At 41.0% G+C, this 58,889-nt stretch overlaps 1 protein-coding gene and 1 pseudogene across 1 annotated transcript; one reads left to right on the top strand and one right to left on the bottom strand.

Annotated features, from left to right (window-relative positions):
- Positions 1-17,058: 17,058 nt before the first annotated feature.
- LOC132229266 (DNA helicase MCM9-like) lies at positions 17,059-18,482 on the top strand (annotated as a pseudogene).
- A 10,859-nt stretch (positions 18,483-29,341) lies between these two features.
- LRRC58 (leucine rich repeat containing 58) lies at positions 29,342-49,818 on the bottom strand. Its single transcript, XM_059687727.1, has 4 exons — positions 49,185-49,818; positions 38,083-38,211; positions 36,906-37,183; positions 29,342-33,138 (listed from the first exon to the last, which is right to left on the bottom strand). The coding sequence occupies exons 1-4, from the start codon at positions 49,682-49,684 to the stop codon at positions 32,945-32,947; spliced, it is 1,101 nt and encodes a 366-aa protein (XP_059543710.1). The 5' UTR covers positions 49,685-49,818; the 3' UTR covers positions 29,342-32,944.
- Between the last annotated feature and the right edge of the window lie 9,071 nt (positions 49,819-58,889).

The raw sequence follows: 58,889 nt of genomic DNA, 5'->3' as shown, positions 1-58,889 counted from the left end.
GACTGCTGTCAGATGGCATTCATTCTTTTTTTTTATTAATTAAACCTTTATTGTTCAGATTATTACATTTGTTCCTCTTTCCCCCCCCCCTCCCATAACTCCCCTCCACCCAGTTCCCACCCCATCTTCCTCCCTCACTGCCCACCCACTGTCCTCATCCATAGGTGCACGATTTTTGTCCAGTCTATTCCCGCATCCCCCTCTCCCCTTCCCCCCCCCCACAAGAATAGCCAATCCACTCCCTTTCTATGCCCCTGATTCTATTATATTCACCAGTTCATTCTGTTCATCAGATTATTTATTCACTTGATTTTTAGATTCACTTGTTGATAGATGTGTATTTGTTGTTCATAATTTGTATCTTTACCTTTTTCTTCTTCTTCCTCTTCTTAAAGGATACCTTTTAGCATTTCATATGATACTGGTTTGGTGGTGATGAACTCCTTTAGCTTTTTCTTATCTGTGAAGCTCTTTATCTGACCTTCAATTCTGAATGATAGCTTTGCTGGATAAAGTAATCTTGGTTGTAGGTTCTTGCTATTCATCACTTTGAATATTTCTTGCCACTCCCTTCTGGCCTGCAAAGTTTCTGTTGAGAAATCAGCTGACATTTGTATGGGTACTCCCTTGTAGGTAACTGACTTTCTTTCTCTTACTGCTTTTAAGAGTCTCTCTTTGTCTTTTGCTCTTGGCATTTTAATTATGATGTGTCTTGGTGTGGTCCTCTTTGGATTCCTTTTGTTTGGGGTTCTCTGCACTTCCTGGACTTGTAAGTCTATTTCTTTCACCAGGTAGGGGAAGTTTTCTGTCATTATTTCTTCAAATAGGTTTTCAATATCTGGCTCTCTCTCTTCTTCTGGCACCCCTATAATTCGGATGTTGGTACACTTGAAGCTGTCCCAGAGGCTTCTTACACTATCTTCGTATTTTTGGATTCTTTTTTCATTTTGCTTTTCTGATTGGGTGTTTTTTGCTTGTTTGGATTTCAAATCGTTGACTTGATTCTTGTGATCCTCTAGTCTGCTGTTAGGAGTCTGTATAATATTCTTTATTTCAGTCAGTGTATGCTTAATTTCTAGTTGGTCCTTTATCACAACCTGGAGGGTCTCATTAGATTTCTTGTAGATCTCATTAAGTTTTCGGCAGTGTCTAGAAAATTGTTGAAAAACCTTAAAAGTGTGGTTTTGAACTCTATATCCAGTAGTTTGCTTTCCTCCATTTCTGTCATTAGTGTCCTTTTTCTTTGTCTCCACATTTTTTATGCTTCCCGGTGTTGATAAAGTGGTTTTCTGTGCTGAGTGTCTTCTAGGGCCCAGTGGTTCAGCCTCCCCAATTACCTGAGGAGGACACTCTTGGTGCACCCCCTTGTGGTCTTTGTGCACAATCTTGTTGTAGTTAAGCCTTGATTGTTGTAGGTATCACTGGGAGGTATTGACCTCCAGGCCAATTGACTGTGAGAATCAGCTGTGTCTGCAGTGGGAGAACTTCTGTGCTGGAGACACCCCTCTGGGGCAAGACTTGCTTCAATGAGGCTTTGCTTCTCACTGACTCTGCCCCCTGAGTGTGTCCTTTATGGTTCCACAGAGCTGTAAACTGGATGGTCTCACTCTGACCTCTGGGTTTCCTGGCTCCTGGATCTCTAGGGAGGTGCTAATCTAGCCTTTGCCTGAGGCTATCCAGCAAAAGCCTCCCTGCAGTGCTTGGGCAGGGCGGGCCCCATGGGATCAACTGGGCGGGGCTAGCAGTTATGGCTGCTCTCAATCCTGCCCTCAAAGTCTCTGCTTCTCAATATCCCAGTAATTCCTGCAAGCCCCTCGGAGAGAAAGCTGCCCTCGAGTTCCGACCGATGCCAGACAGTCCCGCTTCTCCTGTATGAGTCTGGGTCCCTAGAGACTCGCCCGGAACTGGAGCTCAGAGCCTGAGACTCCCTCCTGATTGAAAAAGACAACCGCACCCTCAGCCGCCAGCCCACTCCACATGCACCTCTGCACCTTAGTATTTTATTTCAGCACTGCGCCTCCTCTGAATCTCGGTGTGCTTTTCTCTTTCCTTCTAGTTGTAGAATTTCCACTCAGCCAGCCTTCCTGTGGTTTTGGATGATGTCTGTTCTGTCTTTTAGTTGTATTTTTGAAGTGGTTGTTCGAGGCAGCAAACTCCGGTGTTTACCTATGCCGCCATCTTGGTTTCTCCTGGCATTCATTCTTTTATTATTATATTTTCACAAAAATTCATCAAGTATAGGAGATACCAACCTCCTCCTCTCTGTATTTTCTTACCTTCCTCCAAAATACAGTTTTTCTGTTTTCTCAGAAGTGCTAACAATCTTCTCAGAAGAGCAGCAATCCTTTTTACTTTCACCTCCCACTTGTTTCTTAGGGGAGGCAGAATGGTTTATATGATTGCTATTTTAGAAAAAGAATTATTGCATTCATTTGGCCAAGTCCCTCCTTGACTTTCTTTTGGAATGATGTTGCCCACAGGAGATGTGCATTCTTTTCTTCTTTGTATTGTAGATTAGTTGGAGCAGACCCTGCTTGTGGTTGTACAAGTTCTGCCTATAATTAACTTCAATTTGGGAAGAGGGATTATGAAAGTGACTTTGACCTCTAATACAGGCTGTGTTCTCCAATCTAGCATTACAATAAAAAGCTGGTATTTGTATTATTATCTGACTTCTGGATTGATATTTCTACAGTCCGGAACTCAGAGGCAATAGGGTTGTGATTCTCGCTCTCAAACTTCAATTTTTGGTGTTCTTCACTGTTAGAAAGTTAAAGAATTATACGCATGGTCACTGACTTCAAGAAATTTGTAGCTTTGTAGTGGAGATGATACATTTACATAGATGACAATTCAAATGAGGATATTACCACAAATATTTTGGCTTAAGGTTTTATGACAGAATCTGAGGATACAGAAATATGCTGTGGTTTCTGTTTTTAAGGACTATACAGTAAAATCTTCACAGAGAAAAGGGAACTTGACCTAGTCTTTAAAGGGTGGCATCTCAAAGGGCAGAGATAGGAAGATATTCCAGGGAAGAGGAAATGAGCATGAGCATAAGCATAAGCTTGGAGGCAGGAATCAGAGCAAGCAGTCCATATTGATAAAGCTGAATGGATCTTTCAGGAGAGTAATAGGAAATAACTAGACAGGTATATTGGAGCTAGATTGTGTGTTTTCTTCATTGCTGGCCTAATCAGAGGCAATAGTGCCTGACGGTTAAGAGTCAGTGACTATGGGTAAAAAAAAGAAGGGCGGGGGGAGCGGAGGGAAGGTTCTCAATAGAGGCTAAACTCCTTAAGAGAAGAAAAATATTCTATATACTTCCCTCTATAAACTTACTCAGTATTCAATTACTGACTGACAAAGACTGTAGAGATATTCTACTTTAACTTTTTCATTTTAAAAATGAAGAAAGAAGCTCATAGAGATGAAGTGAATATTCATATGAACACTAGGAACATATCTGAAAAACTTAAAAATGATGTCAATATGTCCTGGCCAGTGTTCGCAGTGGTTAGAGCATTGGCCCACATACCTGAAGGGTCATGGGTTTGATTCCTGGTCGAGGGCACGTAATTGGGTTGCAGATTCGATCCTGCATAGGGTGCGTGCAGGAGGCAACCAATCAATGTATCTCTTTCACATTGAAGTCTCTCTCTCTCTCTCTCTCTCTCTCTCTCTCTTCCTCTCTCTTTCTATCTCTCTCCCACCCTCCCACCTTCCCTCTCTCCTTCCTTTCTACTCTATCTAAAATCAATGGAAATATACCCTCAGGTGAGGATTAACAAACAACAAAAATAATGTTAATGTGGAATATTCATTCCAAGAAATAAAAGCAGAAATAGCATCATCTTTGAATTAGAAGGGCAGATATATTCTAGAATTTCAATAACACAATAGGTAATGAGCTGTTTCAGAAACACAAACTAAACAATATCTTACAACGTGAGTGGGAAGATTCCTACTCCTTACATGTGTGGACACTGGTCTTTGTGAACCAGAGGTACTGAGTCACAGTAATTAGTAGATTATTGTTAGGTTATATATTTTTTTCATGTTACAGTCATGCACCAAAATGACTCTAAGGTTACCTTTCAATCCTCAGCAAGCCTTTAAAAGGTAAGAGACATCGTTTGTTGGTGCCTGCTAAGATGATGGGAGGTCACTGGAGAGGGTTACCATTATGAGACTTCGTAGGGAGCCTGCCTCCTAGGCCTCACTTGTCAGACAGTGAGTTCCACGGGACAGGCAGGAACAAGATACAGAGGGGAACACCTGTGGGAAACAGAAGTAAACATTATATTAAGAATAATTAAATTAATAAAATGGACGTTCTCCAACCCACTTCATCACTGAATCTATAATGCACTGTGGCCAGAGGGAGAGTTTTAATGAGCACCAGACACCCCGAAACTAGGTGTCCAGAATCCAGCACAGTTGATGCAAATTGCCAGTCCTTTGAGGTTGGGAAGCTTGCTGGTTGTCTAGACCTTCTTATGGATGAAAGTTGAGACGGGCTCAGCCTATAGTGCTCTTAAGCAAATGTCTTTTTTGCTTTAAAAAAAAAAGGTATATTTATTCAAGTAGCATACAATTCACCCATTTAAACTTTACAACTCAGCAGTTTTCAGTGCTTTCACAGATACCTGCACCCATCACCACAGTCAATTTTAAGGTAATTTTATTTCCTCAAGAAACCTCAGCCAGTGAGAATAAAATGTAGAATTACATATGATCCAGCAATTCCAATCTTGTGTATATACCATAACGAATTGAAAGCAGGGACTCAAACAGGTATTTCTATATTTGTGTCTGTACCAGCATTATCTGCAGCAGGCAAAAAAAAAAAAGGTGGAAGCAATCAAAGTGTCCATCACTAGATGAATGGAAAAACAAAATATGGTATATACATATAACGGAATATTAATTATAGACTGAATATAAGACTGAATATTAATCCAGTCTTAAAAAGGAATGAAAGTCTAACTCAGTGATGGCGAACCTATGACACGCGTGTCAGAGGTGACATGCGAACTCATTTTTTTGGTTGATTTTTGTTTGTTAAATGGCATTTAAATATATAAAATAAATATCAAAAATATAAGTCTTTGTTTTACTATGGTTGCAAATATCAAAAAATTTCTATATATGACACGGCACCAGAGTTAAGTTAGGGTTTTTCAAAATGCTGAACTCAAAAGGTTCGCCATCACTGGTCTAACTCATGGATGAACCTTGAAAACATTATGCTAAGTGAAATAAGCCAGTCACCAATGACAAATATTGTATAATTCCATTTATATGAGGGACCTAGAGTAGTCAAATTCATACTGAGAGAAGTAGAATGATGGTTGCCTGGGGTTGGAGGGAGGGGTGGGAAAAATGGGGAGTTATTTTTTAATGGGTGCCGAGTTTCAGTGGGGGAAGATGAAAAAGTTCTGAAGAGGGATAGTGATGATGGTTGCACAAGAAATGTGAATGTGCCCAGCTGGCGTGTTTTAGTGGTTGAGTGTCAACCTACTAGTATGAACAAGGAGGTCATTGTTCAATTCCCGGTCAGGGCACAGGCCGAAGTTGCGGGCTCCATCCTCACTCAGTGTGGGGTGTGCAGGAGGCAGCTGATCAATGAATGATTCTTTCTCATCATTGATGCTTCTATCTTTTTTCCCTCTTCCTTCCTCCCTGAAATCAATAAAAATATATATATATTTTTAAATGTGAATGTGCTTGATGCTACAGAACTGTACACGTAATAATGGTTCAATTAGTAAATTTTGTTACATATATTACCATATTTTTTAAAAATATATTTTTATTGACTGGAATCAAACCTGGGGCCCTTCAGTCCGCAGGCTGATGCTCTATCCACTGAGCCAAACCAGTTAGGGCACCATATTTTTTTAAAAAGAGGGGGTATCATTTTTAGGCCCTTGGGAAGAAAGATCCTTTCTTGCCTATCTCCAACACAACTGAAGGTCACAGTGCAGAAAGGGTGTGGACTGCGGAGGCAGACCGGCTTCTTGCCTCCACTTGCAAGCCATGTGACCAACACGCTCTACCTGTTCTCTGTTTCCTCATCTCAAAAATGGAAATAATAAAGCAGCGGCTCAGATATTGTGGAGCTTTCTTGAAATCTAACGTCCTGTTAGACCACTGTAGAGTATATTCTCCAACATAAAATGGCATTAAACATAAAAATATATATATATATATAAGTTTAAAAAAAAAGAAAACCCCATATTCTTTAGCTATCACCCCTCCCCACAGTTCTCACCCCCCCTTCCTGCTACTGCCCTAAGCAACCACTAACCTACTTTCTCTACATGTAGGTTACCCTATTCTGGGCTTTTGTATGAATTATAAATTATATAATTTATAAATTATATAAATTATAAAATTATACAATCTGTGATCTTTTGTGAATGGACTTCTTTGTCTTTTTTGCTTTGAACTAAGCTGCCTCTGCCTGTGAGAAGCTGCATTTCCACAGTGGGGAACATAGGGGCTGTGGGCAACCCTGGGCAGGGCCAATGGGATTATTAGGAATGAAAACTAAATGAAAGTCCTAAAATTTAAAGCAGTTTTAATTTTTCTTATTATGAAGTAATATATTTATTTTAAAAATCTCCAAGAATATTGAATAGCAAAAATAACAAAATAAAATACAGCTCTAATCTCACCACCCAGAAATAACCACTGTCATCATTTCGAGAAATATTCTTTCAGATTTTTTTGCTACGCATATTACATTCTCATATACACATATATTAAATGTGCTTTTTAAATATTTTTTTTTCTGTTTATAAAAGATACTAGAGGCCTGGTGAAGTTAAAGTGTTCCGGTCGGGAGAGAACCAAGATGGCGGCATAGGTTAACGCCGGAGTTTGCTGCTTTGAACAACTACTTCAAAAGTGAAACCAAAAAACGGAAGGGACATCACCCAGAACCACAGGAACGCTGGCTGAGTGGAAGTCCTACAACTAGGAGGAAAGAGAAACGCATATGGACACTCAGAGGAGGCGCAGTGCTGAAGTCAAATTCTGAGGTGCGGAGTGCGCGGAGCGGGCTGGCGGCGGAGGGCGCGGTTGGCGTTTTCAATCGGGAGGGAGTCGCAGACTCTGAGCACCAGATCCGGGCGAGTCTTTAGGGACCCAGACTCAAACGGGAGAAGCGGGACTGTCTGGCTTCGGTCAGAGCGAGTGCAGCTTTCTCTCTGAGCTTTGCAGCGGGTGCTGGGACTCAGAGAGGCAGAGCCCCTGGGGACAGGACTGAGAGCCGCCATAACTGCTCTCTCCGGCCCACCCTGTTGATCCTGTGCGACCCGCCCCGCCCAAGCCCTGCACAGAGGCATTTGCCAGATAGCCTCAGGCAAAGGCTAGATTAGCACTGCCCTAGAGGACAGAAGTTCTCTCACTGCTGACACAGCTGATTCTCATAGCCACTTGGCCTGGAGGTCAAACCCTCCCTGGAATTAGCTACAACAATCAAGATTTATCTATAAGACTGTGAACAAAGACCACTAGGGGGTGCACCAAGGAAGCATAACAAAATGCGGAGACAAAGAAACAGGACAAAATTGTCAAAGGAAGATATAGAGTTCAGAACCACACTTTTAAGGTCTCTCAAGAACTGTTTAGAAGCTGCCGATAAACTTAATGAGCTCTACACGAAAACTAATAAGACCCTCGATCTTATATTGGGGAACCAACTAGAAATTAAGCACACACAGACTGAAATAACGAATATTATACAGACTCCCGACAGCAGACCAGAGGAGCGCAAGAATCAAGTCAATGATTTGAAATGCGAGGAAGCAAAAAACATCCAACCGGAAAAGCAAATTGAAAAAAGAATCCAAAAATGCGAGGATAGTGTAAGGAGCCTCTGGGACAGCTTCAAGTGTACCAACATCAGAATTATAGGGGTGCCAGAAGATGAGAGAGAGCAAGATATTGAAAACCTATTTGAAGAAATAATGACAGAAAACTTCCCCCACCTGGCGAAAGAAATGGACTTACAGGTCCAAGAAGCGCGGAGAACCCCAAACAAAAGGAATCCAAAGAGGACCACACCAAGACACATCATAATTAAAATGCCAAGAGCAAAAGATAAAGAGAGAATCTTAAAAACAGCAAGAGAAAGAAACTCAGTTACCTACAAGGGAATACCCATACGACTGTCAGCTGATTTCTCAACAGAAACTTTGCAGGCCAGAAGGGAGTGGCAAGAAATATTCAAAGTGATGAATACCAAGAACCTACAACCAAGATTACTTTATCCAGCAAAGCTATCATTCAGAATTGAAGGTCAGATAAAGAGCTTCACAGATAAGGAAAAGCTAAAGGAGTTCATCACCACCAAACCAGGATTATATGAAATGCTGAAAGGTATCCTTTAAGAAGAGGAAGAGTAAGAAAAAGGTAAAGATACAAATTATGAACAACAAATATGCATCTATCAACAAGTGAATCTAAGAATCAAGTGAATAAATAATCTGATGAACAGAATAAACTGTTGATTATAATAGAATCAGGGACATAGAAAGGGAATGGACTGACTATTCTTGGGGGGGGAAGGGGTGTGGGAGATGTGGGAAGAGACTGGACAAAAATCGTGCACCTATGGATGAGGACAGTGGGTGGGGAGTGAGGGCTGAGGGTGGGGCGGGAACTGGGAGGAGGGGAGTTATGGGGGGGAAAAAAAAGGAACAAATGTAATAATCTGAACAATAAAGATTTAATTAAAAAAAAAAAAGATACTAGAGGCCTGGTGCATGAAATTTGTGCACTGAGGGGGGGTGGTGTCCCTCAGCCCAGCCTGCACCCTCTCCAATGGGACCCCTCAGGGGATGTCTGACTGCTGGCAGTCGGACATCCCTCTCATAATCTGGAACCGATGGCTCCTAACCACTTGCCTGCCTGCCTGCCTGATTGCCCTTAACCACCTCTGCCTGCCTGCCTGGTAGCCCCCTAACCACTCCCCTGCCAGCCTGATTGACACCTAACTGCTCCCCAGCCAGCCCGATCACCCCCAACTGCCCTCCCCTGCCGGCCATCTTGTGATGATGTGGGGGTGACCATCTTGTCACACAAGGGTGTGAGGGTAAATTTGCATATTACTGCTTTATTATATAGGAAGGATAGATGCTTTCATATAGCTATCAAACCAGCATAGAGATATACAATTTAGAATGTATTTTATAACCCCTTCATGCGTGTATATTTTCATTTAAGAATAGATCATGACATTTTTCATGTTAGCACATAGAAATTTATTTCATTTTTTTAAAAAAAGTTGCTTAGTAGCCTATGTCATTATTTTTGGGGGGGCATTCTACATGGGTAATTTAGTGTAACTTCTTTTTTTTTTAATATATTTTATTGATTTTTTACAGAGAGGAAGGGAGAGGGACAGAGTGTCAGAAACATCGATGAGAGAGAAACATTGATCAGCTGCCTCCTGCACACTTGATCAGCTGCCTCCTGGACACTCCCTATTGGGGATGTGCCCGCAACCGAGGCACATGCCCTTGACCGGAATCGAACCTGGGACCCTTGAGTCTACAGGCCGACGCTCTATCCACTGAGCCAAACCGGCTAGGGCAAATTTAGTGTAACTTCTAAAATTTCACTGAAATGATACAATCAAGATATTTATACTTGTTTCTTTTTGCCAGTATTTCCTAAAAGTTGAGTTTTGGGATCAAAGGGTATGGAAATACACTATTGTATAACCTGCCTTTAAAAAACAATAACCTGCCGAAACCGGTTTGGCTCAGTGGATAGAGCATTGGCTTGCGGACTGAGAGGTCCCAGGTTTGATTCCGGTCAAGGGCATGTACCTGGGTTGCGGGCACATCCCCAGTAGGAGATGTGCAGGAGGCAGCTGATCGATGTTCCTCTCTCATCGATGTTTCTAACTCTCTATCTCTCTCCCTTCCTCTCTGTAAAAAATCAATAAAATATATTTAAAAAAAAATAAATAAATAAAAAACAATAACCTATTAATACATTATGAACTTCTTTTCAAATAATTAAACATTTAGTTGCCTAATATTATAATCTATTAATGTATTAAAATTTATTTTCCCAATGTCTTACCATTAGCAATTGAGTTATTTCTACATTTTTCTCTACTATAAAAAAATTTTCGATAAACATTACTTTAGCTAAATCGTTTCATGCATGCTTAAAATGTCAAGATATAGAATTGCTCATTTAATGTGCTCATACACATTAAAAATAATTTTTATGTCTTTTTTCTTATTACAAAAATAATACCTGTTCATCCTAGATTAGAAAATACAGATAGGTAAGAAAATTAATACATAACCTCACCACCCAGAGGTAAACCTTGGTAATGTTGTGGAGGTAACAGCTGGTAACTATTTTGTTTGCATACTTCTTTTTACATGAATGCAAATATAGAAAATGTTCTGCTTTGAACCATCTATAATGGGCATCTTTTCATTTATCTCCACTGTCATTTTTAATATCTAAAATTATTATCCTACCTAATAAAAGAGAAACATGGTAATTAGCATATGACCGCTACCCTTCCCATTGGCTAATCAGGGCGATATGCAAATTAACTGCCAGCCAAGATGGCGGCCGACAGCCAGGCAGCTTGAAACTAACATGAGGCTTGCTTGCTTCAGTGACGGAGGACTCCAATGTTCCCCGCCTGCCGCTGCCAGCCTCTGAGCTGCAACTCTAAGCAACTATGTTACAAATATAGAAGCTAAACAAAACCCCAGAAACCTGCTTTAGTCGCCCAGCTTCAGCCAGCAGGATCGCAACATTGTTTCAAATACAGAAGGTAAACAAAGGCCAGAAACCTGCTTTCAGCAGTGGAGGCCTAAGAGCTGGAGCCTCAGAGCTAAAGCTGGCCCAGAATAAAAAAAAAAGAAAAAAAGGAGCGGTTGGGAGCTTCAGTCACCTGCCAGCCTGAAAACAGCCCTCAGCCCCTCACCCAGACTGGCCAGGCACCCCAGTGGGGACCCCCACCCTGAAGGGTGTGTGACCAGCTACAAACAGCCATCATCCCCTCATCCAGGCTGGCCAGGCACCCCAGTGGGGACCCCCACCCTGATCCAGGACACCCTTCAGGGCAAACCAGCTGGCCCCCACCCGTGCACCAGGCCTCTATATAGTAAAAGGGTAATATGCCTCCCAGCACTGGGATCATCGTGACAGGGGGCAGCACCCCAACCCCCTGATCGCCCTGCAGCTCTGTGTGTGACAGGCTGCGGTGCCCCAACCCCCTGATCGGCCCTGCTCTGTGTGTGACAGGGTGCGGCGCCCCAACCCCCCACCCACCACCACAGGCCCTGCTCTGTGTGTGACGGGATAGAGCCATAACCTCCCCATTGGCCCTGCCCTGAGTGTGACAGGGTGCGGCGCCCCAACCCCCTGATCTGCCCTGCTCTGTGTGTGACAGGGGGGAGCTCCCCAACCCCCTGATGGGCCCCGCTCTGTGCATGACAGGGGGCAGCGCCCCAACCCCGATTGGCCCTGTTCTGTGCGTGACAGGGGGTGGAGCCGCAACCTGCCCATCGACCCTGCCTTGAGTGTGACAGGGGGCGGTGCCCCAACCCCCCAATCAGCCCTACCCTGAGTGTGACTGAGGGTGGCATCACAACCTCCCGATCCGCCCTGCTCTGTGCATGACAGGGGCGGCGCCCCAACTCCCCAATCAGCGCTGCTCTGAGCCTGACCAGGGGCTGCACCTAGGGGTTGGGCCTGCCCTCTACCACCCGGGAACAGGCTTAAGCCAGCAGGTCGTTATCTCCTGAGGGGTCCCAGACTGCGAGAGGGCACAGGCCGGGCTGAGGGACGCCCCCCCTTCCCCCTGAGTGCACATATTTTTGTGCACCGGGCCTCTAGTATCTTATAGATGCAAAATGTTTTGATACAATCCTCATTGCTGGGCATTTAGGTTGTTAATGTACATATTTTGAAAACTTTTCAGGTGGATGTAGTACATTTAGGGGAAATCATCTCACTGTCAAAGGGCCCTGAACAAAAGCGCCGGCCTCTTTATGGACCCATGGGCCAGGGGCGGGAGAGGGAAGGAAGGCTGAGTAGTAGAAAAGTACTGAGTGGAAGTAGAGAAAAGTGTAATGTATTGGCAGTGCAAGTCTGCTATGGGAGGGGTGCTTCTCCCCATGAGGCCTGCCAGGCAAAACCTCATAATTTCTTATGACCAAGTCTGAAATATTACACACAGGATATTGGCCTGGAGCTGGACTCTTCAATTAACAATGACAAACTTCCAAAACGTGTACAGTGCCCCTTTCCACCCCAAGTGTGTGAGAGTGCCAGTAGAAACAGCAGTTTGTCAGCGGCCCAGTAGGGAGGAGTGAAATGATTTCCTTTGAGGTGTATAGACTGGCATCTGAGTTTGGGACAAAGAGTTCCAGCATGGCTGGACAACTGATGAGCCCCAGAGAACCCTAAGCAGGATCTGATGTACTGGGCCCCCCACTTTTGGGAGGTGAGACTGTATCATCTCCATTACCCACTCAGCTGAGGGCTCTACTATTAGAGTGAAACCTACGCACATATTGTGTGAATGTTCAGCTGTACTCCATGACCTCAGAAAGATATGACAAATCCTCTGAATTTTTATTTTTCCCTAAGAAAGACTCTATCTTGGTTCATCCCTCTTCAATTTCCTCTAAATCCTTTTTCAACTTGCATGGTCTCATTGAGGAATGGATTCTCTCAGTCCCTAATCTACTGTGCATACTGCTTGCTTATTAAATTTTCCTGTTTCACAATTTACATACTTTGCGATTTAATGGAGAGTCGGCACTCTCTGGTTGCCTCATCCACACTCTTCATTATTTCATAAACTTTTATCACATCTCCTTTCAGAATGATTGCAAGGAATATTATGAAGGGCTTAGGCAAACCAGGAATTTCCATATGCTGTATGTGGTGTTACTTTTCGGGGAGTAATTTATAAGTAGCTAAATGCATATAACAAGAAATTGAGAGGGACATTTTCTGTTTCTAAATTGCATTTAAACCCAAAGGTGATCCGCAAGACACTAGGAAACAAAAAACAAAAAAAACTAGATATGTGTACATTTCCAGGAAAGCCATCAACTGGTCACCTTAAAGGAAACAAAACTGGCACTGCTACTAGCAAGACCACCCAACCAAAATGCTGAGTTAAATTAAGAAGACTGGAAGGAACAGGGGGAATGCTCAGCGGTGGTCCCTGGTCCTGTGAGAAAAGACAACAGTGATCACTCTGAGAGGCTTTTCTCTTTTCCTTTGGGGAAGAGAATGAGGGATGCTTTCCTGTCCTTGAATCCAAGTGAATGGGGTGCCAAGAGGAGCATTAACAAAAATTAGGGCTGCCAGCAAGAAAGGGAGATAGACATTTCCTTTCCTAAGAGAGGTCTGCTCAGGCATGGACAGGTTTACTAATATCTTTCCCTGGGTGCCTACCTGACATGGAAGAAAGAGTTGGATAAAGTACACAGTGGCTAGCTTTCCATGACCTTGTGTGGCAAGGACACGTGGTTGTCCTATGGATTGAGAGGACCCTGCGGAAAGTGTCTGGGCTTGAATTATCTTGCAGTACTCCATCCAAGAAGGTTACCCATTCAAGGAGCAACAACTGTGACGTGAAGGACCCCAGCCGTCCAGTGGTGGGAAGTAAGGTAGCGAGTGAAAGAGGCTGAGTCAGAACTGCATCATCCACGTGGGGGAACTGCCACAGAGGGAGGCCTCACGAAGCACTCAAAATCTTGATGCTTGCCAGCAAATAACATCAGCCATCTGCCCGAATTAGCCAGAGAAGCAGCATGGCCCACAGAGATGTTCCAAGTCAAGATATTTGACTTTCCCATCATCTCCATTCCTCCCCCGTTTCATTCGTTGAAGGAGCCCTTCCAAGTCTCTCCAGGGAAGGGGAAAGCTTGGAATCAGCTTTGAAGTTTTAAATGGACCGGCAAGTTACGGAAATTGCTCAAGACATGCTTAAGAGCCCAACGGGTATTTAACATAACATAGTTGAAAGTGATGATTGGAAAAACAATACCACTACACATTGCTTATTCTTTACCAAGAGAATCTTTAAAAATAAACCAGCTTCATGCACATCTGCTTTGATCCTGCAATTCCCCAGACTTCAAACGTAGTAGCTAATGTACGACAAGTTATATATTCAAGGAGAGTCATTGTAATACCGTCTGTATTAGCAAAACAATAGTAACAACAAAATAATAGTGACGAAAAACTAGAAACAACATGATGTTATTAATAGGATGCTGGTTAATCACGTAATTACCTCAGAATCACACAACAGAAAGACGGAGGGAGAGATGTATGTATTGACTTAGAAACAGCTTCATGATGTTTTGTTATATGAAAAAAGCAAGGGGCAGCACAGTGTGCATAATTCTTTAAAAATAAAAAACCTGCTTGTATAAGTATTTTTGAGTATTTACTGAGTATACCAATATATGAATTTAAAACTAAGAATTTACAAGAAATTTAAGAGCCATTTCCTTTGACATGAATGACAGGAAGATTTTCATTTGATACATTTAGGTGCTATTTGAATTTGTTACTCAGGGTATGTGGTTATTTATTTTTTTAAATGTTAAAAGTAAAGTAGGTTGTACAACAGCATGAATATACTTAATGCTCCTTGTCTTTACACTTAAAATGGCTAAAAGGGCAAGTTTCATGTTATGCACATTTTCCCACAATGAAACATTAAATAAATATATGTACATTCATTTTAAGTAAAAGAAGTTCAAGAGAAGAATGCAGAGTGAATGTGTGTGTGAGAAGGCTCCAAGGTGGCAATAAAAACAAGTTGAAAACCTGGTCTTGTGACTCTCTCTGAAGGCTATTGCATAGGAAGCCTACTGGGGCTTTTATGGGGGTTAGAAAGGAGCCAGGACATGCATATTTGTCTGGAATAAGTTGGGGAGGGGAACCTGGTAATTTTTTATTTCCATTTGAGTTGTGACTAGACTCTGCACTGTTGTGTGAAATTAAAGCGCAGACAGATTTATTGGGTAGTGTGACCAGTTTTCTACTTGAGTAACCCAGGGTTTGACTTGCACAAAATCCTATACAAAACCCGGGCTGGATTCTTAGTGGATGACTCATGGACTCCATTCTAGCAGAGCAGAAAAGGACATTGAGTATGCCCTCTTTTTACTTGAGGACATTGAGACCCAGGAGCGACATTAGGGACGGAATTAGGAGTGTAATTCAGGTCTATGGACACCCGGATCAAGTACTGTTTTTCTAAAAAGTGATACCAAACTATTTTAGTAATGGCTTGACTATCTTCATTCAATTTTTCTTCCTGTAATTTGCCCAACTGATCCTCAGAATTGAAGGTCTGGTGTTTGGTCATGATTTTTTCCTGATACATTGCCAGATTATGGTTGCTAACACACTATCTAGAATGTTTGCACCCATCCTATATAATAAAAGGGTAATATGCAAATCAACTGAATGGTGGAATGACCAGTCGCTATGATGTGCACTGACCACTAGGGGGCAGACGCTCGATGCAGGAGCTTCCCCCTGGTAGTCAGTGCACTCCCACAGGGGGAGCACAGCTCAGCCAGAAGTCGGCTCACAGCTGGCAAGTGCAGCAGCAGTGGCAGAGAGGCTCAGACTCCGGGGGGGGGGGGGGGGGGGGGGTTGGAGGGAGGGGAATGTCCAAGCAGGCCTAAGCTGGCAGGCGGGCATCCCCCCCCCCCCGGGGTCCTGGACTTTGAGAGGGTTCAGGCTGGGTAAGGGGACCCCCCTCCCCCCTCCACACACACACACACACACACACACACACACACACACACACACTGCACAAATGTTGTGCACCTGGCCTCTAGTATTTCATATATGAGATTAGGCTATGGTTTTCTGTTTTTGTACTACTATTTTTCACCAATTCTGTGATACCTATTTTTTCATGTTTCAGTATCTTTGCAATCATGATGCAGCTGACAATTGCTGTCAGCCAGACCTGAGTCTCACTGTAGCTGTGGTAGCCCGTGCCTGTTAAACTTGTCTGAAACCTTCCACTGACACCTGCAGAAGAGCATGGAAGTTATGGCATCAAAATTTACTGTGTGAACGTCAGCAGTTTGGAGAGAAAAAAAACCACAAAAACCCCTACAGACAATAATGGACCTGCTTGCAGGAAAAGCAGTATTCTTAATGCTTTTGTGGCACAGAGGACAATGTTATATGGAAAAACACAGACATCAGCTTTGAATTGAAAAGTGATTCAGAAGAGCTTCAGAATGAATATGAAGTTTTCTTTTTTTAAATGAATGCACAAGAGTAATAGAAGATAATCTTTTAAAATAAGCCTAAAGCAGTGCTTTCACGAAATATAAAATAAAAATTGTAAGTGCTAAGAAAGTATTTTTGTAATGATACATAACACAATGTGAATTTTCAATCATTGGCGTCTTAGGTCGGATGAAAAGTGTCAACTATATCAAGCTTTGTTATTAAACCTTAAAATGAATTGAAGCGAGTCTGATTTTTTCCTTTAGGCTTTGAGCATTTAAAGTAACATCAGGCCCCCCCAAAATAAAAAATAAAGTAACAGCAGGCCCTAGCCGGGTCGGCTCAGCGGGTAGAACATGGGCCTGTGGATCACAGGCTCCCAGGTTCAATTCCGGTCAAGGGCAAGAGCGCGTTTCTGGGTTAGGGGCTTCTCCCCGCCTGCCCTGGTCAGGGCTCCTGCAGGAGGTAACCGCAATGACGTGTTTCTCTCTCTAAAATCAATGGGGAGGCGCGCCCCCTCCCCTCCCCACCTGGAAGAGCCGCCTGAGCTGCGAAGTTGGGCCCAACCCCCAGCGGAGCGGCTCCTCGCGTAGCGCGTTTGCCTCCCCCCCTCCCCCCGCCGGGTTCGCGGCCCTCCCCGCCCCCCACCCCCGCTCCCGCCCCCGCCCCCGCAGGCCTCCCCGCGCTCCTGGGCCCGAGGCATGACCCCACCGCCGGCGGAGCTCCCCGTGCCCCTGCGCCTCGGGAGAGCGCACCCCCGAGTGGCTTCTGACACTGCGTATTCGCCCGCACCTACATTCAAGATGACTAGTGATCGAATTGCACTGGTTGGTCAAGATATTCTTTTAATCCTGAAGGAAAGAGATGAAGATGCTCATTACCCAGTTGTGGTTAGTGCCATGACCCTTTTTGAGACCGACATGGAAACTGGGGAGTATTTCAATGCATTCCCCAATGAAGTACTAACTGTTCTTGATAACTCACTGCGAAGATCAGCCATGACGATTCTCGAGTCCCTTTTTCAGCCCGAGGGGGTCTCCCTGAAGCAGAATCTTCATGCCAGGATATCAGGTTTGCCCGTTTGCCCTGAGCTGGTGAGTTTTTATCTGTCACTGGGACCGTGATTCGAACAAGTCTGGTAAAGATCCTGGAGTGTGGACGGGATTACATGTGTAACAAATGCAAGTATGTATTTGTGGTCAGGGCTGACTTTGAGCAGTATTATACCTTCTGCCGGCCCTCCTCATGCCCCAGCTTGGAGAGCTGTGATTCTTCAAAATTCACTTGCCTCTCAGACTTACCTTCATCTCCAACCAAGTGAAGAGATGATCAGGAAATCAAAATTCAGGAACAGGTTCAAGGGCTGGCTATTGGAAGTATTCCACGATCCATGAAGGTTATCCTAGGACAGTGATGATGAACCTTTTGAGCTCGGCATGTCAGCATTTTGAAAAACCCTAACTTAACTCTGGTGCCGTGTCACATATAGAAATTTTTTGATCTTTGCAACCATAGTAAAACTAAGATTTATATTTTTGATATTTATTTTATATATTTAAATGCCATTTAACAAAGAAAAATCAACCAAAAAAATGAGTTCGTGTGTCACCTCTGACACGCGTGTCATAGGTTCACCATCACTGTCCTAGGAGATGACTTAGTAGACACTTGCAAATCTGGTGATGACCTCAGTATGTATGGGGTTGTAATGCAACGGTGGAAGCCCTTTCAGCGAGATGTGCGCTGTGAAGTGGAGATGGTCCTGAAAGCCAATTATGTCCAAGTAAACAATGAGCAGTCTGCAGGGATCATCATGGATGAGGAGGTCCGAAAGGAATTTGGAGATTTGGGGGAACACTATTAACAGTGATTCCTTTGCAGGAAGGAATGAAATATTGGCCAGTTTATGCCCTCAAGTTTTCAGGATGTATCTAGTAGAGCTGCTGTGGCCTTGGCACTGGCTGGTGGGATTCGAAGGACTGATGCTGCAGGAACACGAGTCAGAGCTGAGCCTCATCTTTTATTGGGTGGGGGGGATCCTGGCACAGGGAAATCTCAATTCCTCAAATATGCAGCAAAGATTACACCAAGATCTGTGCTCCCCACAGGAATTGGATCTACCAAGTGCAGGTATTTTACATGACCATTTCATTTAATGTCACTACAGAAACTAATACAATGGGTTTTTTCTTATTAAAAAGTACCTACAATAGGATAAATTTCAAGCTAATTTCCGAGTTACTGTCAAAAATGGAAGGGCATATGTAGCATTTCTTTCGTAGCTCTTATGAAAATATTTTCAAAGCTCCACCATTACTTATTTTCCAAAAACGTAGTCTATATATCTTTTTGCATCTTAGTTTTGAATGATGCTATTCACTTTTCTCATTATCTAGTGATTATCTTCATACATACTTAATGCATGAAAAACTTATGTATTACCTGGCATTGTTTGAGGACCCAGAGAGCAGAACATGGAAACAAATTAAATAGGAAGGTAAAAAAAATAAAAATCAATGGGGAAAAAAATCCTTGGGTGAGGATTAAAAAATAAACTAAAGATCAACTAACACTAGCTGTGAACCCAAGTCATCCTAAGGTCTTTTCCCATGCAAGGTTTTTAAGTATCATTTCAAGTTTCTTATACATTGGTCTATTCCTATTTTTCTTATTTCAGGATCCATTTTTGTAAATTGTATTTCTACTAGGAAATCACCCATTTTCTTTAGAATTCCAATTTCCTGCCACAGATTCCTCTATCCTTTTAATTTCTACTTGTAGGTTTCTACAGAATCCATAATTTTTTAAATTTTTGCTCAGTTTTTTCTTAATCAGGGCATATTTTATTAATCTTTTTCAAAGGAGGGCATTTGTATTTATTTGTACTTTCTGCTTCTTTTCTATTACATTCATTTCAGCTTTCATCTTAATTTCCGCTTCCTAATTTCTTTCAGTTTGCTACTTTTTTTCTAACTTCTTAAGGTAAAAACTAACTTTATTTTTGACATTATCTTCTTTAATAATGAAAACATTTAAGTTATATACTTCCTTTTGAGTACAGTTTCCTCTGTGAAATTTTGGTTTTGGTAAAAAATGGTTTTTTTATTGCTTTATAGATATTTTATAATTTTGTTTTGATTTCTTCTGTGTATGGTTTATGGTCTTCTTTACACTATTTTTAACTTTATTGGATTAAGATAGGAGAATGTGGCTTTTACAATCTGTTAAGTTTTTCTTTGTGGTCAAATATGACTGATTTTTGTAAATATTCTATGGGTACCAAAAATGTTTTATTATTATTTGTTTGAGAGCTATTAGATTCTATACATAGCTATTACATCAGTTTAATTATTGTATTATTTAATTCCTATGTCATCCTATATTTGTTATATACCAGATTTGTCCAATTCTGAAATAAAATAGTAGTCTTCCACTATAATTGCATTTTATCAAATTCTTTTTATACTTATAATCTTTGCCTTAATATTAACTGTTACGTTGTTTTGGTATATACACTTACACATTCTCAGTGTATGATTATCTATCTTTTTATATTTTATCTGTAAATCTTTGTCCTTATATTGATCTATTTACTCTAAGTTTTATTGCTCACTACCAATTCCTTCCTTCTTTATCATATCACACTATTATAGTTAAGCTGTTGTTGGGCTACAGCCTCTTCTGAAGTATTTTCTTTAATTGAAAAACAAAGGTGTTAGTGTCTGACTTCTTACAAATCTGCAAGTATCTTGCTTTTCTCGTGACAACTGAATGATGTCTCAGCTGGTCACAGAATTCTTGTGTAGCAGTCCTTTTCTATCAGGGTCTGAAAATACTATATGCTTTCACTTATATGTGGAATCTAATGAACAAACAAAATAGAAACAAACTTGTAGATTCAGAGAACAAATTGATGGTTGCCAGGTGGGAGGGGGGTTGGAGGACTGGGTGAAAAAGGTGAAGAGGTTAAGTACAGATTGCCAGTTATAAAAACAATCACGGAGATGTAAAGTAAAACATAGGGAATATAGTCAATATTGTAATGACTATGCATGGTGTCAGATGGATACCAGACTTATAGGGGTGATCACACTAGAAGTTATATAAATGTCTAATCAATATGTAGTACACCTGAAATGAATGTAATATTGTATATCAACTGTAATTGAAAAACAAAAAGTCTGCAGATGTTATTCTACTAACTTCTAGCTGCTGCTGATGCAGATAAGAGGTCTGATTCTGTTTGCTTGTTTAAATAAAAATGCAACTATTCGCCCAGCTGGCATGGCTCAGTGGTTGAGCATCGACCTATGAACCAGGAGGTCACGGTTCAATTCCCAGTCAGGGCACATGCATGGGTTGTGGGCTCAATTCCCAGTGTAGGGCATGCAGGAGGCAGCCAACCAATGATTCTCTCTCATAATTGATGTTTCTATCTATCTCTCCCTCTCCCTTCCTCTCTGAAATCAAGGGGAAAACATTTTTTTTTAAATGCAACTATTCTTTCCATATGGAAGCTTATAAAAATTTATTTTTTCCTTAGAGTCCAGGACTCTTAATATGGTATGCTAAGCCTCTTGGATCTATCTTCAAGTATCTTGTCTTTTCTCTTTTTTTCATGATTTCAATAGCTTTATATGTTCGCTATGTGCTTTGAGATATGTTCTCCATTTGATCTTCTAGCCCACTAATTTAGGTTTCTACAGTGACCATTCTTTTTGTTCATGCACAGAAATTAAATTGGAAAATCTCCCCCCCCACACACTCCTTTTCCTTCCCGTGCTCCCTTTCTTCTATTCTTTTTTCTTGGCTCCAGAGATCTTTCTGTTTTTCCTGCACTTTTATCTACTCTTGGCGTATGTTTTATCTATTCTGATTGATCTTCCTTTCTGCTTCTGAGCCCCTTTGTATATGTGATTTCCTTTGTTGCCTTAGTGGGGCTTGTGGTGTAACCTAGAGGCAGTAGTCACAGACATGGAGGAAGGCAAAATGACCTCTTCTTTGGACTCATTGTATAAAGGTAAGTTGTCCCCAAGACTTCTTTTGAAGCAGGCAGGAAAATACCCTGCTCCCCAGTTTGTGTAGATTCTCTCAGCCTGAGAGGCAGGGAGGACACAACCCACCATTCAGTTCCTTTCTGTCTTCCTGGGACCAGAAAAACGCCACACATTCATGGAGGGTTGAAATCAGCCTTTATTCTTAGCTCCCACAAATTCCCTGAAAGTCAAGTTTTCCCTGAGTTTTTTGGTTTGTTCTTGCCCGGGGCATTTCCAATAATGGTTTCTCTTGTAGTCTTTGGTAGGGGGATCCTGGCATCCTTTCTTCTCTCCAGGTTGTGTACAGAGCCCACAGTCTCACTTTCATTCTTATGTCCACAGGCTTTAGCTACCATTTGACAAAAGTTTGGAGTTGCTAGTTGGAGGGAAGGCAACTGAATTCAAATTGCCATCTTCAGTGTTTTAGTTCTCAACTACCTTACTAAGCCCTTGGGAGGCAAGGCTGACTACCCCTTTGTCCTCCATATCTAATCCTGTGACCTACACATCATTATTATAGTGAAGATTAAGAAAAAGAAGGAAGGGCCCTAGCTGGTTTGGCTCAGTGGATAGTGTCAGCCGCAGACTGGAGGGTCCCAGGTTCGATTCTGGTCAAGGGCATATGCCCAGGTTGCAGGCTCGATCCCTAGTGTGGGGTGTGCAGGAGGAAGCCCATCCATGATTCTAGCTCATCATTGATGTTTCTAGCTCTCTCTTCCTCTCCCTTTCTCTTTGAAATCAATAAAAATATATTAACAAGAAAGAAACAGAAGGGAGGAGAAGAAAAAGAGGAAGAAAGGAGGATGAGGAAAGCAAGAGAACTAGAGGAAAGCAGGACACCAGTGCCAACAATCTTCAGTGAAACAGCTGTCCTTTGAAGATTAGTTCTTAGTACCAAGGAATTTCCTTAAATCAGCATCTGCATCTAATATGACTTTCTCACCTTCCCAGCTGCCTAATTTTATGTGGGTGTGCACCATGGGGCCTGTATTTCTGGATCTGTTAGTATATAAGTGATTGCCTAATTTTGTCTTAGTGCTCACGATTGCACAAAGAAAAGAGGTTAGATGCTGGCTATCTGGGGCTGAAGGACACATATAGAAAAACCAGCCCTAGCCGGTTTGGCTCAATGGATAGAGTGCCGGCTGGTGGACTGAAGGGTCCCAGGTTTGATTCCAGTCAAGGGCACATGCCCTGGTTGTGGGCTCGATCCCCAGTAGGGGGCGTGCAGGAGGCAGCCAATCAATGATTCTCTTTCATCACTGATGTTTCTATCTCTCTCTCCCTCCCCCTTCCTCTCTGAAATCAATAAAAGTATATTTAAGAAAAAAAGAAAAACCACCCTCATTAGGGCAATAGGCTCATTAATGATAAGCAGATCCTTCTAAATCTTTTTTTTAAATATATTTTTATTGATTTCAGAGATGAAGGAAGAGAGAGAAAGAAATAGAAACACCAATGATGAGAGAGAATCATTGGTTGGCTGTTTCCTGCGTGCCCCACACTGGGGATTGAGCCCACAACCCGGGCATGTGCCCTGACTGGGAATCGAACCATGACCTCCTGGTTCATAGGTTGACACTCAACCACTGGGCCAAGCCGGTTGGACAAATCCTTCCAAATCATGATTTGAGAAATGAGACATCTGCTTTATGTCAGATCAACTACTTGACCTTTGCTCTAAGATGGCTTTGGCACTGTATTTCTCAAAGGAGAAAAAATCCATCCAATAACAGAGCCTAGCTCTGCCTGCAGTGTCACCTAACAGCTCATTTATTCCTCTCTGGGCCACATGCTCAGGTGACAGTGACAGGCACAGTCTGCTCTCTGTGCCCAATGGGTGTGCATATGTGTATATTTGCATGGGGTATCTGTGTGTATATATGTATGTGGGATTGCATAAGGATTTGGGCTTATGTGAATGTAAATAAAGATTTGACCCAGTTCAAGTTCCTTTCCTTAATAGAACCCTGAAGAGATTATGGTGCCCGAGAGTTCATAAGGATAACCAAAAATAAGTAAAAGAGTGAATCGTCTCTTTGGGATAAGTTTGTAACAATTAACATGTACATACATGTATGTGGAAATGTACAAATAATGAGCATATATAACTGCATGGTGGTTCAGGTATCAACCACCAACCTTCCTCACTAGGGCATCCATGGAACACTCAGCCAAGAGTGGCTGGGGAAGCATCTTGTGGACACATCAACTCCTTCATCTGTGTCCGTCTGCCTGCTTACTCGGGGTAAATTTGAAAGCTTCACTGTCAAGAATTCTCTTTTCTCAACTTATCACATCTTGAGGTCCACTTCTTATATTACTCGATTTATGTCTCAACTGTATAGAGCTGTGACCCTATTGTTCTCTCATTTTCCTCTTCCTAAAAGGTGTGGCACAAACACAAGGTAGAAACTGTTGGAAGTGTGACTCCCGTGTGTATTGACTTTCATAGTGGCAGAAGTTTGGGGTTGGGAGAAAGGACAAAGTACCAAGAGGAAGGGAGCAGTAACACTTTGCAGCCCAAGGCACAAAAACCATATAATGGGTAGTGCATACATGCATGCGTGTGTGTGTGCACATACACGCACTCACACAATACACTCTTACTAGTGTCACTGTGCCTCTCTGCTGACATCAATAATTTAAAAGTTGCCTCCATATCCAGTCTGTCTGGAAAAATCACAAGAAACTTAAGAACTATTCTCGCTAGTGGCAATTGTTAAACTTCAGAATTGCTGAAGAAATAAAAAATCTTCTTTGAGGTATTTGAAAATAGGATAGGTCTCACCCTGATGATTGAGTTGTCCTGTTACATAAAGTGGTGTGATAATGACTTCTCAAACTCTTGCTGCTAAATATTTGATTCTGAGATCACTTAGAACCAGAGAAAAATCCCAACAGCAGGCCAGGGTGAAAATGTAATTATAGTTACACCACAGCAAAAGTCACAGGCATCTAGTAATCATCTAAGTCACTCTTATCCATTGCTCAATTACACACATGCCTTCCTTTTATGAGAGGCTGTCCTCAGCAGAAATAAAAAGCAGATTGTTTCAAAGCTGCCATTGACGTGTCATCCCTTATAACAAACCCTGGGAAGGATATAAAGGGTAGAATTTTAATTGCAGATTCAGGGGTAAAGCTCTCACTACTCCACTAACTGCCCCTGGTTACACGTGCATTAGCTTTGGAGGAAAGATTAAAACACCCAGACAGAGTTGACTAAAAAGGGTGTGGTGTGTGATGCACGAATTTAGAAATATTTTAGAGCGACAAAAATAGAACTTTTAAGCACAGATAATTGTAGACTCTTAAAGTTAGGAAGAGCTTTGGAAGTCATTGTCAAGGTTACAAAGTTTAAAATTAACAATAAGGATAAAATTTTAAAATTGTAGAAGCTTTCTAGCTGTAACATAAGTTTACTTTCCAAGAAGTTAAACTTATTTCACATATCTTTAGTTTAGCTTTTAAAGCATTTGACTGGGCCCTTTCATGAATATTTCTGGTCAAATTGATCTGTTTGCTGCTTTTGTGTTCCACGGTTCTGATGGGGAAAATGAGACATTTTTGGGGTCTAGCAATCTGAACCTGTGCCATTAACCCAATACACATTCTTATTAGCCTATAGTCTAGTCTCTGCCCCTTTAATTGTCTGGTCCTGCAAGACCTGTTTACTCCCATTTCAGAGAGGCCATAAACTATTCCCAGACAGAGTTATCAGTGCTGGTGCCAGGCCGGGCCTTTAGTTGTGGTCTCAAGGCCACAGCACAGAACTTGCAAAGGGGACCAGAAAAACCCTTATTTGGGAGACAAAGAACTGGAAAAAGTATAAATAGGGAAAGCTTCCTCCATGTTGGCTGCTCAGAATTTGAAAGACAGTTTTCTCTGGGCCCGCATGTAATAATAATAATAATAAAGTGTAACTCCATTTCTCTAAGCGTTGCTTGTTTTTTTTCCGATCTTCTGCAACAATTCAGCAGATACTCTTAGTTGCAATTGGCTTCAAAATGGACAGTCAGCTTGAATATATCATCTTACACCCTCAAAACACTTTGTTCAGAAAAAAAGTGACTGACAGGGAGACACAAAGCACCTGGTCTAAAGTAGGCATTCAATTAAAAAAATTATTTTTTAAATAGATGAATGGATTCTAACACTAGCTCTGTCACTATGTATCTAAGAGAATTTGGGCAAGTCGTTTCATCCATCATTTAGGGCCCATTTCCTTATCTGTTAAAACCTTAGTCCACTGACTTCAAGTTACTGAGACCTTCCTTAAAGAATTATCACGCTTATTGGGCAACTGTATGGGAGAGCTTCTACAACTACTGATGCTGACTCCACTTCTAGAGATCAGGTTTCAATTGGTCTGGGGATGGGGCCCAGGCACTTGAATATTTTGAAAGTTCCCTTGGTGGTTCTATTGCACTAGGGTTGAGAACAGCTGCCAAGAAATAACCTTTCTAGTATCTTTTCCTTCCTGTGCAAGACTAATTCATCTGCTCATAGATGGCCAAAATCTGATCCTTGTTCCAGGTTCCTCTACTGGGCAGTGCTCCAGGGTTTAAGGTTTGACCTGACCTCCATTGGATCTGTAGTGCGTCTGGTCAGCCTTGTGGAACACTTATTTAAGGCTACACAGCCTCTGCAGGGAGTCTGACTTGGTTGGTTACATTCAATTTAAGTAGATAAGCAGCTCAATTCTCGATATGATAAAGCTGATATTTAGATTCCTTTCTCTAGTCTATGCCAATTTCTTAATCGATTTCAAATTCAGAGGAAAGAGTGTGATAAACCACACCAACAAACTATCAAATCTAGTCCTGCCTCAGTGTCATGAGGATTAAATAAGGTAGGTTTTTGAATGTGCTTTGAAACAGTATTAAGCCCCCAGGATGTTTACTCTTATCTAAGGTTTCCCAACATCTAAAATCTTGAATACACTGAGATGCATGCAGACAGCATCACTTTGATGCCAGTTGACCTATTATACTGCAGCTGGTACTGATTTCCTGTAACAGAACAGAGGAGTAAGGAAAGGAAGGGGCATACTATCATGCAAACAGCATTGAAGTAGGAATCCAGAGGCTTGGATTTAAGATTCAGCCATGTGAAGTCTTGGACAAGTCTCCCTGAGCTTAAATGTTTTCATTTAAGTGGCTCAATTTCAGACCTTTAACGTTTCTTTTAGCTCTAACATTCTAGGGAATGCTGGCAGTGACTGATGTGATGGGACACATCCAAGTCTCTCATATCCCCTGGAAAGTGTGGCTTCCTACAGAATTAGACAAGGCATTAAAGAAAAAAATGTTCTTCTGACACTTGTTCTAAAGAGAACATCCCCAACTGGACAGATTAGAGCAGTTTTATCCGCAAGAAAGCAAGGAGATCAGTTACACCCAATGTTTTTCTCTCTTGTGCCCTCAAATTTCTGAGCCCATCTTCACTAAGAAGAAGCCTTCCTATACACTAACGAGGGAAGTGTTGAGCTTTTTCCACTTCAGCAAATTTAAAACATTAGCTGTTTTGCAAAGAATATGTCTTTCCTACCCACTCTATTTTACAACTCATAACCAACCACAACAGTCTTTCAAATTTTGTAATCTAGAAAAATGTCAGGTTTCCATAGTCACCAAGTTATTGGCACTAAAGAACAATACTAAATACTATAATATTAACTGTTCAGTTAGTTCTACGCTACTCAGTATTAAAATTGTTGGATTCTGGACTAAATATAAGAAGGTACTGACCTTAGTTAGCAAAATGACCTCATTCTAATTAGAGCATGCATCCGTAAATCTGTTAAGACTGTGGAAGAAGAAGGAACTGGAGTAGAAAGAGATCTGGTATAATTCATCTCATCCCTTGCATCTAGCATAGAGAGTAAATGCTACTATACACTTAATGTATGTATTCATGTACTGAGACAATTCAATAAACAGATGAGCATTGATATAGCAAGGAATCCAGGCAAATACCAATATTATAAGAATTTTAGTTTTTTAAAAAAATAAATGCTTGTCAATTAAAACTAAAATACAATTACTTTTCCAAAGTATAGAATCAAATTCCAACAACACACTTTTAATACAATACAGCAAAATGTTTGATATGGCAAAAATCACACAGAGGGTTAGTTAATACAAGATCACATTCTTTTGTGTGTCCTCGGGGAATAAAGGAGGTAAAGAATTGAAGTAGCTTAAAATATTCTTTTTAGAGCATTTACCATTACAAGGTAATATAGAAACTTGATGCAATAAGTTGTATCTTGTCCTGAAAATAAATGGTAATTATCAAATCATGTTGCTAAATTACATTTATTGTTACCAGTTTTAAATATCTATATGTACTTATTTAGATATTCCTAATTCATAAGATTTCAAATACAGAAAATTAAAAAATCAGATAAAAAGCAATTTGACTAAAAGTATATGAATTTTCAACATCCTTTGTTTATACTTTAAAGTCCCAAACTTTATAAAAAGTTAAAATACTGATTATTTAAAATATTCCTCCCATTATGTTTTTCTCATGAATATGAAGTGGGCTCAGAAATGTAATACCAATTGTAGGCACACAGGTCTCTCCATGATTGCTGTAAAGTGATTGCTGAGTTTAATATTCCTTTCCAATAATACATCAATGTCAACCATTTAAGTTAGTGAAAAGATTCTCTTAAAACATCAGTTACAGACAGAAATACTAACCAATTTAGTAATGTTTTTATAGTACCAGCAATAGAGATGTCAATCTTATCCTATTTTCTTCCCTGGAGATTTGGAATAAAACAATTTTATCCGATTTATTCACAACCAAAGGAAGAAATAAGTTCTGTTGAATGCAATTTCTCCAGGAACCATGGCTTTCTGGTATGACAGTATATAAAAAACTTTCATTAAAACTAAATGCATTTTAATATTTACAGGATTGAATACTATCTCTTGTGATAAAGTGAGACAGAGCAATACTAGTTAAGTCTAGTAGCACCCAAATCAGTATTACCCTGAAAATGCTCAATAATGTGCAACATGTGTTATTAGTGAACTGTTATTTTCTACATCATTCTTGGCAAATATGGACCAAGGAGAGAGAAAAAGAAAGAAGATATTTACATGCAAAAATATTAAAACATACACCCCCTCACCTTCAGCCTAGTATTATAGATAAGCCACTCACAAAATATGGTAAGCCTCATGGCAATAGTATCTTTAATATACTATTAATATAAAGTTGATTAGAAACTGCTATCACCCCTTAGTGTTAGCAGATAAATTTTCTTTATAAAATAATATAAAGGAGAACATACCTTTGCACTGATTTTATTTATGGCTTTGACCTCCTGAGAGGATGCGTGCCTGGGATTCCTTCTCCAGAAGCCCTAGACTCATGGACATTAGGCTCTGTTTAGCGAAAGGAATCCCTCAGGATCACAGTTTTTCTCCCTCAAGTCAAGTGCAAAGGGTGACAAGACTGTCATAAACAACTTATTAAATTACCTCGTTCCCCCCAAAATCTGGATGTAGACTGGAGGATTTAAGGCACATACTTTTCTGAGCTGAAGACACTGCTACCTTTAAAAAGATCATGACTAATGAAAATACAAAATTGGATGCTATTAAATTCATCACATTAATGTTACAGAGTATAGTGTCTAATACAGACAGTGAAGGTCAAGTGCTTCTTTTCTATACATAGGAAATCAGAACTATGTATTGCAGATCATGCTGCCTAAAACCTATACAGTAGCTTTTACTGTTGTTAAACGCCCAGCTCACTATTTTGAACTAAATGGGTAGTAATAGTTACACCACCACAATTAAATCTGTTTTGGATAAGAAGGGGTCATTAAAAATTAGGTATTTCTGAATGCAGCTTAATTTTATATACTCATACTATAACTGATATAGTTTAGCCTACAAAAGCTCTTATTATTCAGAATAACTCTTTATATAAAATGCTTTAAGAGATCAAACTTTATTTGCAGAAATTATGTTTTGTGGGTGTGTTTTTTCCCCCCATAGTGCAAAGGTAAACATTAACCAAGACTGTACCACAAATTCCAGGTTAATGAGGTATTACTTACTCCCTTTGGAAAGAGCAAGGTTGGCTACAGGAAAATCTTATTACTTGCTGGCCCTTCATTATGGAGGAATGTGGGCAATATCCCAATAGCAGAAACTAAAGAAATCAACGAGAAAGGCTTTCAGATGGTAGTCTGGCAACTTAATTTTAAAACAATTCACTATTACTTTAAAGAACTTTCTTTGCTCAGGGATATCCCTGGTAACTTCTATTTCCCTGCCCTTTGTTGCTTTAAAAGATTTCTTTCATTTCATACTCCAACAATGAGCCTTTTCCCTCTTTCTTGTTTAAAACTGATATTCACAATGTTTGTGTGGAATTGGTCTGCAGTGTTATACTGCACTAGTGTGAACTGTCTTTAACTTTTATTTACATCAATACAAAAATTTCTCAAATTTGAGTTACAATTTACAATGCAAGTCTTTTCTTTCAAATTTCATAGCCCAAAGTTCCAGGTATCAAGAATTTTAGTAAGAGACTCCTCTGGCACACATTTAAAAGTAAAATATGAACGGTAACCCCCCAGACCTATATTCCCTATTCAAATACAGGGAATACTGACAACCCTGACTAGCTTGTCCTTAGGTTAGCCATTCTCTGGCACCATGAAAGCAAAACTTTCCTAGTTCCTAAAATCCTAAGACTATTTCACCTCTCAGTTTCATGATACTGAGAACTGTATTCTAAGGATAAAGATTACTAAGAATGTTCAATGTATCCATTTCAATTTTAAATATTAGCACTGAAGAATTTCATTCCAAACACTTTAATGCTTTGGCTAAGTAGTTTTATCCACATAAGTTTTGGTCACTAAAATTGTCCAAGTAGAGCTAAACATACTTATTTCACTATGAAAATTAGTGCATATTCTATACATCTCAAAAGATAGTTAAAGTTTATCAACTATAGTTTAAACACAAATATGTGACTTAACAACTAAAGAGATATAGACTATCATTTTAAATACAGAGTGAGCTAGATGATTGGGGAGCTGACTATCTGGTTTCTAGATTATCAAGTCCCTTATATCTCACCTTCTGGTTTAATTTCTAGTCACCGAGAAAGGGAAGGTAGGGGTAAAAAACAGGGGGGAAATCTTAGGAATTAGCAGCTCTTATAAAAGGTTAAAAGGTAAAAAGCTCTTGTAAAAGATTTTTTAAAAAGATAAAACAACTATAATGTAGATTTCAGTAAAAGTCACGAAAGACAGCTGGACACTGATCTTAGGTTTTCAAATGCACATATAGAGAACCATAGCAAACATTTTGATAGTTTGCTATATACATCTACATTATATAGCAAAAGCTAGAAACTGTTTCTGGTTAGACCTATTTATGCATCTGTAAAAGCTCAATCAGTGCATCTTATTTCTGGGAAGCTGGAAAGAGGTATGTAAGGTTGAACACCATATTTACATACCTATCCATTTTTTATTTTTATTTTTTTACAAAGATTAACTCTTAAAAGATTACCCAAGCTGTTACTTAGGTGAAGCTTGTAATAAATTTGAAAGTAAATTGAGGCATTTAAGCCAGAAAAATTTGGTCCTATTCATTTGAGTATTTTACTATGAATACATTATTTTCTATGAAAATATTTTATATATCTAAACTAAGTCACTTACAAAACATTTTGAGTTTACCACTTAGGTACTACCTAAGTCATCTTTACTATTCATACGTTTGTAGTATATAACTTGCTGTGGTTCAAATGGAGAAGTAAACAAGACTTGTTATTACTTCCATTGTAAGACCCATGCATACTTTGCTAGGCAGTAGAAATATACTAGATTACGTCTATTTCTATACTAGACATAGAAAGTTTCTGAATCAAAAGGAAAAAAGAATCTTACTACATTATAACAAGGGGAAGGGATTTACTTTATAGCAGCGTTTCACAACTGCAGTCATGAAACTTTCATGTTGTTTCATGAATTAACATATAATAAACAGACAAACCCTAAACTACCCTACAGTATATTTTCTTCTAAAGTAAAAAAATACTACATGACAAAAACCTAATACATATACATATCATTACTGTAAAACAATCTGCTTTAAGAAATGATGTGCCCATTCATGAATACCAGCAAGTCAGAAAGGAGGCCACCTCCTGCTTGCAATGCATTTCTGATCTGCATATTACTGTATAGGTAACATTTACCAAACATCATGCTATTAGAGATTAATGATCTAAGATTGCTAGTATGTGTTGTGTATCTTATTTTATAATACCAGCTTGTTACTAAATTGTTACTCAATTTTTATTGCATATTAAGCTGATTAATAAAAAGTTGGTCATTTCCAATAGCGAGTAATCTGTAAAAGCATTTTTCTTCTATACTTTAAGGATTATCTAATATTTTTTTATCAATATAAAAAATATTTTAAAAATATTCCATGGTTAAACTGATTTTGAAAATTGTTCTACTGTGTACAAACACGACTGCTGCCCAAATTTTACTTGGTTTGTTGTGATGTTTTTCTAGTGTTTTTTTTAAAATCTAGAGAAAGTTATAGTTCAGTACACACAGGCAATAAAGTCATAACTGTTAAAATTTTTAAGTCATTTTCCCACTTTGTGCAAGATACAAAGAAGCTTGCATAAATCTCTAGTCTGTCCAAAGAAATCTGACAAATTTTTTTTCAATCAAAAACTATTATTCTCTTATGATGAACAGAGTGATCAAGAGTGAGGCCTCTCATTAAGTGTAAAAGTGATTTGTGAGGGGTTTACTTCATGTTTACGCAAAAAATGAAGGTAAGGTAATAATGAGCTCAGGTGTCAGATATACAGTTGTTCACCTAGTTCTGTTAAAGCATATTTCAGTGTTCTGCATAGTATGGCAGGTTATAGGCTACTCTGGCATCATCTCTTGCATAAACTTCCAAATCCTAGCTAGGATTTAAGGCACTATAACAGTCATTGCTGGATTACCTAAGGGTAATAGCAATCATATAAAATAAAGGAGCAGAACTGAAGAGTTTTAAAATCCCACATAAGGTTATATCCCTTACTTTACCAGATAGTGGGGTCAGAAAGGTTTAGGGCCCATGTAACCATCTGTGAGCTTATCTGAATAGCTCTGTAATTTAGACATATGGGCAATATATGAAGAGGATTAATTCTATTATGGTATAGTGTTCAACCTAAACCCAAGGACAACTCTGGTAATAATACAGCTTTGATCATTTATTTCTTTATCTTAATTGTTACCACTCAAGGTTTATTATAGCATTGCTCTTCAGAATGTTCTAGTCTGCTGTGGGAGTTATGCAAAACTTGAGTGAAAACTGCTAACAAACAGCCAAATTTAAAACGGCCATTCAGAGTGAATTCCATTTAAAAAATCCAAACATGGAAATGGACTCATTCCTGCTGAATGGGTAGATACATAAAATCTTTTATTTATATCACCTCTGACTCTTTCATGGACATTCAAGATGAAGATAATGTTTCTAGTGAACCTCACAGTCTACTTTCTTTTCTAACAACCTTTTCTCAGTCTTTTAGTGTTTCACTCCACTCTGCACTCTTCAACCAAGAAGAACTTTCTGCATTCTGTGTGCGGCAACACTAGCTTCGTCCTCCGAGTCAGATTCGCTCTGGGATGTGGAACTGCAAGGCGAAGAGCACTCTGGTGAACACAAGTAGTGCATCAGGGGGAGGCGGTACTTTCCACAGAAGTCCACAAATTTTATTTGTCTGACACAGCAGTCAAAGTACACTCCTGGAGAGAAGGAGGAATAAGTATAAAGTAATCATTACAAAGCACAGAATCAGTTTCTTTTGCAACCATTTCTCCAGCATTCTGAAGAAATGTCACATACAGACTTCTCTGTTGTGAATCTTAAGCAGAACTAGATGTTTCTATAGCTGTTCATAGCTATTTATAATGATTTGGCTGCAAAGGGGCAACCAGATTTACCTAAAAGGGAGATGGTATTAAAAGGACACTGTTTATTTAGCTTGTTTTCTCTGGGTGATTTGATAGACAGTGCCTGATAGTACTACCCTACTGTCAAGAAACTTTAAAAAGACTACAAAACTTCAAAATTTACAGAAAGGAGACAACTTTCAGTATCCTTGTTCTTTATGTTTTGAGAAGCAAAATAAAAAGAAAAAAAATGATATCTTACATTTCCACAGGTTTTAACTCTACACACTTCAAAGCTATTTCATGAATGGTCTCATAGGGTTTTCACACAATTATATATTGTTAGGTAGACTGAAACTAGTACCTTTTAATCCTCACCTAAGAATATTTTTCCATTGATTTTTAGAGTGGAAGAGAGAGGGAAAAACAGAGAGTAACACCAAAATTGGTTGCCTCCTGCATGTGCTCTGACCAGGGCCCAGACTGGGGAGGAACCAGCAACTGAGGTACATGCCCTTGACCAGAATCAAACCCGGGAGCTTCGATCCGCAGGCCAACACTCTCCACTGTGCCAAACTGAGTAGGGTTATTCAGCTCTTTTGATTCCACAGTGCTCCTGAACTGTGGCTCTTCAGCTAAGTAAAAATACATTTAGAGCTGAGAGAAAAGCAGAGGTTGCTGTATATCAGGGTTCTAGCTGCTCCTTCAAGATACCGCACATGTCTAACCTAGGCTGTCACAATGATTGCAGTATAACTGGAACATCTAGAACTCTGGGTCAAATTGCCTCTCTAGAGAGGAATCTCAACCTCTATATCTTACCTAAATTTCCTCTGGCACCAACAACTCTGTGTGTGCCACAAAAAGAACCAAAATAACAAGATGTGGTCCAAAGAAGAAATAACAATTTCTATTTATTTTTCCCTAACACTACCCCATTAACTTCCTAATTTTTTTGATCCTACAGTAACTATAACTCATCCTATATAATAAAATGCTAATATGCAAATTGATCGAATGGCAGAACGCTCGATCGCTATGACATGCACCAACCACCAGAGGGTAGACACCCAACGCAGGAGCTGCCCCCTGGTGGTCAGTGCACTCCCACAGGGGGAGTGCTGCTCAGCCAGAAGCCAGGCTCATGGCTGGCAAGCACAGCCCAGGCCCAGGTCAGGGCTCATGCAGGAGGCAACCAATCAAAGTGTTCCTCTCACTTTGATGTTTCTTTCTGTCTTTCCCTTTCTCTTCCACATTCTCTAAAAATCAATGGAAACATATCCTCAGGTGAGGATAAAAAAAGAAAGAAAAAGAAAGAAATGTCATACCCTATGAAAGACACATCTTGAAAATGCCTAAAGAAAGTTGTCATTTTTTCATGGTGAAGGGACTGGAGTCCGTGTTGATGAAAACACCTTGGTGGCTGCGGTGACTGGCAGTGGCTGCAGCAGCGGGGTGATGGGGCTGGTGCCTTCCCCTGATCAGCCCGGTCGCCTCCCACAAAGGGAGGCCAGACTGTGGCTTAGGCCCGCTCCCCAAGGGGAGCAGGGAGTAGGACATACCCTGAGGGCTCCCAGTATGTGATAGGGGGCAAGCTAGGCTGAGGGACCCCTCCCCTCCAGTGCACAAATTTTTGTGCACCGGGACTCTAGCAGTTTAATAAAGGAAATTCAAGGTATATTACTTTGAACAATTTAGGAAAGTAGAAAAATGCAATAAACTGGTCAATCAGTATTTATATACCCTCAAAATATGTTAGCTTCCTAAGGAAGAAACAAAATAAAGCATTATAGAGTTACCATGAGTTAAAATAGTACAATATTATCTGTCATTCATAAGATCTCAGACTACACAGAGAAAATGTCTCACAAAATATACAATTACTTTTGCTTAGAGTTTAATAACTAATGAGTCTGGGAGGGAAAAATGTCAGTGGTTCATTTTATATATTATCTTAAATTTTAAACTAATCATTTAAAATGCATTTTTGTTCCTAAGATAAGTAGCAAATCAGTATATTGAAGAAGTAATTCAGAAACAAATAAGAGAAAAAGTGAATTCTTGTAGAGGTCCATTTCCAGAAAAGGATAGATTTAAAGAGATTAGACAGAGACTACTGAGTCTGAAGGCCTGGTGTGAATGTTGTCCCTTGTCATTGTTAAAGCCAACTTAGGAAAGAGAACCAGAGAAAAGTATAAGCAATTATAATCTGGCACAGCACAGCAATCTATACTTCTAAGAGTGAGTGGCTAGAAAGGCTCGAATATTGTTCTTTTTGAACCAATAATGTCTTTTTTCTCTTGATATTCTTTGAGGAACTTAAATGATTTTCTCCTTTTTAATAAACCTTACAATGGTTTCAAGACATGATGGAACTTCCCAGAAAAATCTCTGATCATAATTATATATCATTTCCTCAGCGCCTACATTAATCCAACAACAGTAAAAACCTTTCTGCACCCCCATCAAATTGAATTTTTTAAGTAGCAGTCTTATATGCGAGAGCCAAAATAAAATGACCTATCATCAGTCACCAACTCTCACTCACACTCCCTGGCACTCCATGCCATTCATAACCTACTCTCAATGAATCTTTTATAAACTCTTTTCTCTCATTACTCCCCTAATTGTACAACTGAGCCAATTACTCATTCAACATTCTGCTCCATACTGCTGTTTTATCTCTAATTTTATTCTTTCCTTCTGAAAAGTTTCTTATCCTCAATCTTACCCTAACAAAATCCAACTCATACGTCAAGAATCATCTTATCTTTTCCAGATGTAGTTAAATGTACTCTCTCCCTCTTTTGATTTCCAATACTACACTGAATTCCTACTTCACTCTGCCTTACATTATAGCATTTGTTTCATTCTCTCCATATACTCTAAACCGAAGAAATTTTGAGCCATGGATTTAAAAGTATATAAAATTCCAAGGTACATTCTTAAATTGGCACACCTTCTGCCCATTCTCATATATCTTGAATCATACTCTGTAAAGGTACCGGATACTCAGACTGGTGATTCTAAGTAGCTAAACATTTTAGAGATTCTTTCTAGGCAATTAGGATTGTTATGCTTCTTTTTTTTTTAAAAAAAAAAATATATATATATTTTTAGTGATTTCAGAGAGGAAGGGAGAGGGAGAGCGAGATAGAAACATCAATGATGAGAGAGAATCATTGATCGGCTGCCTCCTGCACACCCCCTACTGAGCATCAAGCCCGCAACCCGGGCATGTGCCCTTGGCTGGAATGGAACCTGGGACCCATAAGTCCGCAGGCCGATGCTCTATCCACTGAACCAAACAGACCTAGGGCTGTTATGCTCTTTTTTATGTTTCCTCTCATTTTACAAATCTTATGACAGTTCCATAACAGGATAAGACTTTCTGAGTGTTTTCCTTGTGTATGAATCATAAAGGACTATGAAAAGAATAGAAAGAAAAGAAAAAGAATCAAATCCAGAGAGGGTCCTAGTTTCTGGTAAAAGGGTGAAAGGATGAGAGAAACAGAGACTAATTGTCTTTCTCTGAAAGAAGACAGCTAATGAAAACACTGAGATCATCAATTTTGAAAACAGCTAACTGAATGGAAAACAAGGACACTAAATTAGCTTACCTCCACACTTTGGGTTTGGGCAATTGCTGGCTAAACTCAAGTATCTAAGAAGATTCCCAGGAAGATCACAGGGAGTGTAGGAAATATTTCGAATTTTAATAGTCCGAGCAGCTAATTCCAGGAGAGTCGGAGGATCATAGGTTAAATCTCTAACAAAACGAACAACCAACGGATTTCCTCGCAAACTCAATTCTTCCAAATGAATAAGGTTGAGGATCTCTCGAGGCAGGTATGTCAGCAAGTTATTGTGAAGACTGAGGGATCGAAGTGAATGCAACCTGGAATGAGTGCAGTACAAAAATCAATGACAGTAAGCAAGATAACTACCAAGAAAGTTAAGTTCTTCACTTAACTTGATTTCCCCATAATGTGCAATTAAGATTAGGTCAATGGGAATAAAATTTAAAAGTGCTAAAACTAGATCAGAGTACAGATTTGTAAATGTCATGATGGGCTTTTGCCCATGAAATCTCAGACAGTACAGAATACTTAAGAGACTATTCTGATGTACTAGATGAACTATAATGCTAGATTTAAACATTTTGGGGGGATGTTTTATCAGATAACCAAAAAAGGGAAAGATTCTAAATGCAGCAGGAATCAAGACCCTTCACATTATCTCGTTAGGATAGGAATGCTTCATATAAAATTAACAAACTCCCATAAAAACCTGGGAAATCTCTGTCAATGAATATCCTATTTTTTATTACAATATACAAATATTGTTAGAAATAAACCACAGCCTTTAAAAGTAACATTAAAAATAAGCAACCCCATTCACAGCAAACATAACGGTAATTCTCATGTAACATCTAGTTCTTTCTACCTATAAAACACATGGGTGAATGCCAAAACAGCAATTCCTAAGCATGTATCTCCATCTATAATAATAAAAGCCTAATCTATAATAATAAAAGCCTAACATGCAAATTAGATTGGACGGTGGAACGACCTTCCAGACGTCATTCCAGACAAAGCCATGGTGGCAGTTAGGGGCGATGAGGCAGGCAGGCGAGCGGTTTGGGGCGATCAGGCAGGCAGGCAGGCAAGCGGTTAGGAGCCAGCGGTCCCAGATTGCAAGAGGGTGCAGGCATCCTCCCCCCTCCACCACCACCCCATGCACAAATTTCGTGTACGGGGCCTCTAGTATATACATAAGCTGCTTGAAACTACTCACTGTGAAAGCTGAGGAGGTACACTTTGAATTCTGTTGTCACATAATACCAAGTAATTTAGAGAAGGCAGATTTGCTAATTCTGGCGGGATTTCTTTGATGAAGTTTCCTCCAAGATATAAACACTCTAAACTGCAAAGATAAACAAAAATAAAAAGTAAATAAACCAAAGCTAGATAAGATACTCCATTTCCTTTATTACAATGAACATATTTCATTTATTCATTCAGCAAATGTTTTACTTAGGATCTGCTATATGCCATACAGTCTCTAGAGAAGTAATGCAATCTTCAGGGAGCTTATGTTATAGGCAAGCAGACAAGACACACCAATATTAGGCAATATTATCAATACTACCTGTAGGGAGCAACTCTAGGGTCAAACCTCAGGCTGACCTGTGGCAGGGCCACAAACAAGTCCCAGCCTGGTGGGCAGAGCTGTCCTAGCATAATTAAGCCTGACCTTGTAGCCCTCCCTAATTCCTTCTTAAGTAGCTAATGGGCTGTGGGAGGTGCAGCAAGTGTTACATTTGTATACATGTAAATCTATCCTTGTTTTAATCAGACTATAAAATAAAGCATCGGCTTGTAGGCTGGGTCTTCGTGTTCTCATCCAGGCATGGGAGATCCACCGAGCCCCAGCTGTATTCTCGTCTGTCTTTCTTCAATCCTTCACCACCCCTCTTCAGGTTCACCCTTGGCCGTGCCGGCGCAGCACAATTACCTAGTGGTTTTATTTTTGTTTGTATTTATTTTATTGAATCCCAGCTCTACCACTTACCAGTGCAAGAATTTGGACCAGTTATTTAATGTTATGCTCCAGTTTCTTCTTTAAAGTGGAATAATGTTATTATATATCATGTTAAGTACCTAGCCAACAAATATGAACCAGATACCTAGCATGCACCATTCTAGGGAATTTAGTGAAAATAAAACCAATTACTTGACCTTAAGTAGCTTACATTCTAGTGAGACAGACAATAAATCAATGAATTTGTATATATTTTGTCAGACAATACTATAAAGAAAAAGGGAAGTAACCAGATGTTGATGAGAGTGATATTCTAGATGGGGGGGGGGGCGGGGGGGGGTGTCCATAAAGGGTTTCCTGTAGGAGATGACATTTGAACAAAGATTTGAATGAAATGACTGAGTACAAATCCCTGAGGTAGAAAAATACTTGTGTTAGCAAAGAGCAACACAGCCAGTGTGGGTAGATCAGGGAGCCAAAGGCCGGACAGTGATAGTCACATAGGTCAGACAGGTCGTCTAGGAAGGGCAGACCAGGTCCTTCAGACCTCAGGAAGGACTTTGAATTGTATGAAGTTGTGCTCTTTACAAGAGTTACATTTACAATAGAAATACCTCAATACATTAAAAGTGAAGGGATAAAAAAGCACATCTCTACCATTTCACATCTGGACTACTACAATAGCCTCCAGTCTTGAGCTTCCATTCTTCCCATCACACTCCCTTCTCACTTCAGCAGCTATTTTCCACACAACAGCCACGTTATCCTTCTAGAGCAGCCATTTCCAATGGGTCTGCTACAAGAATTTTAAACACATGCAATACCTGACTATTTAGTCAGGGGCACTGACCTCTTTTCCCTTAGACCAGTGGTTCTCAACCTGTGGGTCGCGACCCCTTTGGCGGTCAAACGACCCTTTCACAGGGGTCGCCTAAGACCATCCTGCATATCAGATATTTACATTACAATTCATAACAGTAGCAACATTACAGTTATGAAGTAGCAGCGAAAATAATTTTATGGTTGGGTCACAACATGAGGAACCGTATTTAAAGGGCCAGAAGGTTGAGAACCACTGCCTTAGACTGTCAAATAAAAAATAAAAAAAATGACAACAGCCAACACAACAGTTGCCATCCCATGTGAATGAATCAAAATTATACTTTTTTTAGTCAGATTGGCAAGCAATATATTTTTTGGTGTGCTACAAAATTTTAGTAATTAGTTTATGTATGCCATGAGATAAAAAAGGTTGAAACTCACTGTTTTAGAGTATAATTCAAGTATATCCTCTAGAAATTCTTTCAGCAAGAGCCCACCTTAGTTTTTATCTTTGAGTCCTTCGTCTCTGACATTTTTATCCCCCCCACCTCGCCCTTCTTTGTTAAGTAATGAATAGGTTGGCTGGGCATTAATTTCTAGGTTGACAGTTATTTATTAGCCTAGGACAATGGTCAGCAAACTCATTAGTCAACAGAGCCAAATATCAACAGTACAACGATTGAAATTTCTTTTGAGAGCCAAATGTTTTAAACTTAAACTATGTAGGTAGGTACATTGTTATTAACTTAATAAGGCTAAAAACGTCCTCAATCTGATTGAGGTACGTTCGGTGAGGTCGACCCCTTCCAACTCTCCCATCCACACTCGTCTTGTATACTTGTTTCGTCTATCTCCTTTCCGAAAACTGACTTCTGCGCATGGGCCATGAAGTTTCAATCGCACTGTACGTGTGCGCCCGCGTGTGGTATTTTGTGGAAGAACCACACTCAAGCGGCCAAAGAGCCGCATGTGGCTCTTGAGCCGGGGTTTGCCGACCACTGGCCTAGGAAGTTACTGCTCCACGATCTTATTTTAGCCAGTATTAGCATATTGCTCCTTTGTAGGTAATCTGGTGTTCTTTTTTTATTAGGAGCTTTTAGAATCTTTTTTCTGTATTTAACCTGATTGTTCTGAAGTTTTATCATGATCAGTTTGAAGTACTCTTTTTAATTGTGGGAAATTCTAAACCATTATTATTTCAAACACTCCTTTCCTACATGCTCTCTATTCTCTTTCTAGAATTTCTAATAGCTAGCAGTGGAACTTCAGAATCAATTATCCATGTTTTTTAATATTTCTTTTATTCTACAAGCTATCTTTCAGCCTATTAAGTTCATAATTACATTTTTTCATTCCTAGGAATTCTAACTAGGGTTTTCATAACTGTCAATTTTTAAACTTCTTATTCTTGTTTCATTGATGAAGTTCCCTCCTTTACCTCTCTGACATTCGAAATCATGCTTATTGTAAAGAGTTTTGTAGGTAGCCTTATTACATGTATTTTCTAGGCTTAATTTCTTCCATTTGTTGAATTTCCTATCTTTACTTCATTATCTCACCTTCCTTTATGTGTGGTGATTCAAAGTTTTGTCATTTCAAAAACATACTAATGATACTCTTTTTCTATTTCTGACTGCGTAAATCTCTTAGATTTATAATGCTTAAAAACAAACAAGTTTAATTCCAATATGTTATTTTTTTTGTCTTTCAAATATTGTATCAAAAATCAACTGTCTGTATACAAGACTAAATTCACCTATATGTAAATGTTTAAGCACTGGTCTAAAATCTTTCTAGGCAAGATTTTTTGGGCTTAACAAAAATGGTCTAAATTAACGTCCAGTTATTCAGAAATAGCTGTTTTTCAATGATTAGAGCGAAGAGAACAGAATAGAATTAGAATCAGAATAGAAAGGACACATATGTAATAACTTAATCAATAATAAAAAAAAGAATCAGAATAGAATATTTGGAGCCTCCCAAACAGAAACTACTCTGAAAAAATAATTATTTTAATGAGAAGACTATCTGGAAAAAAATATTAGCTAACTTGGAAGTCGTTTTATAAAGGATTAAACAGTTAAATAACAACTTGCATTATAGTCTACTGAAGGAGAAAAGAAAATGAATAAAGGGGAGAGTGAATGAGAGCAAATTTAAATATTGTCTTTTCTATTTAAGTAACTAACCTAGATAAATTAGTGTCTGGTGGTCAGTTACTACTCAATGACTTTTTCTCTCAATATTTTGGAGTGGGTTGGGAGGCATACAGACAAAGGATGCCAAACCTTAGTAGTTACAGTGACTTGGCAGAGAAGAATCTGATGTTCTAAAACATAACCAAGCCAATGATTTCAAGATTATATAATTCTCTTTTGCAACTGATGGGTGTCATTAATCAGATTACACAACCAGCACATTAAATGTACACTTTGAGGCTTATTTCTCACTTTGAAACTCAAATAATTCCCAAAGTTCTAGGAAAATGAAGCCTATAAAGTATTTATAAAATTAAATTTCCAAAACACACTCTACTGTTTCCAAACCTACTTTTCTGTAAAAACGAAGGAAAACTATTATTGAATTTAAAACAAAACTGTAGTATTTAAAAGTTCTTATGTTCGTCAGCACTGCACCTCTGCTGATCAGGCTTGGAACAATTCTATTCTTTCAGTGCTGGACAGATACAGAAAACAGGAAAATCATTCACAAAATTTACAGAATTCTTCCTTTCCTTTCTGTTTACCATTAACAGACCATCCTTAGATTTGTTTCTTGAATAGTATCTCAGTTCTCCAATCCTTAGCAATACTGAAGTAGGTGGCTTTTCTCTAGCAAAGGCCAATGACCCATTGAAAAAAAATACAGTAGGGTCCCTTAGTGCCAATCAACTTTAATCACAGATATAAGTAGAAAATGTTTTTCTTCTCCATCCAAATAAAAACGACATTACTAGTAAATATAACAAAAGTATACATTAGTCCTATAATTACTGTTAAAGGGAGATGAAATTACAGTGAGACATGTTTGTAGACAAAAAGGCAGAAAACAGAGAAAGAACCATATATGTATGGATAAAAAAAGTAATTTTCTTGAGATACCATCCTCATATTGAATTATTTTCAAACACTATCACTGACTACAGGCTTTTAGAGTATATTATATGTTCAAAAGTAGAAGCACAAATGGAAGAATCATCCCTTGGTACTTGCCCCAAACTAAGGCAATAAAAGAAAGAAATCAGGAGGAAGAAGTTGAGAACCAGAGAAAAACTCAGTATGTGATTCTAAATGGGAGAAAAACATTTTTATTTAAACTTTATCACTTCCTATTTATTATCTGGTCCAGTCACTTCTTTTGTAAGATACCAATTTATTAGCTTCAAAACACTCTAGGGCAGCGGTCGCCAACCTTTTGGACTTCACCGACCATTAGTGGTCTGCGGACCATCGGTTTCCAACCACTGCTCTAGGGCATTAATATTTACCTTTGTTTCTATCACAAGTCTCTTATCTTCAATTTCTAAAGCCACATCAGACAGTAAGAGAAGGGTCATGAATAGAAAAGGGAAGGCATTATTTGAGAAGAAAATACTGAGAGAAATGGTACCAACTGAAACTCACTTGTGCTCAAACCTACTCTCCAAATGTCTAGAATCCTGGATACCAAACAGTCCTGAAGCTTTTGCTTTTTAAAATAATTACTGGGCGTTAAGTTATTAAGCATCTGAGCTAATTGAGAGGAATAAGTTTAGAAGTCATATGAAACAGGCCAAAATACTAAATAACTTACTTTCAACATTATAAAAACAAAAATAAGTTTGTCTATATACTAGCCAAAGAGGTATTATACCTACTTGTTGGAGAATAACCTCATACTTTGATGATTAGAATCTACATCCACAACCTTATGGTTCACACTGAGCTTAATTGACTCCATGGGAATGAAGTTAATATAAGATTTTCAAAAAATAAAAATATATACATATATAAGATTTTCAGCATCTAGTTATTTGTTACTAGTGGCCCGGTGTATGGTTTCATGCACATTGAAAGGAAATTAGAAGATTTGTGTAGTAATTACATTACTGCAAAAAATTACATGTTGCCGAAACTGGTTTGGCTCAGTGGATGGAGCGTCGGCCTGCGGACTGAGGGGTCCCAGGTTCGATTCCGGTCAAGGGCATGTACCTGGGTTGCGGGCACATCCCCAGTGGGAGATGTGCTGGAGGTGGCTGATCGATGTTTCTCTCCCATCGATGTTTCTAACTCTCTATTTCTCTCCCTTCCTCTCTGTAGAAAATCAATAAAATATATTTTTAAAAAAATTACATGTCAAGATAGTATATATAATATCTATATATTCTATATATATAAAAGCCTAAGCAACTGTCCGACCAGTAGCTATGACACGCAATGACCACCAGAGGGCAGAGGATTAATGCAGGAGCTGCTGAGCTGTGGAGACTTGGCAGTTGTGGTTCTCGGATGACATACCCAGAATGAGAGGATGGAGCCCGATTCTGGGGTGTGTCACCTGAGAACCACCCTCTTGCAATCCAGAACCCCTCAGAGGATGTTGGAGAGCCGGTTTCGGCCCGATCCCCGCAGGCCAGGCTGAGGGACCCCACCTGCCAGAGGGACCCCGCTTCACTCTGCAGACGACCTTCGAACCGTGGTGCCGCCCCAGGTGTGGCCGGCCAGGGAGGGACCACAGGAGGTTGGCTCCAGGGCATGTCCGGCCTGTCTCGCCCAGTCCCGCTCCGCCCCACCTTCTAATTAATTTCCTTTCAATATGCACCAACCTATGCACTGGGGCACTAGTAGTATTATAAAATTAATACATGCATGCAATTGGCACCAGTGAGAGCTTTATATGTATCGGGCATGCGTGAGTCAACGTTTATTTTTAAATTTCCAGTGCACGTCATATGTACCGGCCGGTAGGTTGGTCAGACGTCCGGACAGATGTACGGTGGGACATATGGTCCGTCACTTAGCCTTTTATATATATACTAGGGGCCCGGTGCACGAAATTCGTGCACTGGGTGTGTGTGTGGGGGGGGAGTGTCCCTCAGCCAAGCCTGCCCCCTCTCACATACTGGGAGCCCTCAGGCGTTGACCCCCATCACCCTCCAATTGCAGGATCGGCCCCTTGCCCAGGCCTGATGCCTCTGGCCTAGGCGTTCGGCCCGGGCAGCGGGGACCCGCAGCTGCAGCGGCCCCACGATCGTGGGCTTTGCTTTAGGCCCAGGCAAGGGACCCCTAGCTCCCGGGACTGCCAGCTTCGACCGTGCCCAGCTCCCATCGCTGGCTCCACCCCTACTTCCTGCTATCACTGGCCAGGGTGGAAAAGGCACCTGATTCTCCGACCATGGCTGGGGGGCAGGGCAAAGGCGGCCCCAGGGCCGCCTTTGCCCTGCCCCCCAGCTCTTAGCTCCCCCCTGGGTTTCCAATCACTGTCAGTGGCAGGGGGCTTCTTCCTGCTTTCCCTTTCGCCTCCCTGCATTGTGCCTACATATGCAAATTAACCGCCATCCTGTTGGCAGTTAACTGCCATCTCAGTTGGCAGTTAATTTGCATATAGCCCTGATTAGCCAATGAAAAGGGTAGCTCGTACGCCAATTACCATTTTTCTCTTTTATTAGTGTTGATATAGATACTTCAAAACTGACCTTTCAGAAACCATTTCTACAAAAGAGTTTGCCACTAGGATAAAAGATTAACAGAGCACAGAAAACATACATGAAGACACTCTACAAATCTGAAGAGGTTAATTATACCAATTAAGCTAATTGTCCATATCTGTTATTCTTTCCTGAAATGAAGGCTGGGAATAAAGGAGACCTTCACATGGATTATATACTCTGCAATACTTTTTAAATTGCTGTTAAAGAGGATAGATATCTTCCTAACATCCAACAGATGAGAAATCAAAGAACTAGGTTCTAGCCCTACTCTGTCACTGTGGAATATTCATGGGTTTGGAGTGAGAGATCACAGAGGTCAAATCCAATTCCACCACTCACTGGCTTTGTAATATTATGACTTAACATCTCAGAGCTTCTGTTTCCTCTTCGCATCTCACAGAGTCATTGTGAGAATTAAAAATCATATTTAAAACACTTATAACAGGGCCCACAGCATTGTAAGCAAGCAAATAAATGGGATTTTTACTTACCCTTTTCCTTGTGTGATGGAAATAATACTTGCTCGTTTTTTTCTTAGTATTTTAAGAAAACTTAAATGAGGTTGAAATTATGTAACACAAATATTAGAAGGAACCAAGGTCTGTCAATTTTTATCTAAATTTCTCTTAAACCCTTCTACTTCTTATTATCTCTCATGGTAATCTACTATCATTTCTAATTCTATTAGAATAGCCTCCTTCCAACCAGCCCTCAAAATCTCTTCTCTCTCCACCCTCTCCCACTCCATTCTTATACAGCAACAAGAGAGATGTGCTTAAAACTCTGTGTACTTAGAATAAAATAGAAACTTCAATATATGACATGGCCTGAGGTCTGGCTCACATGGATTTGCCACCTTCCCTCTTGGCCACTTTCTCACTATGCTCTAATACAATGTCCTCCTTTCAAAATTTTGATCTTCAGTCCTTCTTGCCTCTGGGCTTTCACCTGTGCTGCTCCTTCAACTTGGACTGATCCCTCCCACCCTCTCCGAGTTAATTCATACTCCTCCTTCAAAAATTCAGTTCAAATGTTACTCGCTGAAGAACCAAACCACGTCAGGCAGGCCCCTGTTATTTCCTTTCAGGCACTCTGCATGTGTTCACAGAGCTTACAATTGTAATTAAATAATGAGGTTTAACGTCTCTTGTAGTGCTAGCTCCAGGCGGGCAGGATCATGTTCACCACAGTATCCCCAGCGCCTGGCACATGGCAGGTACTAAACAAATATCCATGATGAGTAAATGAAGACATACCTTGTCCGAATGCCTCACTGTACAGACGAGGAGGCTGTAGTGAGGATACATTAAGTGCCTTGCCTAAGGCTGAGACCTTATTCTCAGGCCAATGTTCCTTTCACTACAATGAGCTCCATGGTCCCTCCCGTCTGTAACATTCTGTTACCTCAGAAAATTCAAATGAAAGCTGTGAAATATTTTCAGACGAAAGACACTTTTTTTCACTTTGGACAATCCACTGGTTCTTGCACTATTTTCTTACTCTCCTGCACAGCACATTTAAGGGACTTTTGCTACCTGTGTCTCTACTTCTTCCTTGCATTTAATTCAACATACATTAACTGAATAATAAGGCAGACCTGTATACAAGGAATTATAATCAATAGGATAAATGCAATGGTGGGATGAGTGAGGTACAGAGGCAGTACAGTATAGATCATAAATTAGTTGTGGTTCATGAAGCAGTTAAGAAAACAAAAAGATATCACCCTCGTGGTGGGTTCTGAAGGATGAATAGGAATTTACCAGGTACAGGCAACATTTTAGGCAAAAGGAAAAGGCCATGTAGAGAGTTACTGCATTCATTCTATGCATATTTACTGTATGCCCATCAATGCTGGTAAAATGCATGGCTCACTGAATTCCACAAGTAGTACAGTAGTTCCCTTTTATTTGCAGTTTTGTTTCCCCAGTGTCAGTTACCCGTAGTCAAGTGTGGCCCAAAATTATTCAATGGAAAATTCCAGAAGTAAACAATTCATAAGTTTTAAATTATGCACTGTTCTGTCTAGTGCAGCCGTGGGCAAACTACGGCCCACGGGCCGGATCCAGCCTGTTTGAAATGAATAAAACTAAAAAAAAAAAAAAAAAGACCGTACCCTTTTATGTAATGATGTTTACTTTGAATTTATATTAGTTCACACAAACACTCCATCCATGCTTTTGTTCCGGCCCTCCGGTCCAGTTTAAGAACCCATTGTGGCCCTCGAGTCAAAAAGTTTGCCCACCCCTGGTAGTGTGATGAAATCTAGTACCAACCTGTTCTACCCCGCCTGGGTTCTGAATCATCCCTTTGTCCAGCATATACAGGCGGCATACACTACCCACTCATTAGTCACTTAGCCATCTCAGTTGATCGGATCAACTGTCAAGTCACATTTACTTTACTTAGTAATAGCTCCAAAGAGCAAGAGTAGTGATGCTGGCAATTCTGGTATGTCAAAGGAAAGCTTTAAAGTACTTCCTGCAAGTAAAAAGGTGAAAGTTCTCTACTTAGAGGAAAGAAAAAAAATCGTATGCTGAGTTTGCCAAAAAACTAAGGTAGGGATGATCTTCTATCTGTGGAATTGTGAAGGAAACAGAAATCTGAGCTAGTTTTTCTGTCCCATCTCAAAACACGTTAAGTTATGACCACCGTGCCTGTAAGTGCTTAATTAATAGGAAAAAGGCATTAAATCGGTGGGTGGAAGACGTGAGCAAAGACTACATTCATGTTTATTTTAAGTATGCAGTTATAATTGTTCCTTTTATTATGTTGTTTATCTCTTACTGTGCCTAACTTACAAATTAACCTTTATCACAGGTGGGTGCATATTGAAAAATACGTGGTATAAATAGGGCCAGGTACTAGCTGACGTTTCCAGGGTCCACTAAGGACCTGAAAACACGGCCTCCCACCCCCCAGCCCTGCCGTGGGGGACTTCGGCGTTGCTGTTACTAGAGACCAGGGAGCGGTAAATGTCCTAGAAAGCAAGGTTCGGATCAGAGTACATCGTATGTCTGGCTGAGAGGCACAAACTTTGATCTATAGCAGCGACTTTCAACCGATGTGCCGCCAGAATTTTAAAAACACGCAATACCTGACTATTTAGTCAGGGGCACTGACCTCTCTTCCCGGATTGTCGAACAAAGTAACAGCCAACACAACAATAACCGCCTGGTGTGAATGAATCAAAAATTGTTTTTTTCTTATCAGATCAGTAAAAAAAAAACCCCAAAAAACAAAAACAACAACAACACATTTTTCGGTGTCCCGCAGAATTTTGGTCATCAGTTTATGCGTGCCACGAGATGAACAAGATTGAAAACCGCTGGTCTATAGGCGGGGAAAACCGCCAAGGACTGTTACAAAGCAAGAAAGTGACATTAGCATTTGTTTGAGTAGCTATCCGTCTGAATCGCGCCGAGAGAGACAGAAAAACGGCCTCGAAAATCTGCTCCGGGGAAATACCACACCCCAAACGCGGCCCCACGCCGCCGCCAGATCCGCTGAGCTGGCGGGGCCGTGCCCACCGCCCACGGGTGGCAGCGGTTCTCAACCTTCCTAATGCCGGGACCCTTTAATACAGCTCCTCACGTTGTGGCGACCCCCAATTTCACTGTGACAAATTGAACATGATTAAAGCATAGTGATTAATCACAAAAACAATATGTAATTATATATGTGTTTTCCGATGGTCTTAGGCGACCCCTGTGAAAGGGTCGTTCGACCCACAGGTTGAGAACCGCTGGAAAGGGAACGAGGCGGTTACGCGACAACTACACCGCGAGCAGACCAGGCCCCGCGCCGGCGGCCCCTCCCCGGCGGTCGGCTGGGACCCGCTCACCTCCGCAAGTTCTCGATCTCGGCCGGGATGGTCTGCAGCTGGTTGCCCCCCAGGCTGAGGGTCTGCAGCGCACGCAGCTCCAGCACCGAGGCGGGCACCTCCTGGAAGCAGTTCCCGCTGAGGTTGAGCACCTGGAGGCTGCGCGCGAGCGGCGACCGCGCCAGCCCCTTGGGCAGCGCGCCGGGCCCGCCGAGCCGGTTGTTCTTGGCCAGCAGCGTGCGCAGGCCGCGCAGCGCCAGCAGCTCGGGCCCCAGCGCCGTCAGCGCGTTGCCGCTCACGTCCAGCAGCTGGAGGTGCTGGAAGCCGCTGCCCAGGGCCCGCGGCAGCGACGCCAGACGGTTGTGCGGCAGCAGCAGCCGCAGCAGCGCCTCCCGCGCGCCGCGCCGCTCCTCGCCCCGCGACTCCAGCTCGGACTCCAGCGTCTCGGGGGACACGCTGAGGCGGGACAAGTTCAATTCGGCCTCCCCGGCCGCGGTCACGGCCGCCCCGGCCTCCTCCATCCCGCCCGCCTCGGGGCGCGCGGCCCCGGAACCCGGAGAGCGCCGCGCGCGACCCCCAGGCCCGGAGCTGCGCGGCCCCGGAACCTGAAACGAGAGCTTCCTCGGAAGAGGCGGGACGGACCTTAATCCCGCGCGTCCCCGCCTAGTCACGCGACCTGGGGCGCCGGGTGCGCGCCGCTCTGCGGCCCGGCGGCGTCTCACGTGGCCCTGGCGTGCGGGGGGCGGGGGCGGAGGCCTGTGGGCTGCCACGTTGCTCTCTGGGCGGGCAGGACTTGGTGAGCCGCCCTTCGCAAGGCCCCCAGAGCCCAGGTCCCCCCATGGGGGGGTGGGGGGGGAGGCAGAAGAGCCCTGGTGGAGGGGCCACGCCCACTGGGTAAAGAGAAAGAGATTAAAGTCTTTGGTAACTTAGAATTTTGGAATTATGCTAGGTTAAATAATAAACATTAAATATCTAGGTATTTTGAAATAACAGGATACTGAAATATTAATCTGAGTTCTCTTTATATAATAGAGAATCTAGAGCCGTAGTTCTCAAACTTGGCTGCACATTAGAATCACCTGGGAATCTTTTTAAAATCCTGATTTCTGGGCCTCGTCCTCCGGAAATTCTGTTTCTTTGTTATGGGGTGGGGCCACAACGTTAGTAACAAAGAAACAGAATTTCTGGAGGATGAGGCCCGGAAATCAGGATTTTAAAAAGATTCCCAGGTGATTCTAATGCAGGGGTGGGCAAACTTTTTGACTCGAGGGCCACAATGGGTTCTTAAACTGGACCTGAGGGCCGGAACAAAAGCATGGATGGAGTGTTTGTGTGAACTAATATAAATTCAAAGTAAACATCATTACATAAACGGGTACGGTCTTTTTTTTTTTTTTTTTAGTTTTATTCATTTCAAACGGGCCGTATCCGGCCCACGGGCTGTAGTTTGCCCACGGCTGTTAATGTGCAGCCAAGGTTGAGAACCACTGATCTAGAGGATGGATTTGAATCTGTTGATGAGTAAGTCTTGTATTTTGTTTGAAATATCTCTTTATAATGTGAATGTATTGCTAATCTGAGGAATGTTAATTATTTACTTGTCACCTAAAAATTAATGTTTCTAAGAGTTAAGAATTCTAACTGGAAAGACATCACATGGCTTTGGTGTAATAGAAGGCATGAGGCATGGAGATGCCTTTTGAAGGAAAGGAAAGTGGGTTCTAACGGCGGTTCGGAGCCGTCTGGTAAATCCTATTTTCCCTAAACCGAGGACACTTAGTAGTGAATGATTTGCATTTTTCCTCTCTAACCAGAAGGTAAACAGCTTATATCAATCTACTCAGGGAGACAGATAGCTTAGAGGAAATTGCCCAAAGTATTGTTGCTCCAGGGCGCCAGAGTGGAGAGCACGAATTACCTCAATGTTATTGTTATGGTATTAACTAGAGGCCCAGTGCATGAAATTTGTGCTCTTGGGGAGGAGGTGTCCCTCAGCCCGCCCTGTGCCCTCTTGCAGTCCAGGAGCCCTCCAGGGGATGTCCTACGGCTTAGGCCCAGTCAGACATCCTTAGCACCACCGTGGCTGCTCCAGCCGTGAGCCCTGCTTGTGGGAGTGCACTGACCACCAGGGGGCAGCTCCTGTGTTGAGGGTCTGCCCCTGGTGGTTGGTGCGTGTCATAGCAACCGGTCGTTCTGCTGTTTGGTCAATTTGCATATTAGCCTTTTATTATATAGGATTTTTGACTGTTAACTACCCTGTACCCACCTATGTAAAAGAAGCATGTATCTATCATTTTACTTTTTATCCAATCCCAGAGGTTCCCCCCGACACTTTGCTCTCTCCCACTTCCCTAATTTATCACCAATGGATTTCATGTAACTTATGTCTCCTTCTTTGATTGTAATAGTAATTTATAAAATAACGTGAAAACTGTCATTCTCTGGAACATTATCTCCATACCTTGAGATTCTGCTTCCCAGCTATTATTGGCAGTTTGGCTCAAACAAATTCACAAAAATTCTTTACAGGTTTTTTTTATTTTTATTTTTTATTGTTTATTTATTGCTTAAAGTATTACAAAAGGTATTACATATGTGTCCATTTTATCCCCCCGCCCTAGACAGTCCCCTAGCCTCCCCTATTCCCTAGTGTCTTATGTCCATTGGTTATGCTTATATGCATGCATACAAGTCCTTTAGTTGATCTCTTACCCCCCTACCTCCTGCCCCCCAACCCTCCCCGGCCTTCCCGCTGCAGTTTGACAATCTGTTTGAGGCAGCTCTGCCTCTGTATCTATTATTGTTCAAAAGTTTATAATGGTCTCTATTGTCCATGAGTGAGTGAGATCATGTGGTATTTTTCCTTTATTGACTGGCTTATTTCACTTAGCATAATGCTCTCCAGTTCCATCCATGACGTTGCAAATGGTAAGAGTTCCTTCCTTTTTAGAGCAGCATAGTATTCCATCGTGTAGATGTACCACAGTTTTCTAATCCATTCATCTACTGATGGGCACTTAGACTGTTTCCAGATCTTAGCTATGGTGAATTGTGCTGCTATGAACATAGGGGTGCATATATCCTTTCTGATTGGTGTTTCTGGTTTCTTGGGATATATTCCTAGAAGTGGGATCACAGGGTCAAATGGGAGTTCCATTTTCAGTTTTTTAAGGAAACTCCATACTGTCTTCCATAGTGGCTGCACCAGTCTGCATTCCCACCAGCAGTGCACAAGTGTTCCTTTTTCTCCACATCCTCTCCAGCACTTGTCGTTTGTTGATTTGTTGATGATAGCCAGTCTGACAGGTGTGAGATGGTACCTCATTGTTGTTTTGATTTGCATCTCTCGGATGATTAGTGACTTTGAGCATGTTATTCATATGTCTGTTGGCTTTCTGAATGTCCTCTTTTGAAAGGTGTCTATTTAGGTCCTTTGCCCATTTTTTGATTGGATTGTTTATCTTCCTTTTGTTAAGTTGTATGAGTTCCCTATAAATTTTGGAGATTAGGCCCTTATCAGATATGACATTGGCAAATATGTTTTCCCACACAGTGGGTTTTCTCGTTGTTTTGTTGATGGTTTCTTTTGCTGTGCAGAAGCTTTTTATTTTGATGTAGTCCCATTTGTTCATTTTCTCTTTAGTTTCAAGTGCCCTAGGAGCTGTATCAGTGAAGAAATTGCTTCGGCATATGTCTGAGATTTTGTTGCCTTTGGATTCTTCTAGAATTTTTATGGTTTCCTGTCGTACATTTAAGTCCTTTATCCATTTTGAGTTTATTTTTGTGTATGGTGTAAGCTGGTGGTCTAGTTTCATTTTCTTGCATATATCTGTCCAATTTTCCCAACACCATTTATTGAAGAGACTATCTTGGCTCCATTGTATGTTCTTGCCTCCTTTGTCAAATATTAATTGAGCATATTGGTTCGGGCCGATTTCTGGGCTCTCTATTCTATTCCATTGATCTATATGCCTATTCTTGTGCCAGTACCAGGCAGTTTTGAGAACAGTGGCTTTGTAATACAACTTGATATCTGGTATTGAGGTCCCACCTACTTTGTTCTTTTTCAGGATTGCTGCAGCTATTCGGGGTCTTTTTTTATTCCAGATGAATTTTTGGAGAGTTCGTTCTAGATCTCTGAAGTATGCCGTTGGTATTTTAATGGGAAGTGCGTTGAATTTATAGATTGCTTTGGGTAGTATGGACATTTTAATGATGTTGATTCTACCAATCCATGAACACGGTATGTTCTTCCATCTGTTTATGTCTTCCTCTATATCTTTTTTCAACGTCCTGTAGTTTTCTGAGTAGAGGTCTTTTACGTCTTTAGTTAAGTTTATTCCTAGGTAGCTTAATTTTTTTGGTGCAATGGTAAACGGGATTGTTTTTATATCTTTACAGGTTTGAATGTTTCTTACATTAACAAAGTTAAGATTACGAATCAGTGAAATTAAAGGGGAAAGATGGAAATAGTCGCAAAAATAGAAAATGAAGCTACCTGATAGAAAGTTTTGAAGAAATGTTTAAATGAATGAGAATCCCTTTATGGCTCATTATAATTACAGCTTCCACATGGGTCACAATTAAGCAGCACCCCTAATACTAGAGTGGCTTTGAGACTCTCCAGTCAGGCTGGAGAATTCTGAAAACCCTCTGGGAGGTGAAAGAGGTTGGATAGCTTGTGGACCTTCACAATGATGGGGTCTGTCTTGTGGTTTGCAGAAGGAGATACCAGAAAGGCAGTGGGGCCACTGGAGAGTGTGAAGGGAAAAGGAGACATTGTAATGCATTATCTCGGGAAAGGGTTGGATTTCAAGGGTTTGGGATAGTGCATGGCATATTTGTCCACTTACCCAAATTGTAACTGGACAATCAATGGGTCCATGCTGCCTGTCACTACTTGAGTCAATTCAGCAGAGACAGGGTTGAATCATATATAAGTGTTTATCCCAATACTGCCAGCAGTATGGGAGAGCAGCAGGTCATCCACAAAAATCTGCTCTGCACCCCACCATAAGCCAGCTGCTTCTGTTGGGTAGAGGGACAAAGATTACATGGGGAAGTAGGCAAAGGGTATGCCAAATAGGCAGTTTACAGGTAATATGGGCTGGAGATTTGCAAAGGCCTGTGGGCATGCAAAGGCTGGGGGTCTTCAAAAGACTAGTGATATGCAAAGGGCTGCGGGGGGGGGGGGGGGGGGGGGGGCAGTCTTCAAAGGGCTTGCAATTCTGATTTCTGCAACAAGGTTGTTAATCTTTCAGCTCCCTGATGGGGAGGATGGGCTGCATTTCCAGGTGAGCTCCCAGCCAGGTTAGAATGTGCCTTCTTTAACAAAACAATCACAGTTAACAGAGCACGATTAATACTTCTTACAATTATAGCTGGCCCCCAATATTCTATTTCTGTCCCTATCAAAACTACACCATTCAGCTACTCATGGGTCAAACTGACTGTATTACAGGATAATGTAACATTCTCCTGACTAGAATGTTATTGAATAAAGAAGGGAGATCAAATGAAGGGAATTTTTTCCTTCAGCCACCTTGGGTAGGTTGCCTTACAAATACTTTTTTTTTTTTGGCCAAAAATAATACAGCCATTAGAAATACCAAGTTTCATGGAGCATCTTGGCGAGCTTTTGCAGCAAGACTTTGGAAATAACACTAACACTGGGGACTGCCACACACCAGTCCCTTTGCAGAGATGCTTGACTCCACCTCACTTGCTTCTCACCTGGCTGATCAGCGGGACCAGCTGTGATACAGGTAAGCTCTTTCAATAGAGTCTGTTTATTTGGGAGAAATTGTTGGCCATGAACATAAACTGGAAAGCCAAATGACCGATAATGTGGCTGAAGTGTTTAGATATCCACCCCAGCTGTATCGGGTCCCTTTACATTTATGTGTCTACAGAGAGCTAGTTCATTGACTCCTCATAGTTTTCCTGTAAAATGAGATGAGAAGAGCATAAACCCTGGAGGCAATACCAGGATGCTGGCTGGAATTTTCTGTTTCGGCATAGCAGATACTCATCTTTAGTAGTGTATGAATTTCTCTTTTCTGTTTATTTTTTTTTTCCTGTTGAATAATAGAACTTTGTAAGAATATTACACCCAATTCAATTTAATTTAGTTAATGCAATAAACACTTATTGGGTGCCTATGACATGCTGAATACCATGATGGACATATGAAAGACAAAGAGGACCTTAGCCCTGTCCTTTGGGACATTACCTTCTAGTATGGATAATAAGATTTTGCATACAGAAACTATAAAGCTAAGTAGACCAGGTTATAAAAATATTTTTAATGATGGAGAAATGCTTACAAAATAGTGTCATGAGGAAAATTAACCTGGACACTAAACAGTATATACAAATTGAGTTCTCCTAAGAAGATTGAAAGAGGATATTCCAAAAGGACAACAGTTCTCTGGGTGACAGACTTAAAAGTGATTGTAATATTCTTCTTTATTCTTTTCTATTTTTTCAAACTTAATTTTAAAAAAATGAATCTGTGTTGCTATGCATCCCGTTTGGAATAGCAACTATATCTTTACAACAATACTTTAAGGATAATATTGGATATGTGTACAAAGATGTAAATACAAGAGTATTTTTGAAACTCAGTGTATAATATCTAGAAATAAAAAACCTTCTAAAAGCCCATCCAAGAAAATTAGATAGATCCATTATGGAGCATATGAAAATGGATAATGTAAGTCTAAATTTATTGACATAGAAAGCATCCACAACCTATTGCTCAGTGTGTGTAGTATGGTCTCATTTTTGTGGAGGGAGAAAGTGCCGGGAGCCGGTCCATCCTTGCTGTTTCAAGGGACCTGGCATATATGGCATACGGTTCTTAATATGTTTGCTCACCTTCTTGGCGCTGTGTTTTAACCAAAGTCACCTCTCCGAGAAAGGTTGAATCCCCAGGTAGGGATTTTCCCCTGAAGTGAGGGAGGGAATAAAACCCCTCAACTAAGTGCCAGGCGGGTAATTAATCCCTTTAACTACAAACAATCATGCTTAAACTACATAATCTTTTCTCCCTGGAATGGAGATAAGAAACGCCCTAACCTTTGTAATAGAGATTGATAGGATTGAATCAACTGGTATAAATACAGTTGTAACTAGACAGAAAGACACAGAACTTAGAACAGAATCAAGAAGACAGAACCTACACGGAGCCTGGAGACAGAAGAACTTCGCTGGAGAGAGCATGCCGGAGGATCCTGGAGAGGGACTGGCCTCGGAGCCTAGAGACAGAGCCTAGCGGGAGAACATGGCAAGGGATCCTGGACTGAACCTGACTACAGAGATTGGCAGGAGAACCTGACTGGAACCTGGACACTGAACCTGACTGGAGAGCCTGGACAGAACCTGGCTGGAGAACCTAGCGAGGGAACATGGCTACAGAAGCTCGCTGGAGATCCGAAGCAGAACCTCTCTGGAGATCCAGACCAGAACTTGGCTGGAGACCCGGGCTAGAGATCCTGGCTAGGCTGCTGATCAACTGAACACTGTCTCCGTGTCATTCCTTCTTCGCTGACTCCGTCTACACCTTTGGGGACCCCTGGACCCGCTGGGGTCGGACCCCGGCATATGGCGCCCGAACAGGGACCCCTAGGTAAGCGCCCCACACTCAGGAAGGATCGGACTCCACCGTAGGAAGATGGTGGATAATCTTCGCCAACTCCGTCCACACCTATGGGGACCCCTGGACCCGCTGGGGCTGGACCCCGGCAAGAAAGAAAATGTTTATGTAAGTGTACACATAGTAGAAACTCTGGAAGTACATGCCTCAGAGCCTTGGGCACCAAGGATGGGTTTGATGGGCATAGTCTTCCCTGGAAGTAGAAAATAAAAGGAGTACATGGTATATGGTATATCTATGAGCAGTAATAAAACCCATTAAAATCAGTCTGCTTATTATCATGTCCAGCAATTCTAAACAACAACAACAACAACGACGACGACGGCATATAAGTCTCAGCTGCCTGAATTGTCCATGGGTCCTCTCTTCTTACGAATGTACACATGTAATAAATTTGATTATTCCCTCCTGTTAATCTGTGTCATGTAATTTGATTATTAGGTCAGCCAGAATAACTTAGAGTGGGAGGAAAATTATTTTTCCTTCCCCACGCCTATTTTTATCCATTTGGGAAGGATCACTCCATAACTTCCCAGATACACCTGTATATCTTCTAGTCATACCCCCTCCACTGTTGACTTTTCCCCAGCAATACCCGGAAAGGCCAGTCAGTGACAGTTGGCTTGTGAAGTTGTCACTGACCTCTCAGATATCATCTCAGGGCAGACTCATCCAAATGAATTTAAATGTGACTCCCTTAGAGAAAGAGCTTTGTATATTAGATAAATAGAATTCTAGGTTCAAACACATCTGCATAGGATCAGCCCGAGTGAACTTGACTCAGTAGACATCCCATAAGGAATGCTGAGGTGCTGGAAGCCTCTGCTAAGGGACTTAGCACCTTTGCTAAGGATGTACCTGGTGGGTGTGGAGCCTGGAGGAAGTGTCTGGGGGGCTTTCCTCAGATCTAGCGGGGTAGGGGGTTGGGGGTTGGGGCTGGGCTATGCCTGACCCACACTCTTTTTCGGCTGAGGCAAGTTTTCTACCTTTCTTTTTGTTGACTATCAACATACTTCTGCTTATTAATGATGCAGGTGAGTTGCTTTTCAAAAACTACCTTATGGATATTTCTAAGACAGCTTTGGAGATAGTGAAGAAAATAGTGATTTGGAGGTGTTTTTTTTTGTGTGTGTGTTTTAAAGCAAGTGATTTAATCTCTGAACCTCAGTCTTTTCATTTGTTTTATGCTGTATTTGTTTCACCAGAAATAGTGAAGAACAGATGGGGAAATAGACACAAATTGTAAAGCATTATTGTTTACTCTAATTTCATTTTTTAATGAGAAAAGCCTCCCCACACCCCCAATTTGGTTTGTCCATTTGAGGCCATATCTGGATAACTACACTTATTCACACCTATGATTTGAACTCCCCCAACTAAAAAAAAAAAAAAAAAAGAAATCTAGGCCCTCCCCCCCACCCCCCATATCCCTGCACTTTAGATGACTCTGACATGTGCCGATTTATAGTGTAAGTATCACAGGATATTTGGAATGAGATCTGTCCTGAAAAATCTGGATGGGCAGTGAACACAGGGTGTTCTTTTTTATAACTCTACTCTGCCGGGAGCCGGTCCATCCTTACTGTTTCAAGGGACCTGGCATATATGGCATACGGTTCTTAATATGTTTGCTCACCTTCTTGGCGCTGTGTTTTAACCAAAGTCACCTCTCCGAGAAAGGTTGAATCCCCAGGTAGGGATTTTCCCCTGAAGTGAGGGAGGGAATAAAACCCCTCAACTAAGTGCCAGGCGGGTAATTAATCCCTTTAACTACGAACAATCATGCTTAAACTACATAATCTTTTCTCCCTGGAATGGAGATAAGAAACGCCCTAACCTTTGTAATAGAGATTGATAGGATTGAATCAACTGGTATAAATACAGTTGTAACAAGACAGAAAGACACAGAACTTAGAACAGAATCAAGAAGACAGAACCTACACGGAGCCTGGAGACAGAAGAACTTCGCTGGAGAGAGCATGCCGGAGGATCCTGGAGAGGGACTGGCCTCGGAGCCTAGAGACAGAGCCTAGCGGGAGAACATGGCAAGGGATCCTGGACTGAACCTG

This window comes from Myotis daubentonii, chromosome 3, assembly GCF_963259705.1.
Source record: "Myotis daubentonii chromosome 3, mMyoDau2.1, whole genome shotgun sequence".
Classification (NCBI taxonomy): Eukaryota; Metazoa; Chordata; class Mammalia; order Chiroptera; family Vespertilionidae; genus Myotis; species Myotis daubentonii.
This window is presented reverse-complemented; position numbering and strand designations above follow the sequence as displayed.

Bases quoted from the DNA above. Each gene is read 5' to 3' on its own strand.
- LRRC58 (XM_059687727.1), bottom strand. From the start codon at position 49,684: ATGGAGGAGGCCGGGGCGGCCGTGACCGCGGCCGGGGAGGCCGAATTG. The intron at 38,212-49,184 runs GTGAGCGGGTCC...TTATCTTTGCAG, and splicing joins GAGATCGAGAACTTGCGGAG to TTTAGAGTGTTTATATCTTG. The intron at 33,139-36,905 runs GTAAGCTAATTT...CCTTCTCTCCAG, and splicing joins CCCAAACCCAAAGTGTGGAG to GAGTGTACTTTGACTGCTGT.